The 70,829-nt window shown below is 51.7% G+C and overlaps 1 protein-coding gene across 3 annotated transcripts; it reads right to left on the bottom strand.

Annotated features, from left to right (window-relative positions):
* Positions 1–26,617: 26,617 nt before the first annotated feature.
* On the bottom strand, positions 26,618–69,990 carry SLC29A3 (solute carrier family 29 member 3). 3 transcript variants are annotated; one of them, XR_014292840.1, is made up of 7 exons: positions 69,907–69,990; positions 66,415–66,713; positions 44,654–44,736; positions 37,444–37,670; positions 33,121–33,283; positions 28,106–29,123; positions 26,619–27,131 (listed from the first exon to the last, which is right to left on the bottom strand). XR_014292840.1 is itself a non-coding variant. In XM_082610985.1 (6 exons), coding segments are annotated over exons 1-6 (1,425 nt in total). In that variant the 5' UTR covers positions 69,908–69,990; the 3' UTR covers positions 26,619–28,471. The 3 variants fall into 3 exon arrangements, 2 of the variants coding, with proteins under 2 accessions (XP_082467112.1, XP_082467111.1); XM_082610985.1 differs by having other exon boundaries at positions 26,619–29,123; XM_082610986.1 differs by lacking the exons at positions 33,121–33,283; positions 44,654–44,736 and having other exon boundaries at positions 26,618–29,123.
* Positions 69,991–70,829: the final 839 nt, after the last annotated feature.

Raw genomic sequence — 70,829 nt, 5'->3', positions numbered from 1 at the left:
GCCAGACTGTGCAGGGCGTGTTGGCCTTAATCAGGATTTGATCTCTATCCTAAGAGTGGAGGCTTTGAAGCAGATGGTTGGGATGGAGGTGGAGGGGTGGAACTGTCATGATCTGATTTGTAGTTGGAAAAATGGGGAATTGATTGGGACGTAATAGATGATAAGAGCATAGCTCTTCAATTAGAAATATTTACTTATCTACTGTGTGGCAGGAACTTCTCAACCAGGAACAGCAAACTGCAGCTTTCAGGCCAAATCCATCTTGCCCCCCATTTTTGTACAGAAAGTTTTAGTGGAACACAGACATGCCCACCAGGCTATGGCTCCTGTCACAGTACAACTGCAGAGTTAAGGAGTTGCAGCAGAGACTCCACAGCCCGCAAAACCTAAAATATTTACTATCTGGCCCTTTACAAAAAATTTGCTAACCCCTGTGAATCTTGACACGTGGGACACATCAGTGAACAAAACACACACACAAGTGTATGTGCACATATCCCCACCTTCTTGGAGCTCACATCTCTGTAGGCTACTCAGCTGTCCAGGTATCGGAGTCCTGGCCTGGAGTGGTAGTGCTGAAGTGGAAAGAAGGGATATTCAGGAGGTAAAAATCTACAGGACTAGGAGAGGAAGTGATTATAGGGTGAGGCAGAGGGTGGTGTCAAGGAGACCCCAGGTTTCTGGCTTGTGCAAGTAGATGGACAGGGTGCTGTTTCCTGAGATGGGGAGCAAGGGAAGAGGACCACCACGGGGAAAGGAGCAAGAGCCCCCCCGCCCCGGGATGTGTCGAGTGTGAGATGACTGAATGCAGATGTCAGGTAGGCCATTAGACACATGAGTCTGGGGCTTGAAGACAAAGGGCAGAGCCGGAGATGTGGTCTGACAGGTCTCAGGGGGTCACAGTTTAAGACAGGGTGATGGGGCCAGGAGTTGGGAGATCTGGGTTCTGAATATCAGACTGTTCTCTATCTGGTTTTGGGTAGACATGACCTCTCTTTGCCTCCTGTTCCTCATCCACAAAATGAAAGCACTAGAGGAGGTCTCTTCAAAGTTTCTCCAATCCCCAAACCTTCTTTCTTTCTGGTTTGCCACCTTCTGTCTTAAACTGTGACTCCTCAGCCTGTCTGTAGTCATTTTACACATGAACAAAACAGCACTGAATTCAGGGAGACCATCACCTCCTCCAATGTGGGCATCATACTTCTGTTCACAGAACCTCTTTGGCCGCCACTTTTATTCCACAAGCATTTGTCAAGTGCCCACTCTGTGTCAAGCACCGTGCTAGGAACCTGGGTGTCTATCCGAGTGCAGCCAGCCCACAGAACTGCTCTGAGTGTGTAACGGGATTCAAAGCAAATTTAGTTGCACAGTGATGGAAGAGCTGAGAAATCAAACAGGGGATGGTGAGGTAACCCAGAGTTCAGCAACAGCAGAAAGTTGCTAGCCCCCAAGGCTGGAGGGATGAAGGGAGGAAGCAGAGTCACCAGGATCAGGGTCACACCGTGGAAGATGGAACCACAGTGGACCTGGCTGGTGGGAGCCGGAGACACAGCTACTGCCAGAGACACTGCTTAAGGTCAAGTGTGAAGAAGAGATACCCTGACTTCTCCCTTCCCCCAGCCCTCTGGCCTCCCCGCAATGCCTCCCTTTGGCCAACCCCAGCCACAAGCTGCAGACTCAGGTGGGATTTGGGGTCAGCCCTGCTATGATTCGAAGCACAGCAGAGGAGAGCAGGGAACGGATCTGAGGAGAACAAGCCAGTACCGCACACTGGGGACACAACTGTGAATAACAGGCAGCCCTGTCTTTGCGGCAGTCCCAGTCCAAGAGGGAGACAGACATGTAAATCAAGTATAGACTGGCAGGCTAAGTGTTGCAAAGAGGAGAGGTAGCCCAAGGAGAGTGGGGTGATGGATTCTCAAGAAAGCTGAATCCAGAAAAGCTGTCTGGACAAGGAGACTTCAGAGCTGAGTTTTGTTGTGATGATCAGGAGTTCCACAGGCAGCAAAAGCAAAGGGGCATCTCAGGTGGAGGGAAGAGCATGAGCAAAGGTCCGGGGGGGCTTCCCTGGTGGCGCAGTGGTTGAGAATCCGCCTGTTGATGCAGGGGACACGGGTTTGTGCCCCGATCCGGGAGGATCCCACATGCCGCGGAGCGGCTGGGCCCATGAGCCATGGCTGCTGAGCCTGCGCGTCCAGAGCCTGTGCTCCACAATGGAGAGGCCACAATAGTGAGAGGCCCGCGTACCGCAAAAAAAAAAAAAAAATGTCCGGGGGCATGCACATGGACTCTTCCCGCAGGAGCTGTGACCCTAGAAGTGAGTAGTAGTCCTGCTGTTCTGCACATGAAGCAGACAAATGCAGGATGGCAGCGTTTGCAGGAGACTCAGAGCTGGTAAAAAGAACTCAGCCTCTATCCTCTGAACCAGCGCCTTCTAATCTCCAGGGGATTAATCCCCGGAATTCTGGCCTTTCTTCCTGGCTGGGGTTTCCATCTCTCAAACTACGTCAGGGTTGTCCACCAACAGCTCAGAGTTCTCCCCACCTGCCTTTCCTTAGGAAACCTTTGCCTCTCCCCCAAACCTTTGGGGGCACCTCTTACCACTTTATGTGGCTTTGGACAAGTCTCTCAGCCTCTCTGAGCTCTGGTTTCCATTTCTGTAATTGAGGTCATGGCATCTGCCCAGCCTTCCTCCTGGGGCAGTGTGAGAGCACTTTGACAACCGTAAAGAACCATAGAGATGCTACCTGCCCAGGGCCCAGCATCATACAAACCCCTGTCCTACTGAGGGGAGCTCCCCACTGAGGAAGGACCAGGCCCTGCTTTAACTGTAACAATTAAAAGGGATGGTCCTCCATCATCTCACCTCCTGGCCACAGGGCAGAGCGCAAGGCCCCGGCCAGCCAATCAGAAGCTCCCCTCTCAACTTTGAAGAGAATCACAAAGTTTAGAAATAGTTTAGAATAGTTTAGAAGTTATGGAAAGTACCAAACCCTGACTGACAGCACTTGAGGCCTGACCTGGGCTTCGTTCTCAGCTGCATTCTTGGCCACCTGCCTCCTTTGGTTCCTATCTGTTTTCCGGGCCTATCCTGCAGCCTCTGTTTGATTCTGCAAGCACTCCGCCTTATCTAACTAGTAAATTCATTTTCTGAATCAATTAGCCAGCGCTTATTTCTGTTGCTGGCAACCATGAGAACCCTGCCTGGTATGGACCATATGAGGATTCTCCTGTCAGTTGTAGGGGATTACAGTACAACATGGGGTCAGCATTACCAGAGTACCTCCATCCCCCCTTTCCCAAGATTTAAGAAAGAAGGAAAGGAAGGAAGGAAGGAAGGAAGGAAGGAAGGAAGGAAGGGAGGGAGGGAGGGAGGGAGGAAGGGTAAGAAAGAGGGAAGGAAAGAAGGAAAAGAAAGAATTGATATACTGGCTCCTTCCATATCGGAATGACCCTGTCCAGGTATTTCCAGAAGTGGCCACATCTCTGTAATGGGTTCAAGTTCATCTTTAGCTCAGAGACACATTTGATTTTAGGATCCTCAAAGACGGGGACCATGTCTTTGTTCATTCATCTAGCAAGGTTTCCTGGAGGGTCCCTAGTGTTCTAGGCTCTGGACTGGGTGCTAAGAACACAGAGAAGCATATGACATTATTCTGGTCCTCAGAGAAGCTACAGTCCAGTTGGAATGACAGATATAGGCATGAGACGATGCCATTCTTGAGGCCAGGACCAGGTTCAGCAGTGACAGAGGGACCCCCAAGAAGGGTACAGTCCACCCTAACCAAGGAGACTGGGGAAGACTTCCAAGAGGAGGGACCACGTAAGCAGAGCCTTGAAAGATGAGTGCTCCTGGCCAGATAAGGCCAGCAAGGGCATCTGTGGTAGAGGGGGCTGTGTGTGTACAAAGTCACAGTTTAGAGGCTTCAGGTAGTGGGGCAGTACGGCTGGACCACGGTGTGCTGGGAGAGGTGAGAGAGGAGTCTCAGGAGAGGGGTACGGGCTGGACCATGAAGGGCCTGGTATGCCACACCTGGGCCTGGGGATCACTGAGCAAATGAAGCTGGTGGTAGAGGGGGATGGGCTTGGAGGCGAAGATGTCCAGTATGATGCATGATAATACTGAAAAGCATGATGAGCTAAAGGATGGAGAGGAAGAGACTGCACTGTCCCACAATGGCCCTGGGCTGGCATCTTGGAGGAATGGGCATCTCCCCTTCACTGTCTCTGTACCCCTAAAATACCAAATAATCTGCAGACCCACTGGCACTCTCAATGAGAAAGGACAGGAGGAAAGGAGGGGGAGGGAATCCAGATCTGTCCATCCTATTAAACCACCTGGGACTGGATTGGCTTCCCCCTCAGCCCCTCGGCACCCCGGCCCCACTGGGGAGCTTTCCAACCCTCCTTTCTTCTCCAGGAATGGAGGCGAGGCGGGGGGGTGTAATGCAAGGCCCAGGAGATAGAATGCAGTGGACCTGGGTCTTAGCCAACTTGTCTGAGCCTCAGTTTCCTCAGCAGTCAATGGGCGCAGAGCCCCCAGCCTCCCTGAATACCTCCCAAGGTTGCCGCTCAGGTCAAAAGAGAAAAACACACACTCAAGTGCTTTATAAACTGTGAAAACAAAACAACGCTCACAAACAAGTCTCTCCTCCCCGTGAGCGTCGATTATTATTTTTAGCGCACATAAACGCCTCTCCTCTGGGCACCCTCCATAACAGCATCCCTTTCCCACTTCGCCGTTTCCTACTCCCCCTCTATTCCCAGCCCTGAGCTGGTGCGGAGCCCTTTGTTACTTCCTATCTGCGTCTGCCTGCTCCCCTCTCCTGGGGCAGCGCCTGCCACCATAAACCAAGCATGTGTGCTCCTGAGTTTAGTTTGTGGGCCCTCAGAGCTTGGCACAGCTGTGGCGGCTCGATGCAGCTTGTGAATGAGCGAGGCTGGAAGGTGAACAGGGTGGGCTGGGGCCACCCATCTGCAGAGTCGAGGGCCCCTGGGGAACCCCCAAGGGCATGGCTTCCCTAGCCCCCTCTACAGAAGGTTTCCCTCTCCCCCATGAGGCCTAAGGAGCCAGGCTCCTCCCCTCACGCTCCTGCCCTGCTCCCTGCTCCCCTCTCCCATCATTTATTTATAAGGTATTCACAGCAAAATGAATGACAAAAAGTTAGGAGCTAATTAAAGCTGGCACAGATTGGCACATGGGCGCATGAATTATGCATTGGTGCGAATGGCACTTGGTGGCAAGGACCGGCACCATGTGCTCTGGGCACTGGTAGGAAGTGGGCACAGGGCCCCCTGCTCTGCCAGGGTCCCCCGCCCTGCCTCTCGGAGGGGCCCTCCACCCAGGGCCCTCTGTCTTTCTCTGGGGACAGCTGGAGCCCTGTCCGCCACTCCCCACCATGGGCGATTTCTCTCCGCACGGCCCAGCATAGCACGTCCTGGCTGTGAGTAGCACCAACACCATGATCAGAGCCTGGACTCAGCCCACAGAAGCAGGTCCCTGGTTCTCCAGGCATGTGCTTGCTGCAGCTTCTGCACAAAATGGGTAGGGCTGGGCTTCTCAAAGAGTGGCAAAGCCTCGATATCCAGCCAGCTAACACTGCCATGAGCACCCTGGAGCTAGAGGATGCCTTTCAAGACCAGGCAGTTCACACCTCAAGGTGCCTTCACAGACGGAGAGCCTGAGGGGAGACGGGCAGGCTCTCTACAAAGCTACACAGATAGTAATAATAATAATAGAAATAGTAATGCCATCAGTTTAAAATGGATTTTGTTCCAGACACTGTTCCAAGTGCTTTGCATGGATTATCTCACTCAATCCTCCAATGAAGAAGACACTCTAATGATCCAATCTGACAGATGAGGAAACAGAGCCAGCACAGAAATGTAAAAGCAGGTTGCCCAAGGTCAATGGGGGCAACGTCTGAATGAAACTAAACCCAAGCAGTCAGATCCCAAGCCCTGCCTACCTGTGGGCCCGGGGAAGTGGTTCTCAACCCTGGCTACACTTTAGAAGCTCCTGGGAGGAGGGTCGGGGATGTAAAAATAGGATCAGAGATTTGGATTTGATTGATCTGGGCTAACATCTACACATAGATGTTTTTGAAAGCTCCCTGGGTGATTCTAATGTGCAGAGGAAAACCACTGGTCTTGGCGGGTGGGGTATGGGTATCGACCCCCAGACCACAGATACGAGTTCTTGCTCTGCAGCTACTGACTGTGTGATTTAGAGCATATGGCTCAAGCTTTTGGGGCCTCCATTTCCTCATCAGTAAAATGGAGTTAGTAATAGCTTGGGCTCTGGAGTTGGGCTGTTTGGGCTTAGTCTGAATCCTGGCTCTGTGGCAGAGAAGTTCTTGAATTTCTCTTTGCCTCAGTTTGCTCATCTGTAAAATGGGGGCAATGCTAGTACAGTTGTTGTGAGAACTGAATGAGTTGATGAATATAAAATGGTACCCGGGAGCCATGGGCATTAGCTGTCCTGGAAATGGGGAACCTTGCCCCTCCTGGCCCACAGGACTGGGGCAAGGATCAAAAGAGGACCCAGATAATGCAGAGAGGCTGTGTGCACTGAGAGACACAGTGAGAGGCTGTCAGTCAGAAAAGACTGGGTCTCCTGGCTGCCTGTCCCGGGTCCTGACTTTCCTTTGCACACAGGAGACAGGAATACATTATCCTCGCAGACGTTTCAGACCACACAGACAAGCCACCCCTCTCAATCTGGTGTGTATCCTTCCAAGTAATGGTCTATATACACATGCAAATATATAGTTTGGGGCTGGGGGCAGGGGTGGGAGAGAGAGACATCTATCATAGAACACTTCTCTTCTTTTGAATTTTGAACCATATGAATGGTTCAAATATAAAAATAAATATAAAGGGGAGGCTCCAGGCAGAAGGAAAGTGGTCCCAGATGGAAGCTTGGATATTCGGGAAGGAAAGAAGGGCAATAGAAAGGGAAATATGGATAAATACCAATGAATCTTGGTTGTATAAAACAATACAACTAATGTTTAAAATACCAGAGAAAATTAAAATACACAACACAATAGCACATGAGTCAGGAAGGGGGTAAATGGAGTTAGAATGTTCTAAGGCCCTTGCATTGTCCGGGACATGGGTGAAAATGCGATGTGTGGTAAATGTTAATAAATCAAGGATGCCTGCTCTATCTCTAGGGTAACCCTAGAAGAATCGTAAATGGATGGATATAACCAGTCAGTAAGGGGGAAAACTGAATAATAAGGTTGCATGTGTGTGTGTGTGATTTTAAGAAATATTTGTTGTTTATAAATAGAGTCACACTTCACATATTGTTCTATAACTTGATATTTTGCTCTTAAAAATATATCTTGGAGCTCTTTCCACATGGATACACAGAGGGGCTGCCTCTCTCTTGTTAATCTGCCAGCGTGCATTCCATAGAAGGGTGGTGAGAGAGCTTCAAACGCCCTGTGTGCCACCCACAGAACCCGCCCTGGCTGCAGACTGTGGGGCAGAGAGAAGGCAACGCCCCTGGGCACGTCCACAGCCTGGACTGAGGGGACAATAAGCAAGAGCTGCCGTCTCTGGGGTCTGAGCCCCAACCCTGGCCCCATTAGTCACACCCCAGAAAACCCAATGTCCTGTAAAGAGGGAAGCAGCTGGCCCCGCCTCCCACCTCTGGGCCCTATTGCAGTCAAACTACCCCAGAAAAGAGCTTGTTCCCATTTTCATGTCGCCTGACATGAAGAGTTAAGGGGAAGCATCAGGGTGGCATTCAAAGCCCCCAAGCCTCTCACCCTAAGAAATCAGGCCCAGCATACCTTTGGGTGTCATCCCAACCTCTCTTCCCGACATAGCCTCTATCTCAGCTGGCAAAATACACAGAGGTGGGTACAAGGATGTTTAGTGCGGTGCCCTTTAAAATGGGGGGAAGGGGAGCATTGGGGGGAGTTACAGGTCTCCTCAACAGGACACTGGTTAAACACACCATGCCTTGATTCATCTGTTCTATGGGCCACTCGCCCTGCTCTTCAGACCTCCCCGTCCCCTGGCCCAGGCTCACCCTGTCCTCTCTCCTGCCATTGCCCACTGCCCTCCCAGCTCTCTGCTGAAGCCCATTTTCCAAGCCCCACCATCTCCCAGAAGCCTTCCCTGCCCACCTCCTGGACCACCAGGAAGTCCTGATCCTCAGGACCCTCACTCTCTGGACAACTCCCGTATGGAAGCTTCAGTGATCGTTTTGTCTTATGTCTGTCTGTCTTGTTTCCAATAAAATCATAAGCGCCCAGAGAGCAGCGACCAAGGTGTATCTGGAGGAGTTCCAAACAGAGATCAGAAGACCCAGGATTCAGCCCTGACTCTGCCGTGTTCTGCCTGAATGACCTTGAAAAAGGTATTTCTCCCCCTGAGCCTCTGTCTCCTCATCTAAACTTGAGGAGTGAGTTCAAGGTCCTCCCAGGGTTCCTCCTGCTCTGAGAATCTAAAGTCATTTTGTGCTTTTCTGTACCTTCCTAAGAAGTAATAAAAACTAAAATTTTACATCTTAAGGGGGTTACACCCACAATCTCACTTAATCCTCACAATGACTCTATGAGCATGGCACTATTATTGTCTCCATTTCACTGATGAGAAAACTGAGGCAAAGGAAGGCTGTATCAGTGAAGTTAAACTGGGCCTTGGTGTAGTACAAACAAATTCTGAAATCTCAGTGGCAATAAAAATTTACTTCTTGCTCATACTGTGTAAGGCTGGTGGGATGGCTTTCGTCTGAGGGTGACTTGGGGACTCAGGGCGCTTCCATCTTAGAGCTATACTCTAACACAATATCCCTGTGGGGTATTGCAACACAAACACATACCCCTGTGGCCAAACACAGGCCACCATGACAGGGCAAGACAGGGATGGAGGAGGTCCACAGGCTCTTAACCACCTTTCCTAGAGTGACACGCGCATCACTCCTGATCCCATTTCTCCAGCGGGAATTAGTTAGTCACATGGCTCCAACCTAACTACTGGGACGCTGGAATGTGTAGTGGATGAGCACCAAGAATCTGCAGCACTGAAGCTAAGGAACTTGACCGAAGCCACACAGGAAGTGCTAGAGTCAAGGATTTGAACCCAGCTAGCAAGACTTCAGAGTTTTCTGCTTAATTGCCATTCTACATCATCTCCAAGGAGGTACCAGGTCCACAAGGGCCGGATTAAGAGGCTGATGGTGAGAGGTAAGGTGTGGTATGATGGACTGGCATTGCGAGCTGAGAAAGAGGAAGAAGAAATAGCAGCCAGGCAGAAGTAACAGCAGGCAGCCACCGTCCGTGGAACAATCCTTAATAGTTCCCATCTGTTGAGCACCTGCAAGGGGCCAGGCATTTTATAAAATGTTCCATCTGATCCTCTCAATATCTTGGCAATAAAACCCACTACCACTCTACAGATGAGGAAAGTGAGGCTCAAGGAGGTTGAGCAACTGCCCAAGGTCCAGCAGAAGGGAAGCATCTGGATGATCCGCAAGTCCTTCTAAAGGTTCTCACCCAGGGCCCTGCAGAGGACTTGTAAGTGAGGACTGAGTTGAGGCATGAGCTCCCAGTCTGGGCCCTGCCAATCCTTCGCTGCCAAAGCCAGGACAGAAGTAGCCTGGGGGGGGGGGGAGTAAAGGGAGCTGTTGTCCAGGGCATAGTGAAAACTCTGGGACAGACCAGCCCCCCAGGGATAGACCAGTTCCCTAGGGCCCGGCTGTCCAAGGGAATCCAGATCTGCGGTACGGGCGCCACCTAGAGGCCGAGTTTGGTGCAGCACCTCTCACTCTGCGGGACCCCGCTCGCAGTCCTGAAATGGAGGGAACACAGGCTCTCTTTTTAGAGAGACCGGAGCCAAAAGTGCGGAAGCTTGGTGCCTGTCCTTCACCATCTACTCCACACACGCCCCATCCCCCAGCATTCTTGTCCCAGGCGTCCTAGGTCTCTCCCTAGACTTGTTTTTATCAAAAATATTAATTGAGGGCCTCCCTGGTGACGCAGTGGTTAGGATTCCGCCTGCCAATGCAAGGGGCACGGGTTCGAGCCCTGGTCTGGGAAGATCCCACATGCTGTGGAGCAGCTATGCCTGTATGCCACAACTACTGAGCCTGCGCTCTAGAGCCCGCGAGTCACAACTACTGAAGCCTGCGCGCCTAGAGCCCGTGCTCTGCAACAAGCCACCGTAATGAGAAGCCCACGCAAGGCAACAAAGAGTAGCCCCCGCTCCCCGCAACTAGAGAAAGCCCACCCCACGTGCAACAACGAAGACCCAACACAGCCAAAAATAAATAAATAAATTCATTAAATATATATATATATACATATATATATATATATATATATATATATATAAATTGATGGGCCAGGCACCCTTATGGGCTCGTTTCGGGACTGAGAGTCCAGATTCTTGGGTTCAGTATCTACTCAGTCACTAGCTGGCTGTGTGACCCTGGGTAAGTCACTGTCCCTCTCTGGGCCTCAGCTACCTCCCTTGTAAAATGCAGGTTACAACCAGAGGTAACATAGTGGGGCCTGGAGTTTGAATCCCAGCTCTGCACTTCCTTGCTGTGTGACCCTTTGGGCAAGTTAATTAACTTCCATGTGTCCAGTTAAGTCATCTGTAAAATGGGTGGATGATGCCTATTCAAAGAGTTTTATTATCAAGATTAAGTTATTACTTATATATGTAATATAGTATATACAGTACTGGGTTGAGTCTTTCTCCCTTTCCTAAACTACCTCAAGTTTTAAAGCTAGGGTTCGGGGTCCAGGGCTTTCCTACCCTTATCTCTAAGAAGGGTGGAGATCAGCCCCTGGACGTCCACACTCCAAACGTTGACCCTGCCTACAAGCACAGACCAGGGAGTTCCCAGAAGCCCTGGTTCCTGGAGCTGAGTTCCTGACCAAAGTCCAGCCAGTACATGGGGAGGGTCCCCCATCTCCTTCTAGGGCCACCTCCGGCTTCACAGTGGGACTTACCTCTTGGTGATTCATTGCTGTCCTGGTGAATGGCATCCATCCCCTGGAGTTGCACAGTGTGTAGCCTTCAGGGCTTCATGGCAGCCCTGAAGCTGAAACTGTCAGTAATTAAAAACAAGTGCACTTGGATGTCAATTATGTCTCAATTAAAAAAAGAAAAAGAGGGGGGCTTCCCTGGTGGCGCAGTGGTTGAGAGTCCGCCTGCCGATGCAGGGGACATGGGTTTGTGCCCTGGTCTGGGAAGATCCCACATGCCGCGGAGCGGCGGGGCCCGTGAGCCATGGCTACTGAGCCTGCGCGTCCGGAGCCTGTGCTCCGCAACGGGAGAGGCCACAACAGTGAGAGGCCCGCGTACCACAAAAAAAAAAAAAGAGGGAAAAAACTTATCTAATGAAGACAACCAGAAAATTTTAAAAAAAAACAAGTGCACTGGGACACAGGCCGTACCAGGCACAGTGGGAGGAAGAAGGCATAGCAGACAGAATCCCTGCAGCTTTAGAAAATCTTGGAAAGACCTGTAACTCCAGCTAAGACAGAGGCCCAACTCTTCCTGAGGCCAATGCTTGGCACACTCTTCCTGACAGAGCCAAATTGGCGTGGAATTAGCCCCAGCTGTTAACACTTACAGACCCAGTGTTGATCTCCCTGAGCCTCAGTTTCTTCACCTGTAACATGTGGGTATAATCCTTGGCCTGCTTACCTTCTCTGGTTGTGTGATAAAGATGTTGAGTCCTCTAGAAACTATCCAGTCCTGTTCAGATGTGTTATTCACATCCCCACCTCACCAAATTCATTCACTTATTCATTACTAAGCACACAGCTAAGCAAAGGGCTGGGGATACAATGGTGAGTACAACAGGCATCCTCCTTTGACTATACACCTTAGGGAACAGAGGAGAAAAGATGTGATCCATACCTGCCCAGGGGCACTGCAGCCTCCCTCTCCTTCCCCTGCCTCCACCTCCTTCTGGGAAGATAAGTAACCACCAGCACTTATTTAGCATTTACTAGGTGCCCAGCACTCTGCCCAGTGCCTCACAGACACATATCATGTCTTTTCATCCTTTTAGCAAACTCTGAAAGGTTGGCACCATCACCCCCATTGTAAGGATGGGAAAACTGAGGCTCAGAAAATTTTCCCTTTAAGCGGCAAAAGCTGGATTCAAATCCAGATCTGTTTGGCTCTCCAGTGAGAGTTATTCCTTGAATTATGCTGGGAAATGATTATCATTCCTGAGTGCTTCTGAGGTGTCAGGGAACAGGCACTTTATTTACTTCATTTTCCTTACTCCCCACACCAATGCCAGTTAGGTCCACTCACCCAATTTTACAGATGAGGAAACTGAGACTCCAAGAGAATAAAGGAAGCCCTGTGCTTCCCATGCCATCCTGGCTGACGCCTTGGGAGTTGGGCAGATTACAGTAATCAGCTAATGCCTGAGTGGGGCTCTGAAGATGCAAAGCCCCTTATTGAAAGCATTAAGGATGATGATTAAGTCGGAAGGTGGAATTAGCTGCACAGGGGGAGTGGGCTGCAGCCATGAGGAGAGGATTAGTGACTTGCTGCCTGATTAAGCCGAAGGCAGGTTGAGAGGGAAAGAAACTGAGAGAGTTTTACGGTGTTGCTCACGTCAGAGAGAGTATGTGACTGTGGGCCTCCAAGGCAGCGATCACACCGCAGTGTTGAAGGGATGGAGCAGCATCCACAGAAAGCAAGGTGGGTCCCCAGCGTCCTTTGCCTTTCTCCCATTCATTCATCCATCCATCCATCCGACAAATACTAAGAGTTTGCTAGCTCTCAGGCACTATGGATACAGCCAAGAACAAGAGAGAAAGCTCTCATGAAGCCCCCAGCCTGGTGGAGGGACACAAACATTTAACAATAATCACATAGCAAGAAATTGTTGCTCATCTTTTTAAGTGTAATAATGGCATTGTGGTTATATTTCATAAAAGAGCCCTAATCATTCAGAGATACCTACCAAAATATTTATAGATGAAATGATATGATGCCTCAAATTAATACAGAGAGGGGGAGTGAGTGCGGGTAGAGGTAAAAAAAGACTGGCACCGAGTTGGCAATTGTTGAAGCCGGGTGATGGGTTCATGAGGGCTATGTACTATTCCGCTTTCATTCGTAATTGTTCACAATTTTCCATTTCAAAAAAAGTCTAGGGCTTCCCTGGTGGCGCAGTGGTTAAGAATCTGCCTGCCAACACAAGGGACACGGGTTCGAACCCTGGTCCAGGAACATCCCACATGCTGCAGAGCAACTAAGCCTGTGCGCCACAACTACTGAGCCTGTGTTCTAGAGCCCACGAGCCACAGCTACTGAGCCCGTGTGCCACAACTACTGAAGCCTGTGCACCTAGAGCCTGTGCTCTGCAACAAGAGAAGCCACAACAATGAGAAGCCTGCGCACCACAACGAAGAGTATCTCTTGCTCACTGCAACTAAAGAAAGCCTGCACACAGCAACGAAGACCCAATGCCGCCAAAAATAAAATTAAATAAATAAAAAAATTTTTAAAGTCTAAAAATAGGCAGATAAATAATTATAATTCATGATAACTGCCACAAAGGAAAAACAAATATGTGGTGAGAAATTATTATAGAGGGACCTGATTTCAACTGGAGAGCCCGGTGTCTGTTTTTGGCAGGGTGAGGCATTGAGACATCCTCAAGCTAGTGATTGCCCAAGTAAGACTTTCTGTCTCTTCCACCCTGAAGAGAGGGCTGGCAGTGTCCTGGGGAGAGCTCTACCTTTTGGGCATCACCAGCAGTCTTCGGGCAGACCAGGGTCCTGGAGAACACAAGACCAGCCCCCAGGTCCCTCCTCGTTGTGATGGAGGGAATAGGAGGCCCCAGGTGCAGACTGCACCCATCACTGCTCATGCCTGTGTCATATGTGTACATTGCTATCTCCTGTGAGCATCATTAGAACAACCTCGAGGGAGGGGAGGTGGGCTCCCCACTTTACAGATGAGAAAAACAAGGCTAAAAAAGGAAGTTAAAAAAAGACTCGCCCAAAGTCAGCAGCAGAGCCAAAGACTGTGCTCTCATCGCATCCCCCCATCTACCCCACACCCGTTAGCACAGCCATCGTTCCTGGATCACAGGTAGAGGGAGTGGAGAGAAATTGTTAACAATAAAGACACCTGGGACCTCAGGTGCTGTGGGCCTAGAGAAGGCAAGGCCATTCCTCTTGAGGGTACAAACCTAGAGGACTAGGGCAGGTGACATGGGAGTGAGAGCTATAGTGTCCTGGAAATGTACAGAACCAAGTTTCCTGGAAATGTGCAGAACCAAGCGGCCTAGGGCCTCTAACATCAGAGGATGCAGAGTTCAAGGGTCTGCACACACCCTTCCCCACCGCCTCCACAAGTAGGACCCTCAGCTGCAGAGCTGGCCAGATGTCAGTATCTGTGACAGAAAAGCCTCCAGCTCTGAGTTAAGGGCACATGCTTGGGCACAGCAGTGGGCTGGAGGGCGTAGGGACCAGCCTTGGACCCAAGGGACCTCAGCACTGGAGTGAGGGAGCCTCTCCAGCTGTGCCCTCCGTGAGGCCAGTGCACACATCATCTCAGCGTCCCATGGTGGGCACTCTGGCTGTGCCCAAAGGTCGCAGACTGTAGCAGGTCTCATGACAAAATTGAATTCCTGACTGCCCTGAGAAGAGCAGCAGTGACAGGTGAACATAACGTGGGCTGGCCCTCTACCCTTGTGGGTAAGGAGCTCACCGTTGGCACTCAAGCAGAATTGGGTTCAAAGCCACTTAAATCCTCCGACCCCAATTTCCTCGTGGAGGGGTGGGGTGGGGAATGAGACAATGAAAGCAAAGCATTTAGCAGAACATTCAGCCTCCATCCAGTGGGTGCCAGCCACCATCCTCCTCCTCACTGGGCAGTGACACCTCCTCCTATTCTCATCTGTGCTGGTGTTCCTCTAGAAGCAGACCTGAGACAAGGGTTCAAGTGCAGGTAGTTTATTGGAGATGATCCTAGGAAGCCCCAGTTGAAGAGTGAGGAAATGAGACAAGCAAAGGAAGGAGACAAAAAAAAAGGTGCATTATCGAGCAGGTTACCATTGTAGACACGGGAGCTCCAGGCCACAGGGAACTCTGGGAAACAGTGTGGTAGAACAGTGGTTCTCAGACTTGAGCGTGCATCAGGCTCTCTAGGAGGGCTTATTAAAACACCAACTGCTGGGCCCCACCATCCAGAGTTTCTGATTCAGTAGGTGTAGGGTGGGATCTGAGAGTGTGCATTTCTAACAGGTTAAGTGCTGCAGGGCCACACCCTAAGAACCACTGGTATAAAAGATTTCTCAGCGTGATCCTACTTGACTGCCGATGGTTACCAGTTCTGGGTCCATCAGTGTTTGAGGGCTGCTTCCAACCAAGGGCGTTAACTCTCTAGCTTGCTCACTGGGCGGGCCAAGCTTGCTGCCACAGCCAGAAAAGCCCTACTAAACCCCATTGCCAGGGCCCAGCCAAGGGAGGGCCTGTGGCTGGGATGCAGGGTAGTCAGGGAAAGGGCAGAGAAGCCTGCAAGGTAGTCTGACGTCTGAATGAAGGACTTCAGTGGGAGCTAAGGGCCAAGGATGCCTTTGTGTAGGGCCCTAGCAACACGTTCACACGGTCAGGTGTTTTTGTAAAATTAGCCAAAGTGTTTTGTTGTGATTTGTTTACATTCTAAACAAGTTTCTTTTCTACCTGATTTTATATTTGCAATTTGTTATTCTTTTTCCTAAAGAGGGCCCCCCCAATTGTCTAAGCTTCAGGACCCATAAAGCCTGGGTTGGCCCCTGCAGGTAGGCCTATAGCAGCTTCTGTTGCTGAACTGAAATGGGTGTTCAACTGCTTGACTCAGAACACAGACCACCTGGGCTCAGGACCACCCGGTTCAAATTCCATCTTTGCTACTCTCTAGCTGAGTTACTTTGGGCAAGGTGCCTAATCTGTCTAAAGCTCCGGTTAATCATTTACAAAATGAGGCCAGTAATCGTATTTTCCCTGCAAGATCAAATGAGGATCAAATGAAATAATCCCTGTAAAGAGCCAGGCCCACAGTACGTGATCAATCAATATGAATCTCTTTTTATTATTATTAGTTCCCATGGTTTATTCTTGCTTCTTATCATTTGTCTTGATAATCTCTTTCCTTCAAGTCCAGGTAGGAGGGAAGGAACTGGGGACTGGAAAAGCAGACTCCTCCGGGATCTGCAGGTCACCTACCTCTCCAGCTTCCACACTTGCTCGCCCAGCCTTACAGGCCTCGTCCCCCCTCGCCTGGGCGCCCCCACCGTTGCCGGGCAACTGCTGCCTGTCCCCGTGCGGGGATTGGCTGTGCAGCCCGGCTCCCGGCATGCCCCGCGGCTTCCGGAAGCCAAGCTTGGGCCTGTGCTTCAAGGGCTGGCGTGGAATCGGTTCCCAGCCGAGGTGACAGCGGCTGGCTGGTCATCGCTACTTGTCGCTAGGGACGGCCTCGCGGGGCTGAGGATCCGCCGCATCCCGCCTGGCAGGTCACAGCAGTGTGAGTCTCCGGCCAGTCCAGGCCCCAGAAAATGGGTCTGGGTCCTGGAGGCCGCTTGGAGCACCCACCGGGCTGCTTGGGCCCCTGTCCAGTAGCCCCTGACATGCCACCCCAGCTCTGGGCCCCGAAGCCCGGAGGCTCAAACACTCCTGGACTTATCCCACCAATTTAGCCAACCTGGTTCAGCTCTGTGACCTTGGGTAGAATGACTATCAGAAGCTTTGTCTTCCTGGTGCTAGTATCAGTAGTGATTAATAATGCGACATTGTTAGTGACTGCTTACTTTCTACCCTTGATAAGCGTACTATTATAGAACCATTCTGATCCTGAGAGATAGGTATATTACTACGCCTATTTTAGAGAGATGAGGAAACTGAGGCTCAGAGAGGGATTTAATTTGCCTTAAGTCACACAGCTCCAAGAGGCCAGTTTTCCAACCCAGAGTGCAGCTCCAGAGGCCAAGGTTTTAACTTAAAGGCTTCTTGTGAGGATGGATGTCACATCTTAGCCAAGTGCCAGACACCTACTAAGTGCTCAAGCAAGGTTAGTGGTCAAGTCATCACAGTCATGGTAACAAGTAATAACAGTCATATTGGCATGAAAGGGTGACTTTGGCCAGAGCTTTGTCAGAGACATATTGCTTTGTCCACTTAGGACAGGGACAGTCTGGGAGATGTAGCTGCCCCACTCCAGAGTTTCAGGTCCTTAAAAATGCTGAAGCTGCTGTGTCTTTTACTTTCTACTTAACACTTCTCTCCACTTCTATTTTTATCTCATTCCTCTCCTCCCTACCAGTCACTGCTAGCTACAGGGATGAAGCCCTTTGTCTCTGAAAATGGCCAGGTTTGTGCCCTGAGTTTAAAAGGGACAATCAGTAACTTCAGAAGTTCTCACTTTTATTGGCTAAAATGGAAGTAGTGAAAACACAGCCATGAAAGGAGTTAATACGAGCCTGAACTTAGAAGGGGGCCTTACCTAGCCTGTGACCTTCAAGCAGAACATAGTCTATGGTTTTCAGGGAAGATAGATGTCTGTGTCCTTCCTATATGTTAGGAACACTTAACCATCCTGGGTTCTTGGGACTCCTGCCTGGGTCTCAGTTTCCCTGCCTTTAAAATCATAAAATTGAATGATGTTTGCCATATCCAAATACTACCTGTATCTTTTAAATTTGATATTCGTTAACTCAGCTGCTTTACTAAAATTTACTTTAAAAAGCAAACTGTATATCATTACTTCACTGGAAAACCAATAATCACCTGTCATAAATAGAAGGTACGAAGCTCTAAACAGAAATACAAATAAAAACAAACCATTGTTCTCAATTCTAGCGGGCAAGACCTTTAACTGAGGCCTGATCTCATTTTGTTAAAAAGGAAGAAGAGGGCTTCCCTGGTGGCGCAGTGGTTGAGAGTCCGCCTGCCAATGCAGGGGACATGGGTTCGTGCTCCGGTCCGGGAAGATCCCACATGCCGCAGTGGGAGAGGCCACAACAGTGAGAGGCCCGCGTACCACAAAAAAAAAAAAAAAAAAGGAAGAAGAGCAAGTTTTAGCAAGGTGTTGAAGATACTCACAAATTAAACTGAAAGTTCCTCCTATGGGTAATTAGGATTGAAAGAACTGAAAAGGGAAGAACTTGCCCATGCTGAGATTCTGTGTTGTTTAATGCTCTGCTGGATGGCACCTAAATTCACCCAGCACAGTACCAATAGTTCACTCTCAACACCTGGAAAAACAGTGGAGTCCTTGGAGTTGTCTAATAGCCAGCATTTGGGCTGATTCTCTCAGGGTCTGTGGGGCAGGTGGGGAGCAGGAGATAGCCCCTAGTGGGTCCACTGCAAGCCTTTTCTCCCCTTGCCCTTCCTCCTCTACATATAGCCATCTCAGGCACAGGTGAGATAAACAGCCGTTCAGCAGAAGTTGATGTGCACCAAAGGCTGTCTGACTACTGTCTGCATCGTCCCAGGACCACAGAAGGCAAGGGGGAAAGAGCAACTCTTCCTGTCTTACTTTCTGGGCAGGGGAGACAACTCACAGAGGCAAGCAACCCTACCTCTGCATCAGAGTCTCTGCATTGCCAAAGGGTGTCTGAATACGAAAGGGGACATTGGGAAAGGGTTTTATATGGAGCACAATGTGGATAATGACACCAGCCACAGCAAGCCAAGGAAAAGGTAGGGGAACCTGATAGGGCCTCAACTCGTGGCGTGCAGTTGTTGGCTGCTACCTCTCACCAACCAACTTTCGCCCCTTCTGTCACCTGAGGACCTGCACCCTTCCAGGATGGAGATGGGGGAGGACCAGGCAGGACCCCTCTTCCTATAGTTGCTCCTTGTACAAAATTATAGGCTTCTTGGGCCTCCCCCACCCCCCAGGATGGAGCCCATGGCTTTTTTCAGAATCGTCTAGTCTCCATGGTTTAGGGGTTACCATCGTGGCAGCTGCATGGAGCTCTATCTTCAAACCCTGAAGTGGTACAGATACCCACTGTCTGGATACTGCTTAGGAGACAAAAAGGAGGCCAGCCATCGACGAGGGGACTCATGTTCCTGCCCACAGTCTGTCCTGTGTGTCTCTAGAGGGTGAGAAATGGTTTAAGGAAGAGAAGAAAGGGAGCCCCTGGAATCTCGACGAATTTCTACTAGTCCTGGCTACATTTCTAATAAGGCACGGCTTTGGATATTTAGAAAGACAGAGAAGAGGAAATAGGATAGACTCAATGAGGAAAATAAGAGGTTGACCTGGCTCAAAGGAAGTGGAACTCAAACTTCTAGTAATAAAAAGGAACATCTGTGGGCCCGGGGCAAGACTACAGATGGAGGCCCATATACCATGTGTCTCAATACGTTAGTTATACATCAGGTAGCAAACTTAAATACAATATATTCTCCCTCGTACCTTGACACAGACACCGTTATAACAACCCAGAAGGTTTGAATCTGGAATTCTCTGCCTCTGGAATGTGATGGCTCTGTCCCCCACCTGGAGAAGTCTCCTATGCACAACGTGGCTACCCCAACCCATATGTCCCAACTCAGCACCATTTGCACCCAGCCATCCCTTGAATCTAGAAGTTCCTCGAGCAGTCTGCCCTTGGGGGGATGGACCTAGGAAAGAGCCTGCCCAGGTCCTGGTTGCAGTTTGAGCCCATTTAGGCAAGGGATTCTGGGTACCCAGAGGATGGTCCAGAAGGGGGAAGAGGTGTGACCTCCAGGCTGTCATGTCCCCTTAGACCTGCAGATTCCTTGCCCCATGGAATGGGGTTACAAATGGACCTACAGGTAGTTTAATAACAACAACAAGAGCTAATATCTTCTATACCCTTTGCAGTTTACAGGGCACTCTGCCCTGATCAGGATTTTGAGATATGCAAGATTAATATCCCCATTTTGCAGGTAAGCACACTAAGGCTCAGGGAGGTTAGTGACTTGCCCAAAGTCCCCTGATTGTGAGCTCTGTACACTGGCTCTCTATTTCAAGAATTGAGCTGGTTAGTCCTTACCCATCAGGGCAGAGCCCAAAGGTCTGGAGCAGCAAAAAGCAAAGAAAGGGGAATTTCCTGACATCCTCACAATAGGCTATGGATCAGCCCTTAAATACCAGCTGGTGTGGCACTAACAGGCTGGCACATTTTGGCATATGACCCTTCCCATCCCTTCTCACAGAGCTGTGTGAGCAGAAGGCGAGCCAGAGACAACGACTTCTGAAACACAACTTTGATAAAGCAAGGCCAGACTTCTGCATTCTTAGCTCACAAAATGTTATTAGAAAATGCAGTCAATTCAGTTTCTGTTTCAAAAAGGGCTGCTGTCTGGTAATGGCTCATTTCCCTTTTTGAGTCTCAGCAAAGACTCAGCAAAATGAAAAACAGTTAATACCACTTCAGCAGCAAATGGGTGCCCGGGAACAGGTAGGAAGGAGGCGGCCCTGCACCCCCGCCCCCCACTTGCAACTCCAAGCAGTGGGCTGGGGCTGACTCAGCCCTCAGGCCCTACCCTTTCTCGCTCCCTCCTCCCTCCTGAATACTGATGGTGAAGGCAGCAGGTGGGAAAGATGCAGCTGAGGAGTAAAGCCACGGGGCGCCAACCTTGGGGGCTGGTGGAGAAGATGCGCTTGGCACTTAAACGCAGTCTCTGCCCCGGATCCGTGATCAGCTTAAGGACGGACGTGTGAGCATCCACAATGCATTCACTTCTTTAAAGACCTTCCAGTCCTGAGCCCTCGACTGGAACGGGAGCAGACGGAGCCCTTGCTCTCTCTTTGCTCAGGCCAGGTCATCAGCTCCTGACAGCCCCTCATCCGTCTCTGGTGGTCCAGCACCTTTGGTTCTCCAAGTGGGGTTCCTAGACCGGCAGCATCAGCACAGCCTGGGAACTTGTTAAAAAATGCGCATTCTCATGCCCCACGCCAGACCTGTGAAATCAGGATCCCTGCAGGTGGGTACAACAGTCTGCAGTCTCTCAAGTGCTCTGACGATTCTGATGCAAATTGCTGCCATCAAAATCTTTAGGAGCTGGAGTCCTGGAGTCAGACAGACCTGGCTTTGAATCGCAGTTCTGCCACTTAGCGGCTATGTCTGAATCTTAGTTTTGGCACCGATAAATTGGGGATACTACTACTTCCTCATAGTGTGATTGAATGGATTAAGATTACGTGTTAACATGCTTGGCCCATAGTGCTCGATCGGTAGCTCTTCTGTTTCTCTGGAAATCCGATTAGACAGGCTGGCCTCAAGGAGGCCATCATGGAGACGCTCACAGGCCAGGGTGTCGGGCCCATTCGGCTGTGTGGCTTCTGACTCATACCTAAAGCCCCCTCCGGCCTCCTGTGTCCTGTGACTGAAACTGTTGGCAGATCCAGTTTATTTCCCAGCTTCCCTAATGGAGCCCTCCCACCCCTGAGAGCGTCACAGGCCAACTTCCTCTCTGCAGTGATCTCACTGGCTAGCCGGCGGGACCTGCTGCATTTGCAGGCAGAGGCTCTGTTCCTGAGTTACAGTCTCCACTGTTCTTCATCAGAAGAGGGGTGAGGATCACCCTTGACTTGCCAACTTCACAGGGTGATGGGGAGAAGTAATACTTTAGCACAGATGAAGAGCTTTATGTGGATTAACTCATTTAATCTTCACAACAACCCCATAGGGCAGGTACCCTGTTTTATGGATAAGGAAACTGAGAGAGGTTATGAAACCTGCCCAAAATCACTAATAAGAGATAGAGTCATGATTCAAAGTTGGGCAGCCTGACTCCAGAGTCCTGCCCTGCAGCACTTGCCCAGTAGAGGGACACCATCGGATGGGACAGGTCATTGTAGCCAGGCACCCAGGGGCTCTGAAGCCTTGGAACATGGCCCCTTTGACAATCTGATGGAAGCTATGGCTCCTTGGTCCACGGCAAGCACGCGAAATTCCGAATATGATCTCAGGTTCCGTGAACCTCGCATTCCATCCAGAGGTCTCTAGTCGAGACCTGGGTAAGAGTCTTAGAAGGAAGTAGGAAGGACCTAGAAGTCCAGGGGCATTAGACATTCTGCCCTCATTAAACTCCAGAGAGCAGGACTGGGGCCAGAGCAGCAGGGATGGGTGCTGTCGGGTGAGACTGCTGGAGAAAAGATCCCATGTCCTTCTTCTGTCCAGAGTGAAGTGTGTGAGAGGTGTGCTGGGAGCATGAGGCTGTTTCCAGGATAAGAGCAGGACTGAGGATGCTCAGTCTCCTTGAGGCTCCAGGACTCCATCTGGAAGAATCTGCAGGGCAGCACAGACCTGGTGCCAGCCGGTCTAGAGCAACCCAAGTATCGCCCTGCCAAGAGGCAGGGTGTGGACTCGGTGACCCCAGAGCCCCTCCCAGCTCTGGGTGTGAGTTTAAGTCAGGGATAGGAGGTGTGGTGGTCCCAGGATGTCACACTTTGCTCTGTGTCTGGGAAGATGGGCCCCCTGGTTCCTTGGTACCCTGGAGTGGATACACGCAAGGCGTCTGACATGTAAGGTCCACACAGTGAGGCTCCTGCCTCTATCACACCTCTGTAAACCTTGCCTTCAGCTTGGTGAGCTTGTGGTTCAAGTGCCCATGAAGACTGTAGCCCTGGTTACTGAAGACCAGTGACTCTGCACCAAATCCCACAAAGGCACGGAGGGCAGGTTGGGTGCCTGTTGTCACTCACACTGGACAGGTTAATCCAGCCTCCTGGAACCCCATTCCACCCACCCAGCATGTGGCCCGGGGCGCCTCAGATCTGCAAACCATTTAAATTGGCAGTGCCCTCTCAATTTTCTAAGGCAGCTGAGTGGAGAGGAGAGAAGACAGGCTTCAGAGCCTCACAGCCCTGGTCTGAATTCCAATTCAGCCTCTCGCCGACTTAACCCCTCTGAGTCCCAGTTTCCCTCTCTGTGAAATGGGATGCCAGCCCCACCTGGCAGGGTTCTTATACATGGCACAGCCTAGCCATTGTAGGCGCTCAGTAATCAGCACCTCCTTTACTGTGATGCAGGCCGTGCCCTGCCCTGCTACAGAAGCCAGGACTGCTCAGAGGCTCTCAGCCAGGCCAGTGCCTCAGAGTCTCCCTTAGAACTGTGGTCTGTGACATCGCCCAGCAGAGAAACACCTTATCCAATGAGTGCTCTTCCAAGGTTAAAGGCACCAAACCCCACCTGGGGATAACACAGCAGAGTGTCATCCCATGGGCCAGAAATGCCTTTCCAGCTGCCTCCACCAAAAAGGTGGACAGGTGAAACAAGTAGGTGAGGAGAAAAGGAAAAGAAAGCATCTGTACTTTCCAGACAGAACCAGTGGACACAGCTGTAATTTTTCCAGAACTCTGCACTTAAGAGACTTAAATGATACCCTCTTACTCTCATTCACAAACCTGCCTGCATCCTAGAGCAGACCCCAGACTCCCAGCCCATCCTCATCTCCTCTTTTCTCTTCCTTCCTCCTCCCTTCCCTTCCTTGCTCTTCTTTTCCCCTTTTTAAAAATATCACTGGGTGAGCAGCACCATAAAGCCACATTCCTGGGGAAGCTCCTCCAAGCAGACTATTGGCCCCAACTATGGGCAGCGCTTGGTGCAGGGGAGGGGCCAGGAGCTGGGATGCCGAGGCCAGCCCAGCATCCAGTGAGGAAGAGAAACGAGGGCAGTGGGTTAGTACTGACAGTTTAGCATCAGGTAAACAGGAAAGGTCTGAAGACACAGCCTTCTAGGAGGAGGTGATTAGCACTGATTATGCACCAGGCTCAAGTCTAAATGTTTTATACGCATTCCTAGTTACCATTCAGTGTCTACAACCACCAGACGCGAGGCCGGGACTACAATCACCGCCGTAGTTGTTTGAGGGAACAGAGTCAGGTTGAACTTTCCCATGGTCGTGCAGCTAGGAAGTGATGCGGGCTCAAACCTAGACAGCCCTGGCTCCAGGGCGCAGACTCTTGGAACCATTTTGGACACAACCAGATGGCCCTTTCTAAAGGGCATCTGCGTACCTGGCCACATGTCCACGAGGAAGGCAGGATAAGTGTTGGGGTGTCTATTTTTTCCAGCTGAGGCTTAGAAAAAAGTGAAGTGGCTTTTGCCCAGAAAGCATTGGGCCAGGTGTCCGAGCAGCTGATGGAAAAGTTGCCCAGTACCCTGGGTCTGTGGCCAGGTGGCTAGTCCCTGCCTCCACTGGCTAGTGGGGCTGAAATTCCTTGTGGGATCCTGCCTGGGTCAAAGCTGGATTGGAAACTGGGCTGACCTCAGCTAACGGGTGGAGAGCAGCAGTGACTCAGACTGCAGGCATAACTGGCACTGGCAAAGCTGCCACCAAGGAAGTGATGCTGGTAAAGTAGAAACTAGATACTTTCATTCAGAAAGCACACAGGGTTAAGATGAGCTTGGGCTTAATAGGCACATGAAAAGATGCTCATCATCGCTAATTATCAGAGAAATGCAAATCACAACTACAATGAGGCACCACTCACACCAGTCAGAATGGCCATCATTAAAAAGTCTACAAGTCACAAATGCTGGAGAGGGTGTGGAGAAAAAGGAACCCTCCTACACTGTTGGTAGGAAGGTAAGCTGGTGCAGCCACTGTGGGAAACAATATGGAGGTTCCTCAGAAAACTGAAAATAGAATTACCATATGATCCAGCAATCCCACTCCTGGGCATATATCCAGACAAAACTATAATCCAAAAAGATACGTGCACCACTATGTTCAGAGCAGCACTATTCACAATAGCTAAGACATGGAAACAACCTAAATGTCCATCGACAGATGAATGGATAAAGAAGATGTGGTACTGGACTTCCCTGGTGGCGCAGTGGTTCAGAATCCACCTGCCAGTGCAGGGGACATGGGTTCGAGCCCTGGTCCAGGAAGCTCCCACATGCCGTGGAGCAACTAAGCCGGTGCACCACAACTACTGAGCCTGCGCTCTAGAGCCCGTGCACCACAACTACTGAAGCCCGCAAGCCTAGAGCCCGTGCTGCACAACAAGAGAGGCCACTGCAATGAGAAGCCCACGCACCACAACGAAGAGTAGCCCCCGCTCACCGCAACTAGAGAAAGACTGCATGCAGCAACGAAGACCCAACGCAGCCAAAAATAAATAAATAAATAATTTATAAAAAAGAAAAAAAGAGGATGTTGTACATATATACAATGGAATACTACTCAGCCATAAAAAAGCACAAAATACCATTTGTAGCAACATGGGTACAACTAGAGATTATCATACTAAGTGAAGTAAGTCAGAAAGAGAAAAACAGATACCATATGATATCACTTATATGTGGAATCTAAAGTATGACACAAATGAACCTATCTATGAAACAGAAACAGAACCATGGACCTTGAGAAGAGACTGGTGGTTGCCAAGGGGAAGCAGTTGGGGGAGGGATGGAGTGGGAGGTTGGGTGAGCAGATGTAAGCTTTTATATCTAGAATGGATAAACAACAAGGTCCTACTGTCTAGCACAGAGAACTATATTCAATATTCTATGATAAACCATAATAAAGAATATAAAAAATGAATATATATATGTATAACTGAATCACTTTGCTATACAGCAGTAATTAACACATTGTAAATAAACTATAATTAAAAAAAAAAAAGATGAGCATGGGCTTAAATTTAACCTCCAGTAGAATGAAATCTTTCAACTGACTTTCGGCTTTCTCTCTTCTATCTGAAGTTCTGTAGTAAAGCATGCCATGGTCTCAGAAGCCAGGACCCTGCAGTAAACCCCCTCACATCACGTCCAAGCTGATTAGAGGGTCCCGAATGTTCTCAGGAGCACTGGGCTGAAGACAGCAGAATGAATGGGCTTCACTAATAATACCCACACCTGGGTCAAGCCTCCTCATGTCCCCATGCATGTAGGAACCCACTAGATAGAGTCAGTTGGCTGCCTCTAGCTTTCTTTGTTGAATGGAAGGAGGAAAATGAAGATGTGTATGGGATGGAAATACACAAGGGCATGCACTAAAAACTGCCACTTGGGATTAAATCAGAGCACTACCAGACAAAGGCAACTTCTCAGGGATTCTCCTCCACCTCTTTCACTGAAAAATCCCCTCCTCTTTAGCAAGTTTTGTTCACGCCCCAAAACACGTGAGCTACTTCCACAAGCCTCCTGGGGTCACATGAGACTTGAGACCCAGAGCAGACAAGCCCCATGAGCTGCTATTACAATAAATGGGGGACAAGGGTGACTGAACTCCAGTCTGCCCCTCTACTTGGAGATGTATTTTTATTTACCTTCCTCCCTGAGAAGGAATGATCCTTTGCAAAATGCCCACTAAAGTGAGCAACAAAGAAAAGTGGGCAAAAGCCTGGATAACCCTCCCACCAGCCAAGCAGGCGGCCCCTCTTCCGGCAGCGGCCGTGGGAGCACAGCTGGCACTGCGAGCCCGTCACCTCCTCAGCTCCCCACAACACTGTATCATCACGCCGGCCACCCTCTTCCCCATTCACTCCACGCTAATTCCAAATCAACTCACTAACGGGAAAGCTACCCCCTTCAACAGAGCATGCGAGGCCCCCACCCCTCCTCCTCTGTTAGCTCCAGGGCGGTCCCACCCCTGAGCTCAGACTGCTGTTTTACCTTAAAACAGACATGCTCCCCATTTATAAGATACCTGAGGTTGAGATGAGTCACCTCACCTCCCAGACAGATGCCCCAAATGATCAACAGCATTGAAGTCAGTGAAGAAAAACCAAGGGGGGAGATTTCAACTTCCTGCAAGGGAAGGGGAGAATTTATTTTTAAAAGAAAAAAATTTTTTTTTTCCAGTATCAAGTTTCAGAAAACCTTTCAAGGGTGTCCTTTTCAATTCTCTGGCCAAAGAGAGGGAGTGTGTACCAGCCGAGTCGGTGGGGACCATAAGCTGCTGCCACTGGGTGGATTCCTGACTGCTTCCCGGTTTAATCAGCTGTCCACAGGACATCTCGGATCCGGTGCGCTTCAGAGCAGGAGCCGCTGGATTCACAGCTCTCAGGGTTTTGCCACTTCTCGGGGCAAGCTCTGTGCTTCCTGCACAGCTCTTGAGAAAACTCCTGGTCTGATCTAGTTCCTTCCTCTCTCGGATTCCCATGTCAGCCTGCTCCCCCAAGGAACAGCCTTGCGGGAGCCTTCAAGGAACCTGAAAAAATATAAATTACTACTCATGTCAGGCAATCACAAGTGTGTGCAGGCCTCAGAACCTGAGGGTTGCCTTTTGAAACAACAGCTTCAAAATATACGACTACCCAGAAAAAACCAGGACAAAGCAACACCTAATTCTGTTGATCAAAGCTTCAGAGCTCAGCTGATGCTCATAATAAACCAACCTAGGAAGGTGAAGGGGCTACTGGCCCCCTCTGGACACCCTCTGCCCCTCCAGTCCAGTCTCCATCTCCCGCCTGCTCCTTGGCTGTGACTCAGTCCACAGGGGCGCAGAGGAGATGGACGGGAGGAGGGAACATGCCTCCTGTGGGTCACAGCAGGCTGGACGTATCCCTCCCTTCAGGCCTGGGGTAGAACAGCCTTACTATTGGGTTGGCCAAAATCTTACGGAGAAACACGAAAGCACTTTTTGGCCAGCCCAATACTTCTGGGATATAATGCATAACCCCTTCGGGTTCCTACGCCCACTCTTCAAATATCCTTAAATTACTCAGTTTGAGTATGCTGTTTCCTGCCAAGACCCTAAAACAGCCACCAATAAGGCTTTCATTAAATACCCAGGTATTTATTAGGCCCTTGAACCAATGGCCTTGACATATTGTAAACATGGACACTAAACCCTGCCCTGACCCAGACAATAGACCACTTTAAGCATCCCTGTTTGAAATCCGGGCCTGACATGCTTGGTCCTGGGTACAGCAGGGAAGCCCTCTGGAGCCCATGTCCAGGGAAGGAAGGGCTCCTGGAAGGCCTGTCTTCCCGGGGTTCCCAGTCTGGTTGGTGGAAAGTGGGGGTCTGCACAGGCCTGGGTAGACCCTTGGCCTGAGGACTGGCCATCCCAGGGGGACCTCCTCTGGGTAGGGAGGGCTAAGGAGTCTGGCATCTTGCCATCAGCTGGAAGGAGCAAGGCTGGGAGAAGGCAAAGGGCCTGTCGACGGTCTTGGCACTCACCCTGTAACAACTCAAGAGCCGAACACCGGCAACACTTTCCCCAAGAGGGAATAACAACAGGCAGAATGTACCCATCGGCAAGGAGCTTTCTGTGCAACTTGTAACTGTGTCTTATTCAGGTGTCTTTGGTCCTCAAAACATCTCAGGACATCTGTCAAAGTATCTGGAATGTCTGCCTGGTCCCGGGGACAGCACTGGTCCCAGCTCCCTGGCAGCAACGAGGCCCGGGTGTGCTCTGTGCTCTGCACTCTGCAGAGCCCAACTCCAGCCCTTCCTGTTCGCCACCTGGGCGCTCCTGGCCCTTCCTGCCCATCTTGCTGAGGCTCCCAGGCATCGCACAGCACCGAGGTCTAGCCACCGCCCCTCCTAGACGAGGTGCACGAGCAGGGCAGAGCATGCTGAGCCGAGCACCAGGCCCAAGCAAATGTAAAAGGACATCACCACCCCAGTGGCCTCGGCCAGCTCCCTGGGCACGATCTTGGGCCCATAGATGAGAGCCAGGGTGCTGAGGTAGCCATTGCTGAGCCCCAGCAGAGAGGTGAAGAGCACCGGGTACACGTCAGACTGGAAGACCACCGTCTGCAGGTGCACGCGGGGCTGGTAGTTGCAGAACACAAACAGGGGGACGAGACAGGTCCGGAGGAGCACAAGCCCGGGGAGCATCTTGCTTCTGGGCCCTGGCACCTGGATCCAGGCTGTGATCTGCCGGCCGCACAGGTCGGCAAAGTTGTACAGGAGGAAGGTGGTGAGGGGGACAAAGAACTTGGTGCTCCACGGCGAGCCCGAGCCCTTGCTGAGGGACTCGATGTTGCTGGAGATGGCGGGGAAGACGAGGCTGGTGATGAAGAAGAGGTAGATGATGCAGAAGCCCAGGCCAGCAGTCTTCTTCAAGATGGGGCTCAGGGGTGGTGTCTGGGAGTCGCTGGATCCAGGGGCCACCAAAGGGGGACTGGGGGAGTCCTGGGGCAGCTGCTCTTCACCAGAAAACACAGCCGGCCAGACAGGCCTCATATAGTACCTGCAGGAGAGAGGCTAGTGGTAAGAAGGGCTGGAAAGCAGGGTCACTCGGGATTTTCAGAGACAAGGCCGGGGGGGTCTTTAGGTCCAGCATGTAAAGCCTAAGCCCCAGGATGCCCTCAGATAACACGTGTGCTGTGGGGTGGCCAGAGGGAGGCCTGCACAGTCCCCAGCCTTCCTGTCCTGGAGCTGCCTGTAAGGCTGGACTCCAGTCCATTGCTCTGTGGTGCTGGCCGTGCCATGAGCAGGGAGAGAGGAAACCAGCACTGACCACTGCATGGTGAGCCTGGGATCCAGTCTTCACTCACTTATTTTTGTTTGGTTTTGGGGGTGGGGAGAGGTGGAGCTGAAGTAGCATTTATTCTTCAAATATAAAAGTAATTTAAAATCTTAAATTATAAAAGTAACACATGCTTGATGCAATAAACCCAAATAATACATAAGAGGAATGATACAGTAGAACAAGAACTCTCACCTCCCACCTCTGTTCTCACTCCTTACAGGTACAGATCATTAAGAGTCTGGTGTATATTGTTCCATGCACGTGCAAACACCATACACACACAGCTATGTTTCTTAAGCAAAAGTGGGATCAAACTATACATATTGTAAAACTTTTTGCAACAGTATAACTAACATAATATAAATACATTATATAACTGCCTACATGCATAACTATTATACATAAATGTATACACACAATTGCCTAAAGAAGAGTATCTTGTGGCCATCCTTTCACACAGGGACAGACGGCTCTGTCTCTGTTGCTGCCGAGTATTTCACTGTATGGATAGACAATTTAACTGCTCCCCTAATGCTGGACATTTAGGTTAGCTCTAGTTTTTCTCTACTACAAATAATGGTGCAATGAATGTCCCTATACATAAATCCTTGCACATATACACTAGTATTTCAGTAGAGCAGATTTCTAGAAGAAGAACTGCTGGATCACAAGGTTTGTACCTTTAAAATTTTGATAGATATTAAATATCTATTGATAAACTGCTCTCCAGATAGGTAGAACCAATTTATCTCTGCTTTGTACCACCTACCTACCCTAACTAAAGTAACCTAACCCTTGAATCTCCATGAGAGCACCTGTTTCTCTAAACAGAACTGACCACAATTTATAATCATTGTGTTGGTTTACTGGTTTATCTTCTGTCTCCTTCAGTAGAAGACAGCTCTCTGGGGCAAAGACACATTTGGCTGTTCCCAGCTAAATCTCTGGGCACACAATAACCCTTCAAAACATAATTGTTGAAAGAACTGATAAGCCTATAAAAGTATCTTTTCCCGCATATACTCAACACTGAATATGATCAATTTTTTCAATTTCTGCTACTCTGACCAGAGTAGAAAAGGCTTGGGTCTCTTTGCATTGCTGTGTGATCTTTCCTGAGTCACTCAACCTCTCTGGGCTTTGGGTGCCTAAAAATCAGGAGACATGGGCTGATTGTATTAATATATCTCAAACAGAAGAACTGGTGTGGGGCCAGGGAGAACAGTAGGTTGGTGATAGCTGGGTTCTGATTTCAGCACCACTTCTGCCTCCCCTCTGTGACCTTAGGCCAGGTACTCCCCTCTCGGGGCCTCAGTTTCCTCCTCTGTAAAATGGAGGGGTTCTGTAGCTGTAGCTCTGAGATCCCTGCCAGCCTTCCCATCCTAAGAGCCTACATACTGTCCATAAGCGAGTCAGTGGGAGGACTCCTCCCCAGAATCACTTTTCCATGTAATGCTGAGCTGAGCACTTCAGCCTTGAACCTTGTCTTGTTTCCCAATCACTATTTAGAGAAAGGACTATTCTTACTTCTGCTTCTACTCAGCATCAAGTTCTTGCCTTAGTCTGCTCTGAGGAAGCTGCCTACCAAGTTCTTCTGGTCAAAGCTCTTCATAAGTTCTTCCAAATCTAACTGCCCCATCTCACCCTACCACAATCAGCAGTTTCCACCACTGCGTGAGGCTCAGTTCCTCTTGAGTGGGATGGGGCAGCCTAGCCCAGCCCTCCTGGGTGCAGCACTTGTGGGCTCCCTTTTAAGTAAGATTTAGTTTGAGCAGCCCTGGGAGCACAGCTCTAAAGCTCCATCCTCAGATAGGTTTCTGTAAACCCAGAAGCCTTGACCAAAGTGTTAATATGCAAAGAAATAGAAACTTCCATGGGCTGGCATAGCCCTGGGTTGTTCTCTTGTCTCACGTGCTCAGCTGGAAAGGATTTTGGCTTGCTTAAGTGAGACTGAAAACTAGGGTGACCACCTGTCCTGGTTTGCCCAAGACTATCCTGGTTTTAGCACTGAAAGCTCCCGGTCCTGGGAACCCCTGGGACTTCAGTCCCAGGCAAACAAGGAAGGTTGGCCACCCCAGTGTAAAGAGCCCACGCGAGGCTCCCTGAAACAGGACACAGGGAAACAGCAGGAGTAGTGGGAACCTCCTGCCTTCTGTTCATTGCCTCAAAATAATTTAATCAGCAGCAACAAGGTGTCAGGCAGTATATGAGGGGCTGGGAGGACAGCGAGCCAGTCAGACCCCAGGAATCACAGGGACATCATCGTGGAGCACAACTGGATAATTTGTGATGACAGCCCTGAAAGGGCAGGGAGGGGGTGGGCAGACTCAGGTCTGTAGCCACCTGGGGTACATGGTGTCATCACTCAGTCCCCTTTTATCCTCCTGAGGCCACGGAGGCCAGCTGAAGTTACAACAATCCTCTAACTGGGGAGAGCAACCTGCCCCGGCAGATTCAGGATTCTGGTGAAGGCAGGGGACTCTGGGGATTAACGAGGAGACTCTCACAGGGACAGGAGGAGTCAGTGGTGAGGAAGGACCTCGCAGTCACAAGCCAGGGATGCAGCAGGATGCAGTGGAAATGGCGCAGCTGGGAAACGGCTCCAGGTTCTAATCCCCACCTACAACTCACCAGGTAAGAAATCTGGGCATGTCTGTTAACTCTCCAAAGCCTCAGTTTCCTCATCGGTAAAATGGGAAAATACAGTAAAAACTGCACAAGGCTGTCATATATCCTAAGCGAAAAAAATGGACTGCTTAGCTCAGTGCCCCCCACACCAAATATGTTCCCATGGATCCGGCAGAGCCAGGACCCCCGCTCTCGCCCAGCTCTGTGGCTCGCACACTGTGGGACCACAGGCCAAGCACCTGGCCTTCTCTGTCTCTGTCTAGTCACCTGTATAATGGGGAATATAATTCCTGCCATTCCTATATCAAATACGACAATGGTTATGAAAATGCATTGAAAAGAATAAAAAGCAAGAAAAAGTCACGGGTTGTTTTTTAAAGAGCAGCAGGAAGCAAAAAAGAAAAAGGAGGAAGGAGAGAGAGAAAGCGAGAGAGACTAAGGCAAGGAAAGAGGTCCTGAAGGGTTGAGAGAGGCCCCAAGAGACAGGGGTTAGAAACAGAGGTTTGGAGTTGGGTTCGAACGCTGGTTTTGCTGCCGACGGGCTGTTGGACTCAGGCAAATAATTCAGCCTCTCTGAGCCTGGTTTTCTCATGTGTGAACGGGCACAATTACGATAAGTCACAGTGCTGCACCCCATGAGAAGAGGGTGTGTGAGCTTTAAGAAGCCCCATGAGGCCTGGCTGAGCACAGAGCAGGGAAGGTGCGCAGCCCAAGGAGCTACTTTTCATCATTATCCTTCCTCAGGTCCCACTTCCGCCACCTGCCCTCTCTGATGGAAAACACGCAGACTCCAGCTGCTCAGCTGCTTGGGGTTGCTACGCAAAGCCAACTTCTCATGTCCAACGGCCCAGCCAATTTACTGCGCAATGACTGTGAGCCAGGCACAGCTCGAGGCATGGGATACAGCAAAGAACAAAACCCACTCTACTTCTGCCCTCAGGGGAGGTCACACTCCAGCAGGGAGACAGGCAGTAAGCCAGGAAACGAACATGGGCTCTAGCTAGAGGATAGAAGAACTCAAGCAGACAGTATAAAGGTATAAGTACACATAAGAGAAGGATGCCGCAGAGCGCTAGCGCGGCCTCACCTGGCGTAGTCCAACCGCGGCAGCAGCAGGTAGAGCCCAATGCAGAGCACCAGGAAGACGTCCGCCGTCAGGAAGAAGGCCAGGGTGCTGTCCGTCACGTCACCGGCCCCCGCCAGGTCCACCAGCAAGGCCACGGCACTGAGGGTGCCCCCCATGGCTCCTCCTGCAGAGAGCGTGGGACCCCCCGCAGGTGGTCAGGGCGGGCCCACCCTCCCTGCCTCTCGGGCCCGCCCGCTCTGCCCCATCCTCACGTTGTCCCTGCTGAGAACGCTGCTGCTCTCACAGTACGGCGAGGAGGGTCCTGCAGCCGTGAGCTTTCTGACTCTAGGAGGGTATACCCAGCCCAGCTCTTCTCCAAGGGGCATGGAAGAGGCTCCGGCCTGTCCAAGCACAGGCTCCCCGCTGCCTCGAGCGAGGCCAGCTGACCTGGGGAGTCCTTACCGGTTAGAAAGCCGCCCAGGAGCTCATGGAGCTTACCTTGTACCCCACGGCAGCTGTGCACCATATACGTGTGAACACGCATGCACACTCGCTAACCCATACACAATCACATACACACACATAGGCTACCACAAGCTCTCACACACCCACTGACACACAGTCACAAACCACACTGTCACACACACACACACACTCAGCCACACACTCCTATATACTCACACACCATGCTACCCCAAACTCATACACACACTCGCATGCGTGCAACTGCCCCACCACATGGAATGTGCTCTCCTGCCGAGGGCTTCGGCACGTGGCCCAGGTGATCACGTGGCACCACGTCTTTCTCTGCTACCTAACAGAAGAGGCAGCACAACCTAGCCGAGGGGACTCATGGGTCCAGGAGCCAAACAGACGTACATCTGATCCTTGACTCTGCCACTTGCTCGCCATGACCTGGGGGCAACATGACTTCTTGGGACCAGAGTTTGCTCATCTGTGAAATGGGGACAATGACACCTGCCTTGCAGAGCAAGGACTGAATGAGATGATATTTAGAAAGAGCCCAGCACACAGCAGGCTTTCTACGAACGTCAGTCCCCTTCTTCACCACAATCACACCGTCACTTCTGGGAGGCAGGGCATGTGTCTTGCTTCTCTGTTGAACCCTCACAACCGTGGGTGGTCAACTGGTGCTGGCCACGAGTCAGAGCTTATACATGGTCACATGTGAGCAGATCATTACTCCTCTCAGCCTGATTATTTGCCTGGAAGATGGGACTCACACTTGTCCTGTCCCTCCCATGAGACCACAGTGGGATGGAAATGGAAACAGTGAATGGAAAAAACAATGAATACATGGACGCGTCCAATAGGATCAACACAGTAAGTGCCTGTGAACACAGGATTGCCTGGCTGCACGGATGGATTTGCCTGCGTTAGAGGATCAGGATACTGAGTCTCAAGGAGGCAAGAAGGCCACTGACTGCAAACAGCTTTGTCACTACTTGGCAGGTCTGACCAGGCACCACTTCACTGCCCATTGTTGCACAGAGCAGAGGTGGGAGAGGGACAGTTGGGCCCTCGTCCACCACGATGCCCATCCTCACCGCCTCACCCACACTCTGACTGACACCTCTGTGGCTCTGCCGGAAACAGTCCACGGCCCTTTTTCTCTCCAACCTTCTCAATATGAGTTCTATTAGCCTGGGTGGGGCCAGAGGTTGGGATCTGAGAGGAGGGCAAAGAAATGAAAGTTAGCATAGTGATGTTTTAATTCTAGCACAGACTCTAGAATCAAAACATCTGAGTCCAATCCTCACTCTACCACTTCTACGTGTGTGACCTTCAGCAAGTCACTTAACCTCTCTGTGCCTCCGTTTCTTATCTGTAAAATGGGGATGTTAAAACCCACCTCTTAGGGCTGTTACAAAGATTAAGAGGATCATTACAGGTAAAGCAGGACAGTGTCTGGTACTGAGAAGTGCCACATAAATCCTCTCAGATTCCCAATTAGGTGTTTGGTTATTTCTGTCCTTCCTACATCAAAACAGCAACAACAGGGTAAACTCTTTGCCAAGAGGGTGCCAACTTCTGAGAAGCTGTAATCCCCACCTGGGTGATTTGTAAGAACTAGAGTTAAACTCCATAAGACATTCCCTAGCTGCCCTGAGGAAGAGATCTTAACATTACTTCCTCTCTCTCTTCCCAACTTGTAGAGAATTTATAATATTATCATCAACAACAAACCAGGCCTCCGGGAGCTCATCCTTCATGACTCCCTACTTTTATCTCATCAGTTATGGAAATACATGCAAACGAGGGACTTAAAAAAACACCAGTATAAAACAAATGAATTGTTCCTCAGATGCCAACACACACAGAATTCACAGATGGGTTCCTCTGGATGAAAAACAATGGGGGCTGGTGAGTGGCACTGAGGCCTCTGGAAGATCGGGACACCTCGAATCTTCCAGGGTGATGGGTGCCCACTGGGAGCTGCACACGGTGGTGACAACGGCTTAGGGCCCAGGGTAATTAATGCTGAAGTGTGAGTACTAGATTTCTCCACTTTTTCAAAAATGGACTTTCTTAAAAATGCACGGGAGAGTCTCCTTCTCTGGAAGGTTCGCAGGTGGCCAGATGAACCTGAAGGGCGCCTTGCCAACATATCGGTGTGTTTGGTCACTGGCTCCTGGAGAGATAGCCAGCAAGGTTGTTATATTGAAAAATCCTCTAGCAGGATGGAGGGAGATGAGGGGACAAGAGACCAGGATGACAGAAGGGATTAAATCCAGTGTTCAGTGGCCACTTCCCTCAGCCTAGGCATGCCCTTCTTGAAGCACTGCTAGGGACATATTGATTGTACTCAGGAAACTTAGTGATGGGTCCACTTTTATTTTACTTTACGCCCAAGGGTTTCTCTGAGGATACAGCCAGAAGCCTAATCTTATACAAAAAATGGCAAACATATTTGAGCTCACATCTGAACTCTGCTCTGTTGACAGTAAGTGTCTCCAGTGCTATGCTGAGAAGGATTTAGACGCTTAGGAGGAAAGATACAGATCGATTAGTGATGTCTGGCACTGGTGTGGGAACAGAAAGGAGATATACACTTGTCCAGGTATTTGTCATCCCTGTCACATACTATTTGGCATTATCAATTAATGGGCACAGAGCAGATTCTTCGCAAAATGCTTCTGAAGTGGGCAAATGCTTACTGCACCCCTTCACACAACATGGACATGCAGAGACACTGAACAGAGCAGCTGAGCCCCCAGTCTTGCTTTAAGGGATGGTGGTCTCCTGGGAAAGCACAGATTCTTCCTGACCCAGCTCCTTTTCATCTTGTTGAGACATTTGGGTGAGAGAACAGAATTGCTAAGGTCTAGGCAACAGGCTTCGGTTAGGATCAAAATTTTAGCTCCCAAGTCATGTCAGCAGCCCCGTAAAATGCCAAAGTTCAGGGTAACAGAGGAGTTTATTACCAGGCTATCAGCTCCTGGGAGGCTGAGTCTTGTTCATCTTTGAATCCCTGGCACATAGTAGGTCTTCTAAAAATTACAGAGGAAGGAAATACAGATAGAGGGGAGAAAAGATGGAGAGAAGAAGGGGGAAAAGGTAAGAGAAAGGAAAAATAACGAGAAGGAAAGGGGACAGGAGAAGGGAAAGGAGGAGAGGAGGGAGGGAAAGAAAGGAACGCTGGTTCAGGAAACGCACTTGGTAGGCAGACTGTATTTTCCAAAAGGAGCTGCAACTATGTCTCCCCTCCCATTACAGTATGATTTTCATACTCACCCACTGAGATATGTGGGTCTGTGTTTTCTCCCCGTGAATCCAGGCAGGCTTATGGCTATAGTGGAAGTGCCCCTAAATGTCTTTCAAGGCTAAGTCATAAAAGGAAATAATGCTTCTGCCTGGGCCTCTTGGGATGCTTGTTCTTGCAACCCAGAGGCCATGCTATGGGGAAGCCCAAGCAGCCGTGGTGAGGTTCACATGGAGAGAAACCCTGGCCCCAGCCCCAGTCCCAGCTGAACTTCCAGCTAACAGCCGGCACCACCACGCCAGCTGGGTGAGCACACCATCTTGAAAGTGGATCCTCCAGCTCCAGGAGAGCTATCCTGGCTGATGCCACGTGGAGCCGAGGAGGAAAGCTGTCCCTGCGAACTTCTACCCAAACTGCAGATACATGGGCCAAAGAAATGATTCTTATTGTTCTAAGGCACTAAGAAGTTTCTGGATGCTTTGTTACACAATAATAGATCATGGAAACACAACTAACACTCATTTCTTTTTCTGGAAGGGCTACCACATGCTCACCTCTGGCTCCTTCAAATAACCCCCAAGTAGACTGACCTGCTCAGCTGTCTGGACCCCAGCTCTCACCTGATATCAGCGCCTGGGAATTCCTCATGGGGAAGGAACCAGTCATGCCGAAGATGCTGCTGTTGAAGATGGTGGAGGTGCCGCTGAGGATCGCCATGCAGACGATGGTGACGGCGAAGAAGCTGTGAGTCCAGGAGGAGGTGTCCACCTTCACCAGCACGGTCATCACCACGAAGATGGCCAGCATGACAGTCAGCGAGGCCAGCACGCGGACATGAATCGGAACCCTAAGGCGAGGATACCAGAAGCGGTTAGAGACCCCTTCGGGCCTCCCATGCCAGGCTGGGGTCGGTGAACATTCTTAAGGGAAGCAGGTGTGCTCAGTGGCTGGGACCGTGCACTCTGCAGTCAGGAGGCCTGGGTCTGAATCCTGCCTTCCTGGCTCACAGTCCTGTGGGGACTTGGATTAGTGACTCTATCATTCCGGTTTCAGCTTCTGCATCCATACAAAAGAAAGGAGAATCAATCTACCTGAAGGTGTGGTTGTGAGGATCTCTGGCGGGGAGTGTATAGAGCCAGGCAGCAGTACCCGGCTCAGGGCAATGTTCTCAGATGCTGCTTCTTTTCATCTTGCTGTGAGGTTCAAGGACAGGAGATGAGGGCTCTTGAGGCAAGACCCCCGTTCCTCCTGCCATGGGGATGAGCTCCTGCTGGCTTTGTCTAGTGCTTAAACAGAACAACCACCCACTGGGATTCCTTCCCCTAAAACTTAGCAGTGGCAGGGAGAGAAGGGAGAAGACAAGAAAATCATCATCATCGCTGTCGTCGTCAAAGCAAACACTGAGATAGTACTTCATTTGTGCTAGGTACTCTTCTAAGTGGGTTCTAAATGCTAACTTGTTGAATTCTCACACCAGCTCCACAAAATAGGTATTCTTACCTACCCCACATATACAGATAAGGAAACCGAGGTCACAGGGGCTGAGCAACTTGCCCAAGGTCAGTCGGCTGCTCCCACCTGTGCTCTCAGAATGACACTCTACTGCCTCCCTGGGAATGAAGGGAACATGGGTGGCCCAGAACAGGTGGCCAGGGCAGAAGGAGGCTCCTGTGATGGTCTCAGTTGTCATGGGCAGCAGCTGACGCCAAGCTAGAGCCAGCTGCCCCCATCCAACCCCACTCCTGCATGTAAGCCTTACACCTCTCCCAGCCTCCAACCTGCCCAGACACCGTCCTGCAGGGAGAAGCAGGGAAGCCTAACTCTCTGTGAAAGTGCATTTTTATTCCAGGGAGAGAGAACATCATCTAAAGAGGCTGTTTAAACCATCAGCTTAGACTAAGCTTTAAACCAGACTGGACGTTTAGTTAATTTTCCTGCTAACCAGTGGGTGGCGGCTGGGAGAAAATCCAGATTAGTTATACACAAATTTCTTTTGGATAAAAAAAGAAAGACATGAAAGGCAGAAAAAATATATACATACATAAAGAAGTGTGAAATGATGAGCATGAAAAGCAAGAAAGGATTTCTTCAAGGTGCTTTTGTGGCCCCAGGCTTATTTGAGTTTCCTTCCTATCCTTGGCTGAAGGGAGAGCAGGTGCTGCCTGGGCTGTGTCGGGGGCAGAAGGAAGCCTGAGGAAGTGAAAGGATAGTTCAAGGTCGTGGTGTGAGGAGCTGGGATGAGGACCCAGGTCTGCTGAGCCCCAACCCATGGCTGTCTTGCTAAGGCACGTCCTCTCTGGTGTGTTCATTCCACAAATAAAACTTGCCAAATACTGTGTGTCCAGCACTGGGCTGGATGCCCGGGACACAGGACAGATGAGGGACAGGCATTTTGTTCCAGTGTGCAAAGTGCTCCATCAGCAGGGCCATAGGGCATCCTGGGCACATCTGAGGGGCACAAAACCCACTCTGAGCATCTCATAGGTTTTTTGGAGGCGATACCTAAGCTGGAGTGTAAGGTATGTATGGACGTGAGTGCACATATCTTGTGAGAGAGCGCGTAGCACACTCAGGGAATTAAAATGGACTCTGGCTGCAGGTGACACTGAGAGCAGAGGACACCAGACAGACATGGAGCCCCACCCTGGAGGGCCTAGTCCAACTGATAAGTGCCAAGACTTGATCCTCAGAGTGGGGCGTGAGTGGGCATGCAGGCTTTGTCTGCCAGCATCCCTCCCACCAAGAGCACTCCTTCCATGCCAAGGTGTCCTGCGGAGGTGGACGGTCATACTGTCCACACCAACCCATCCACAAATGAGGGCACACGACCTGGTATGGGGTGATCAGGGTGTCCCACCCATACCTCTGGCCACTGGATTGGGTTAGGGGTTAGCATGTGACCTAGGCAGGGCCAGTCAGTCATCGCTGGGACTCAAAGGTAGAGAGAAGCTGGGTGTCTGCCAGGACCGTGTCGGGGGCTGCTGGTCCCTATCTGGCCAGCTGCATGGGGAGAGGCCACATTTGAGATGAAGCCAAGTAGGCACACACAGAGCCCAGGGCCGGCGGATGAGAAGGACGTTTGTACTCCCCTAGATCCAGCAACGGAGGCAGCCCTGACTTTAATTTTCTAAGGAAAGAATGAGAAAATCTTTTTTGTGTCTCTTTCCTTTGTTACCAAGAGTGCCAACCAACACGTAGAGGCACATCAGGGTTTCCAGTTGGGGAGCAACATAGAGACTCCGCCTCTGAGCAATGGGTGTCCTGCCCTCCTGCCCTCCCCTCTCACCAGGAAGCAGGTTGCAAGTGACAGGTGATTGATTAACACCTCCCAAGAATAGCCTTCAGCCAATGATGGGGAAGTGGGTGGATAAATACCCCAGCTCCCACCCCCTCAGGTGTGTGTTCCACACTGGCTGCCAGAGTTCTGAGCAGCTGAAGCTTGGTCACCTTCTATGGGAGCTGGCTTGATAAGGCTTCTTTTATTGGCTGCCATCCCTTCCCAGTCTCCCCCCTTCTACTGTGGCCACCCAAATAAACTACCTGCACTTGAATCCTTGTTCCAGGGTCTGTTTCTGAGAAACTCCACATCAAGACACATCTTCCCAGGGTCTGCAGGGGACTTGGCCTGGGCAGGAGCTGGTGGGCAGTCAGGTGAGCACCGGGACCCCAGGGGCCCCTGAGTATCTATTTTAAATGCACACCAGGTGCCCTGAAGGCTGGTGGTCAGGCCTTACTCTGATGCTCAGGGTGATGTTACACACTCAACCCTGTCACACAGTCCCCCCGCCCCGCAACTCTCTCCCAGGAGCTGGAGCTTCCCCACCCACCCCAAAGATAAGAGCCACAGGGGCACAGAGCCTGAGTCCAGAGACAGAAACCCTGCCAACTCTGCCACCAATTCACTGTGTGACCCCAGGCAAATATTCAACCTTTCTGGGTCTCAGTTTCCTTGAAAAAGAAGAGGTGGGACAAGAAAAAGTTCAGGTTTCTCCCAGTTTATGCTTCTAAATCTGAAAAAATTCAAGTGGAGAGAAAGGCTGGGGACTAATGCCCCAAAGTTTTAGCAGTTCCTTGGGGCAAGAAGAAGGCAAAGGACAGAGTAGGAGACATGAGAAGCAGCACAGGGACAGGGCCCCATCTCGTTCTCACCCCCAGGGCTGGCATAGGGCCTGGCAGGCACCTGGTAAACACCTGCTGGATGCACAAGTTGATAACTAAGGGGTCCCAGCAGTGCACGCTGGGCCTCAAGCTCCCCTTCACGCTCTGCTTTTTGACCCCCTCAGCATGGCAGGGAGACAGCTGGAAACAGCAGCAGCGATCCCAGCCAGCCTTGGGAATGGCCTCTGTCTCCAACCACCTCCTCCCAGATGCAACGCAGGAAAGGTCCACCCCAGGAACGCTGCTGGCATCCCAGAAGCTCTCCGTGCCTGTCAAAACAAGGTAAGTAGTTGCCTGAACAGGAAAGTTGCTTTGGAGAGAGCTGGGGGACTTCTTACCCAGGCACCCCCAGGGCAGGGAGAGGAGGGCAGAGGGAGAGGGGAGGAGGTAAACACCAAATGCATTACAAAAGCAACGCAGCTCCCAGCTCCGCCTCTGCCCCCCACCCCCCCAACATCCCTCACCTGCACAGGTCTCCTCCTCGCCAGCTAGTTGCCAGCTGCAAAACCCATTCTCAGCTGGAGCTCCCCTGCAGGGGCTCCAAGCCCTCAGGGATCTTGCCTGGGGCTATTGTCAATGCTTGTAAAGCTTTATAAAATGTGCCCCGTGCAAGTCCACCCCACATCCACTAACGGGGGCACACTGCCTTACTCTCTGCTTCTTCCACCTGGACAGCAGCCCACGGGGTGGTAACACTGTTGGGATTTTAGGGAAAGTCTAGACAAGTGCTGCCCTAGGCTTGGTGGCTCTGCTCTGGCACAGGGGACGTCTGAAGTGACAGCTCCAGCCCTGGGACCCTGGGGCAGGTCATACTGATATGCGATTCTTGGAGAGGGCTGCCAGATGTACCCAGGCTGCCAGCTTCCCTCCCTTGCTCACGAGGGCTCAGGACCCCAGGGGACTGATTTCTTCATAAGTCTCCAAAATGTAAATCCTCCTCATAAGTATTTATGATGCTACAAATTTAACATAATAAAACACTTGGCGATTATGGATGAGCCAGTTAGAGAAAGCCAGGGTTCTCCAGGAGGGGAGAAAAGGGGACATTTCAATCTCGCACATTAAATAAAAAACAACTTAGCTCCAAACCATCTTCCCACAGTCCAGAAACAGACAGAGGCTGGGAGCATTTTCCACATGGCCCTCACGACTCTCCTGGAGCCGGGAAAGGGCACAGGCAGGCCCTGGGGTGGGCAGGACCCTTCTGGAGGATGCCCTGTAACACTGAGCCCTCAGAGCCAGCTCCCAGCCATCCTCGGGAGGGCAGCGCCCACTGCAGACAGACCCAGACCTTCTTCACCACCTCCTTCCCTCCAGTAGCCTGAAGTCAGGGCAGAAATGGGCTCTCGCTTATAAGGTCTGAGATGCGGCTCTGGCTGCAGGGAGGGGTCCTGTGAAGCTGGAGAACTAGGAGGCAGGGGGCCCAGAGGTACCAAGCACAGATGTGGGGGGAGAAGGGTCCCACTTCCAATCCTGGCTCCAACCTCTTAATGGCCACATGACCTTGGGCAGGTCACCTCTGTCAGCCTGTTTTCCCATCTGTAAAACAGGGGAATAAACTTGCTGCTCTTGGCCACTGAAGATTAAAAGAGAGAATGCCTCCGAGGGCTATGAGTGCTCGGAATGCTAATTAAGATGATCAGAGATTATTCGCCCAGGGTCCTGAGGCTGGGCCTTCCCTGCCGCTGCTGTTCCCCAGTCCTGGCTGGCTTCCGGCCTGCTGGACCTCACGACCACAGAGGGGGCAGTGCCAGGTAAGACGCCAGCTCAGGCCAGCCCTTCCTGGCACTGTGGTCCTGCGCACATCTCCTCACCTCCACTTTGGACAGAGGATCATGAGAGGGGCCTGGAAAGGAGACAGGGTGGTGAGAGGCCGAGGGACTGCCCACCGCCATGGCTCTGTCACCTCTTCCTTGTCATCCTCTTCTTGCATGCCCTTCCTTTCCTCATGCCTTCTCTTCTGAGTCACTGCCAGGGACCCAGCTCTACCCTGCTCACAACTCCATTCTCTGCCTCCTTCTGGGCGGGATCTCTGGAGGCTGCGTTCCTCCTGCCAGGACACTGACCGTAGCCCCGTGTGCCAGGGACAGGCATGAGCAGGCAGGTTAGGGGCCAGCTGGCTTTCGGCCCCCAGGCCGTCTCAGACCATTCTCCCTCTTGCTCGTCCAGCCTTCACTTTGGTTTTAAGAGGCGTGCAAAATTCTTTGACATTCCTTCCATTGAAAGGTGGGGTCCCTGGTCCCTTAAAACTGAGTGGGCAGAAGGGACGGTATGGGACTGCAGAGACTAGGTTACCAAAACCATGCAGCTCTGCCTTGCTCTCTTGGAGCACCTGCTCCTCAGCCACAACATGAAAAGTCCTGCTCCCTGAGGCCAACCTGCGAGAGACTGAGGGGAGGGACAGAGATAGACAGAGAGAGAGGTGCCCCGCGGAGGCCCCAGCTGTCTACAGCCGCATGAGAGAGGGCCAACCAGAGCTGCCGGCTGAGCCTGCTGACTCCCAGAACCATGAGAGATAGTGGTAATGTTTTCAGCCACCATGCTCTGGGATCATTTTTCTGCAACAACAGATCATTGGAATAACCCCACAAAATAAAATGTTTGGAAAGACTGGCCTATTCAGGCTTAGCACACCTGAGGCACATGCGCTGCCCTCTCTCCTCCTGGACTCAGAACAGACATCAATAATCAATCACAGCACACTCCCTGAGGTCAGACCTGCCTAAGAATCCTGTTCAAGCAGAGATCCAGGTAGTCACTACAAACTGAGCAGAGTTGGGTAAACAGGTTTGCCACCAGTGACCTAAGGTTTCAGTAGGCCATGCCCAAGAGATGCCCAAGTTTCTGAATCACAATGCAGCTACCTTTATCAGCTAATGATAGCTTAGGGGAAATGCAGGCAAAGTAGCTCAGGCTGTTACCCCTGTAAACCTAAATGGAGAACGGATGGCACCAGTCACCCAGTGGGGTGAAAGGGCCACGGGCTATCTCCTAAATCATTCCTTCTTCCACAGTGCATCCCACCCTTCACAAATGCTGTGTCAAAAGTCACCCACTGACCACCCCCATAGGTGGTCGACTCATGAGCTGCTGTTACCAGCTTGGCACTGAGCATTGGGTGACCCATTCCCATATAGTGAGAACCAGGCTGGTGGGGTGCCAGCCTCTTAACTTCCGGCTCTGATTTTTTTTTTTTTTTTTTTTTTTTTGGCCGCTCCACGTGGCATGTGGGATCTTAGTTCCCTGACAGACCAGGGATCAAATCCATGCCCCCTGCGTTGGAAGCACAGAGTCCTAACCATTGGACCACCAGGGAAGACCCCAGGCTCTTAACTTTCTACGGCTCTCAGAAAGACTTGGAAGACCAGCCTCCACAAACCTTGCTCCCTGGGCCCCACCCACCACCCGTGGTGTCCCTGCGGCCCAGGCAGCTGTTGACAGTCAGCTCTGACCCCATGTGGCAGCGTGCGGCTCCCTGACCAGGCATTCCATAGGCAGGGCCCCAGGTAAGCGATCTGACTCTCAGTCTTCATGGAGGAGTCTGAACTGCCTGCTTCCTACTTTAGTGGGCACATGTAAGCCAGCAGAAGAGAAGCAACTGTGGACCAAAGGGGAGCGGATGAGGCTGGAGGTGAAGGTCAGGGGCCTGGGAGAGGGAGGAAGGTGGCCTACCTGTTGACAAGCAGGAAATTCACCAGGAGGCACAGCACGGAGGGTACAGTGGAGGCAATGGCCAGGTAGCTCTCAAAGTAGTTCTGCAATCACAGAAGTGAGGAGTCTGCTGAGGTCACTCAGGATGGAGCGGAGGGGCCCCACCTGAGAGCATGGACAGGGCCCCTCTTGGTGGGTCTTCTCCCCACTGTCTTTAGACACCTACGAGTGATGGGTAAGTCCACCCCGAGATGGCATGGTCTTGCCCCATCTCTAACCTAAGACCGCTCACTCGGTCACACAACAGATACCAGCAATGAGCTGTGCTAAGTGCTGGGGACATAAGGAAGGGTAGGACTTTGTCCCTGCGCTAACACTCTGCAGCCCATGCTCCCACCCATCCTACCTGTTCCACCCATGTCTGAGGCAATGGAGACAGGACTTGATGTATGTTTACAAAGAAAAATTTTATCCTATCTGTCGTCTTAGCCCATTGTCAAATTTCAGAGACACCCAGATGGGTTTTGTTATGACTCATCCCCATTCTCACATTCTCGCAACCAAGTGAGGCCTCTTAGAAATACGTGGGGCCCTGATCCTTGCAGAGAAACTCTGTTCCGACTCTGGATTTGCTTCTTCAATAGAGCTGCTACCCAAGGTCAAAGCCACTTTGGGAAGTGGCTCTTAGTCTGGCCAAGATGAGGAAAAAGGGCGTTTTCCTGGAAGTAGCTCGACAGTATTACAGACAAAGAGTGCATGAGACCACAGAAAAGACGAAGATTCCTGATTATAATGTGCTGCAACTTTCAGCTGAAGAAGCTGAGTGGCAACTGTATGCATTTTTCAAAGCTCAGGGAATTGTCCACTCACTAGGGTAGATTTTACTGAGTGTACCTCATCCCTCAATATACGTGTCGAACAAAAAGCCAAAACACTGGAAAGGCTGACACATCTTGGCTTTGGTCCTTTTATGTCAAACCGTGAACCCCAGGTCAGTATTGACAATGGGTTCTAAGCCGTGAAAACAGCTTCCATGTATTAAGCATACCGTGTGCAAGTACAAGGGCTTTATACGAATGATATTCTTTACCCTAAAAAATAAAAAAGCTGTGAGTACTCTGGAAAGTTTACAAAATTGAACTTAACTGGGGAACTATTTTGAGTACAAATGTGCCAAGTACCAAGAACAATGTGTGCAAAAATCTTGCCAATGTGCAAAGAGCTCGGGCAATTGTAGGATCCCTGCAGAGTTTAAGACATGCTTCTTCCCTGTTAAGAACGGGGTGTCCCATTGAGAGTGTACGATAGAGTGTGAGGTGTTTTAATGTCTCAAAACACCGTAGGAAGAGCTGTCAGAATTCTGTGGGGGGTTGTTGTCAAATCAGTGGTAGAAGCAGTGAGTTCTAAGGGAGTTCTGGGTAGGGAAGTAGAATGAGGGGGCTGAGTCCTGGAGAGAATGGGAATGAATATGGTTTGGGGAAAAGATCCCAGAGGAGGTGGGATTTGCGTCAGACCTTAAAAGGGAGGGTAAGATCTTTCCTTTCTGGGAGAGTCTGACTACAATGTGGAGGCCAAGAAAGAAAGATGTCATAATGGGCCACTTCTAGTCTGAAGCACAGACCGTTTCCACAGTCTGTTTTTAAGGCTGCAGAGTGCTTTGTGGTCTCTGAAATCCACACCCTGAATATAAGATTGTGATGGCCTTGCAATTAAAATGATAATCACAGCTACTGTGGTCCATCAACCATGAGCCTCAGAAATAGCCTTCCTCCTTTGAGGGGCCACCTCACGTCCTAGCCTGATGGGTTCAGTGGAGCCTGGACTGGTCCGAGGCACTCAGTCAATTATGCCTTGACATAGTGGCTGGGCGTAGGTGAGGCCAGGCAGGTGCTGGGTGGTTGGAAGCAATGGAAAGGGGCCCCAAGGAAGAGACAGCTGCAGGTGGGGGCCAGGACTGCCCTAAATCTGAGTTCCTCATGACAGCCTTCCTTCAGTGGCTGTTCATTTTGTGGCAAATCTATAAACGGCCATCACGTGGGACGCAGAGGCTCTGTCTTTGTTTTTTCAAGCAGGCTCAGGTTGCTTGAACATTTTAGGAATGGGGATTTTCTAGGTAATTGAATGTTCTGGTTTGTTGATATTTAAGCAGAAGAAGTTCCTTTTAATGTTGGAAAAGCTTTTTAAATATTGACAACTGGGTAAGGCTAGGACTTCCTTTCTGTTGGTTGAGCCCATTTCTCTGCTTTACAAAGGGCACAGGGTGGGGCGCAGAGGCAGGGGAAGAATGGACTTGACCCTGGGTCATCTTTCTACTGGTTCAGATCTGGGAGCTGTGGTTAGTGGCACGGGTGGACTCAGCACATCCCACAGAGCTTTTTTTTTTTTTTTTTAAACTTAATTCCTGATATAAACATGTGGTGGTTTTTACTTATTTGCTGCTTTTGCTTATAAGCAGAGCTCTAGCAAAATGAGGTGTGGTGGGCAGGCTCTTAGGGTGGCCCCCATGATCCCAGCCTCCTGTGTTCATGCCCTTGTATCATCCCCTCTGCTGAGTGTGGCTGGGACCTGCCTGGACTTGCTTCTAACTGACAGAACACGGCAAAGGTGATGGGTATACACAATTATGTGGACAGGATTACGTTACATGAGGTGGTGGTATCCATCTTGCTGGACTCTTTTTTTCCTCCCTTGATGGCTTGGAGAAGGCAGGGGGCCAGGCTAAGGAAACCCACGTGGCAAGGACTGCAGGTGACCCCTAGTCGCTGAGAGTGGTTTCTGGCCAATACCCAGCAAGAAACTGAAGCTCTCAGTCCTACAACCGCAAGGAACTGAGTTCTGCCAACAACCCAAGTAAACCTGGAAGTGATCCTTCTCCAGTTGAGCCTCCAGTGAGACTGCAGCCTTGGCTAACCCCTTCCTGCAGCCATGTGAGACCCTGAGCAGAAGACTGGGTTAGGCTGTACCCAGACTCCTGGCCTACAGATACTGTGAGATAATAAACGTGTGTTGTTGCAAGCTGCTAAGTTGGTAGTATTCTGTTCTGCAGCAGTAGATTCCTATCTAGTGAGGGTTTGGGATAGCTGAGTTCCTAGTAACAGGGGTTTTTCTGAATATCGCAGCCTTCCTGTTGCAATTTAAATTCAGTTCCTTGATGAAGGCAGAGAGAGCCGACCATGATTTTATTCAACTTCTTGCCAGACATGAGGACCAACGTGCCTGCCCACGAGGGGAACGAAGGTTATGCTTGACGACCACATCAGTCCTCCTAGCCTTTCCTCTCCAAATCCTTCGCTAAAATTAGGATCACTTTTGCAAGCAGCATCCACTGATTTCAAGAAACTGGACTTAGTGTATGTGCCACTCCAGATCTGCTCACCTCACCTGCCCCTTAGGCCATTTGCCTTGCTACTTGGTCCCACGTGGTCATAAAGCCACTGCCGCCACCAGCAGGGGGGGCCAGCTGCCAAGAAGAGACCCCTGAGCCTGCGTACTGCTTGGGCTGTGCTCGCTGAGGCTCTTGCTCCCTGGGTGGCTCTGGGAGGGGCCGGGTGACCCTCTCTGAAGGGTGGGGGAGGCAAAGCCCCACCCACAAGGTAGGCTTCAACCAATGAGAGGAGATGGGAAGGAGACTAGAGACACATTGCTTTGTCTTTCCTTCCTCACCCCCCTCCACCACATCTGTTCTAAAATGTGGTGGCTCCACGTGGCTCCTCGGGAGACATCCCATGTGCCTGAGCAAGCAGCTGTGTTTAGTTGCAAAGCTGTGGCCAGTGCAGTGATACCACAGCCTGTATCTGCCTCTTCCATCCCCGCCTCACTCCCCTTTCCCTCACTCTTACTTCCCGAGGACTGCGCTCCCCACGGAGTATCACAGGTAACAGTACTGCCTCAGGCTCCTTTCTAAAAACATCCAACAGCAAAGGCCCTATGTTCAATTCTCCATCCCACACATCGCAGACTTGCAGCTGGTACTCACTTCCTGGGTTCGTCTCATTTGCTTCCAAGGCCTGTTGAGGTTACCTTCTCCCATTTTACTCAAGGAAATGTGAAGACATCTGAATACTGGTTCAAACGCATTGCAGTCAGAATGGTAACAGTGCTGCCCCCTCCGAAGAAATCTGAAATCGCCATCCCACAGTGTGATTTTACGTAATGCAATGTTTGGGGATAATTCACACCATGGTTCACCTCCACTTGGGACTGATTCCTGAGAGTTCCCTCAAAAGGCTCTGTTGTTATTTATCCCACCAGGCACCTTGCAACAAGTCTGCAGCCTCTACCTCCAGAGGTAAACCCGACGACACCAAGGACTCCGGTCTTGGAGGAGTGAGGAGGGCAATGGCACTGGGCCCCCTCCTATGACAGTGGAGGCTGCTCTGTGAACAACCCCAGGGGGCACCAGCCACGTGGACGGTGACATGAATGGAGCTCTGCAGAGCTGTGCAGCATGGCAGCCCTGTTTACACAGCTCATGGGGGTCAGTTTGGGCCTGACATAATTGCAGGTGGGAGACCATATCTGATTCAGGAAGAAGGCAGGGCTGGAAGGTGGGTGGATGTAGCAGGGCAGGACTTTATGAGATGATGAAAGGTCCCCAAGCAGGTTTGTCTGCCCCAGGAGGCGGGAGACCCAGAGGCTGGTAATCCCACAGCCCTCAGCCTGGCTGAGTGGCCACTGTCCATGCACATCAGCATCCCTTCCTGTTCTACCCACTCCTTTGTTCACTGTGTGCCCAACGTGGTGCTGGTGGTTTGGCGTATAAAATAGACAAGAGGGCTTCCCTGGTGGCGCAGTGGTTGAAAGTCCACCTGCCAATGCAGGGGATATGGGTTCGTGCCCCAGTCTGGGAAGATCCCACATGCCGCAGAGCGGCTGGGCCCGTGAGCCATGGCCGCTGGGCCTGCGCGTCCAGAGCCTGTGCTCCACAACGGGAGAGGCCACAGGAGTGAGAGGCCCATGTACCGCAAAAAAAAAAAAAATAGACAAGAAAGGGTGCCTGATGCTCTTAGGCAGCACGTAGTCTGGTGTAACCCTACAGCTGTAGAACAATGGATACAAGGGATGGGAGGGGAGGGAAGGAGGGAGTTTGGGGGGGGCTTCCCATAGGAGGCCATCCATCTTGGACTGTAGCCTGAAAGATGGGGGGAAGTTTGCCAGACAGATATGGGGAGGTGCTGCTGGTGGAGAGAGAAATGGCATTCCAAGAGGTGGGAAGAGCACATGCAAAGGCAGGGATGGATGCTTCTTTGCCACTTAGGACTCTAACCTCAGCTCATTTGTCGGAACAGACCACCCTGAGGCTTTCCTCAGCATCCACAGGAATCTACTGCACTGAGACAGAAAGGCACCCTGTGATCCATTCAATCCAAACACAGGGCAGAGAGGCAGGAATGCAGCCACAGCACCTGCCCCTCCCCCTCGGGGTGCTGAGGAGAGAGAGCGGCCCCACCATTCTAAATTCTCCAACTCAGTGTGAGGCGAGCCCAGCTCTGAGGAACAAAGAGGAAAACTTCTGCTCCTTGAATGTCTAGTCTGATCCCCCTGCCCTCCAGTATCTCCCCTGCACTGTGCAATTACCTAGGGCTCGGCATCTGGCAAAGGTAACATCAAAGGTCCTCTTTGGCACTTGCCAGGTAATCCAATGGACACGGAAGCCCTGAACAGTACCAGGTTATTGACATTTGAACAAAACTGCTTACATGTGGCCTGCACAGACCCCAGTCCATTTGCTCTTAACTCAGCCTGTAAGAGCAAGTCAGAATTAGGATTGCTCCCATTTTACAGATAAGAAGCTTGAGGCTAACAGAGGTGGATGAATTGCACAGAGGTGCACATTTGCAGAGTGCTGGTGGCAGGCTTTTCTGATGCGGGGCAGGGGTGGGATGGGGAGATCGTTATCATCTCTCCACAACGTAAGAGCCAAAGAGCTGCTGTAGCTGAGGCCACCTGCCTCACAGTCACACAAACCCAAACACCGTCACTAGGATTACAGCATGTCACTGGCTGCCCCAGAGGCCGGGACTGGCAGCCCACATGCCTTCCCAGCAGTGAGCTGGGACCAGCCCGCGGGATCAAAGTTTCCATGAGGGTGGCGTCTTCCCTCTGCCCCAGCCAGCAAATGACGGGGCTTGAGTTCTCCCCTCTGCCTGTTAACTCTCTCTTTTCCTTAAACCCCACCGTCCATTCCCTTGTGCATTTTCCTCAGGCCTGTAGATCGGAGTAGCAGTAAAAAGCACACACACAAAAATAAAGATTGAGAGAGAAGCCCTCACTACTGTCAGCCACCGAAATGGATGGACACGGTCTGCTGCTAAGCACAGGCCATGTGAAGGAGGACATTGTAGTTGGGAAGCACTGGGCAGGCTTCCAGCTTCTCTCCTGACCATGCAAACCCCAGCAGAACACCCCAGGACGAGTGGGGGCGGGGATCAAAACTCAGAGTGTGGACAGAGCCCGCCCAGGGGCGCTAGGTGCCAGGGGGCCCCAGGTGGCAGGTCGGTGTGGAGCAGCCCTGTGGCTGGGGCACAGGGCATTGATCCATTTGCAGTGGAGAGGAAGAAACCATTTCCGTCCGTGACCCTCTAGCCCAGCTTGTGAACACCAGGAAGGGGGAGAGATGCTCCTCAAACACAATCTAAAAACCCAGCAGAGCCAGCTGGCCAGATGTGAGGCGCATTTTACGTCGGGCAGCATTTCCTCTCCTCCACGCTGAGAGGCTCCGTGCTAAGCATCTCTTCTGGAAGAATTTAATTCTGAGCTCAGAGTCCAGGGAAAGAGGTTTCTTCAGGCAGGGAAGCCCCAAAATGAGCCCGTTTATCTCTGGCAGGCCCTGGGTAAGCTTCCTCTCCCCCGAATGCCATTTGCGCACTTTGAAATAAGTGCAGCAAATTAGTCACGAGCCGCGGCCAGCTAGCTTGGGGCCTGGGGCCAGCCGCCCAGCGGCTTCTGAGAGGCAGCTTTGCATGGCCCCCACCTCAAGAGCACAGTGGAGGCAGCTGGGCTCCTGCGGGGCGAGAAAAAGCGATTCAAGCCTGGGGGGGTGGCAGCTCGAGGCAGCAAAGCGTTACCTGGATCACAGGAGCATGAAATTAGCAGCAGCGAGCAGGCTGGAGCCAAGAATAGCTTGCCATTGCAAACTTGCTGCCTTCGGACAGCCCAGACCTGAGTTCTGTGTCTGGGATGCTGCAGGGGAAGCGTCTCCACCTTGGCACTGGTCACAGTCACTCCTGGGCAGGCCAAGAAGTGAGCAGAGGGCTGCTGTCCCCGTGAGGGGTGCAGGTGGCGTCCTGTCTCTGGGTTCTAAGGCCCCCTGTTTGGGGCACCGGCCTCAGAAAACTAAGGGGTTTGTGGCTGGGGGCCTGGATGAGCAGGGAGGGCTGGCTAGGCAGGGAGGGAGGGGCAATGCCTGTTCCAGGGCTCAGAGAGGTGAGGGAAACAGGAGCCCAGATCCACCAAGGTGTGATGGGGTAGCCAGGGGCCCAACGGCACAACAAAGCTGGGGTCAGAGCCAGACAGGTAAGGCCCAGAAAGATGACCCAGCCACTCCAAGGAAAGAAGGCCCCATGAGACCTTTGCATGCTGTTCTAACATCAGCCCTGATGCTTGGCCTGAGCATGGACTCTCAGGCCTTCTCCAGGCCCAGACACTCCCTGGGGCCACTATAAATCTGGCTCTTCAATAGCTTGGAAGCCCTCCTCAGACTGTGATCTTTTTTCACACTTCCTTCGGAACTACTGCCAGAGGATAAGCAAAGTTCCTGAGGCTTTCTGGAATAAGCCTCCCTGCCCTCCCTCCCCTCTGTGTAAAGCTTTCCAGGGCAAGAAGGTGCTCTTCCTCCACCACGAACCCTCACCTTCCTCACCTGCATTTCCTCTCTCTCTCCCTCACTGCTGCCCCCTCCTACTCTTCTGCCTAAGAGGCTCACTCAGGTCTCCCTTGGGCTAAGAAAAAAAACCTCTTTGACTTCACTGTCTTTGGCCACCAAGCCCCTCCTTCCTTTCACTCCAAACTCCCTCAAAATGCAGCGTCTGCCCTCACTGTGAATGCCTTACCTGCTCCTGGGTGGCTCCAGGGAAAGACTCCTTCAAGGGGTCCTCTTTGCAGCCCACCCATAACCACGGCCTGGTCTGAGCCCTCAGGCTCCTGTCACCACATGCCACCCACTATAATGGGCTGAACTGTGTCCCCCCCAAATTCACGTCAACACAGAATCTCAAATGCGACCTGACTTGGAAATAGGGTCTTTGCAGGTATAATTAGTTAAGACGAGGTCACACTGGATCAGAGTAAGCCCTAAATCCAAGGACCAGTGTCCTTACAAGAAGGAGAGGGCACAGAGACAGACACACAGGGAGGGCGCCCAGTGAACGCAGAGGTCGAGACTGGAGTTGTGTTGCCACAGGCCAAGGGAAGCCAAGGCTCGCTGGGAGCCCCTGGAACCTGGAAGAGGCAAGATTTTTCCCAGAGTCTTTGTGGGGGGTAGAGGGGGAGCACGGTCCTGCTGGAGCCTTGCTTTTGGACTTCTAGCCTCCAGAACTGTGAGAATAAAATTCCTGCTGCTCTACACCACGTGGGTTGTGGTAGCTTGTTAATGGAACAGCCACGAGAAACCACTGCACCTCCCCTCCAGCGCCCCCTCCTGGACTCACGGGCCACCTCCAGGCCCCCTCCTCGGCGGCTCAGTCCCCTGCACTCTCTGCCATCGGAGGGGCCTCATTAGCTCCCTCCTTCCTGTGCTACAGCCCTGCCCTGGGAGTTCATCCCCCAGCTCTGACGGTGCCCCATGCCTGCCTGCGTCACTCCCTGACTCCAGAACACTTTCCGCTGCCAGCTGGCCATCCCGCCTGGGTGGCCTGCTGAGCCCAAGCTCCAAGCTCCCAAATCAAAGGCCTTCAAGAGAACCGACAAGACCCGAGGCCGCATGGTTCCTCCCTCCTTTTCTCAGTGTCCTCCCTTCAAAGTTTCCTCGGTTTCCCTTTCACCCTCACCCCAGCTCCATGATTTGCCGCCCCCCCACCCCTGCGTACCCATCACCTGACTGCAGCTCACGTCCACTCCCCCCGGGTCCCAGCTCTCCCCTCGCCTTTGCTCAGCTCCCTCCTCCGCCCACAGCCCCTCACCCACAAGCCAAGCCCATTTGTCCTGTGCTTGTCTGCCTCAAAGGGCCCAGCAGCGACACCCCCTCCGCCAGTAGCCTGGCCTCCTGGCCCCTCCTTGGAGCTCCCCATGTACTGTCCCCTCTCTTTTGGACCTTTCTCAGGCTCCAGTTTGGTTAAATGATGGGGCACGTGGGGGTGAGGGAGGCTAACAGGTGCTCCCATGTAGCAGGCTGCAGAGGGGTGTTTATTCCAGACGGTACTAGGGAGCTATGGAAGGCCTCTGAGCAGCAAAACCACATGACCAGTGCCAGGTCTAGCGGGTCGCCTGGCAGGAGCGGGTGGCAGGGGCTATGCATTTATCCACTCATTCATTCATTCAAGAAATGATAAAGGTAGTCAATCCCCAAAGCTCACTCACTTACTCAACAAGTAATGGCCGAGCCCCTGCTATTTGCCCGTGTGCTGGAGCTGGGGTGCTCTAGTGAGGGTGGCAAAAAAATGAGGAAGCAACAAGTTTTAAAAAAAGACTGCAAGTTATAACATATGGGATAAAAAGGAAAACCAAATAAGGGGGTAAAATAGAGCCTAGTGGGGGATTGATGTTAGAGAGGGTAGTGAGATGCTAATGTGTGAACAGAGACCCAAGGATAAGCTGTGTGACGGGTGAGGAGAAAAGCTTTCTGGACAGAGGGAACAGCAGACAGCTGGCTCTGCGGCATGAATGAGCTTGGAGTGTTCAAGCAACTGAAAAACCAGGGTGATTCTGGAATCCAGGGAGCGAGGGAGAGAGGAGGGGACTAGGCTGGGGGTATGGGCAGGGCCTGGGCGTCCAGGCTGGGGTTGGAGTTTGGATGTGGGATTCTAAACAGCTGAGAAATGTGGTACAGGCACCCATTCACCAAGCCCCCACCACATGGTGCTGTTCCGAGTGTTCATCACGTCTTTGCTCCCTCTATGTTGCAGAGGAGGACACTGAGGCTCAGAGAGGTCGGGTACTTGCCCAAAGTCACATAGCTCAGACCCAGTCCCCCGTCCCCTTACCTGGCGCAGTGGACAGCTTCTCTGTTTTGTCTTAAAGAGACCACTTCTGCAGCCTCCATAGAGAATCGACTGAAGGGGGCGCCCTGGGGGCCAGCGAGGCTGAGACTGTGGAGGGGAGAACTGGAGGGACTGAGACGTTTCAGAGGTAGAATTGACAAGACTTGCTAATGGGCTGAAGGTGGGGGTGGAAAGACAGAGGGAAATAAAGGTAACGCCTCAGTTTCAGGCTTGAGCAACTCGACTGGGCAGGGGTAGGGAAGGAAGTCTGCTCCGGTGTAGTCTGAGCGTGCGGGTAAAATAATGACCCCACAGTGAGATTCCAACCCCCTGAATACGGGACCACGGCGTCTAATCCTGGGACGACGGTCTTCCTCCCGTGCCCTCTCCCCGCCAGCAGTCCAGCACTGACACGTGACTGGCCCTCTACAAATGCGTATTGATTAACTCATCACTCTGCTCATATTTATTGAGCCCTATAGCTATTAACAGGGGATTCAGTCCAAGTTCCTGCTTTCGTGGAACTGACATTCTGGTCAAGCAGACAGCTGGCAAATGCATAAACAAATAGACAATATGTCACGCAGTGATAAGTGTTACGAAGAGAAATTAAGCCAGGTAGGCACCTCTACAACGGATCTCACAACGCTCGTAGGGGGAGAACCACAAGGGAGCGGCTAGTCCTGGCAAAAGACTGGCCTGGGGACAAATCTGCCCACCCTCTTTCTTTGTAAATACTGGAAAATAGTTGCACCCCTTTGCTTACGAATTATCCACAGTGGCTTTCACTCTACAAGGGCAGAGCTGAGTACCTGTTAAACAGGGATCCTGTGGCCCGCAAAACCTAAAACATTTACCCTCTGGCCCTTTAGAAAATGTTTGCCAGCCTCGATCTAGTTTCTTAAATAAGGTAATGGAGCCCTAAGTTACCCCGCAAATTTGACAAAGAGTCAGAAACAATCCAGCTCTCCTGAGCCCCAGGTTTTTCCACCACGCAGGGTGAGCGCGGAAAATGGCAACATCACTTCCGTCAACCTTCCACCCCACCTTCGCCAGGTCCCTGACCAGGGGCAAGCAGGCCTTGGATCTTCATCTTTATGTGCCCCCTACGCACCCTCAGGCTGGAATCTTAGTAGGCAGGGAGATGGCTCAGAAACAGGTAGAGGGAAAGGTCAGAGAAACAGGGAGCCTGTAAATCCACACACAACCTCTGCGGGGTGAGAGCTGATTCAGGGCTCGGTCCCTGCTGACGCTCGGCCAGCCTGTCCTTCCTCTTCTGCAGCCTGATCATGTGGCCAGGGCAAGGAGGAAGAGGCCTTCCAAGGAAATTCCCCACCTACCCTCAGCTTCTGCAGCCCCCAAAGGGCTGACACACATCAGCAACCCAGGGCTGATGGCTGGGGACAGGGACCAGGCCCTGTGGCATGTGCCTAAAGAGGAAGTGGTAGACAAAAAACCAAAACACAAGCAAAAAAAAATGAGGTGGCCTGGCGGTGCTCCAGCTGCTCTCTGTAGAAGGAAACCCAGGAGCACAACCAGGAAGAGGCAGTCCTGAGCAGAGTCAGCTGCACTTCCTCACCCAACATGCCCTCTCCTCTACAGGGAGGCTGTTTCTCTTTGGGGGTTCATGTGGGCAGAAACCACAGGCTGCTACAGGCCTCGGATGCATGTGTGCCTGCGTGTGTGTGCACACACAAGACTTCCAAGAGGGCCTCCCAGGTCGCTGCTGCCACCACGGATCCCTCCCAGGTTACGGCCCTGTAATGAAGGCGCCCGGCAAAGACTGCAGTTTGGTTCTGCTCTCCGGGTACTCGAGATGATCAATCACATCGAGAAGACACTGGAGCACGTAAGGCCCAGGCCGTGTTCTAATTTGTCGAGGAAATCACCTCTACACTCTAAGGATGTGTGCAGGAAGAAATAAAACCGAAGGCAGAGGGGGAGCAAGCGATAGCCTGGGAGGGCCAGGGAGCGGGGCGCAGCCGTGGACAGGGGCCCTGAGCACACAGGGAGAAAATAAAAAGAGAAGTTGAGGCCACTGAAGGCATGACTGACAGCGTTTCAGCGTTTCTCTCCCTCTGCAGGACACAGCAAGAGCTAAAAACAGAAGAAAAAGCCATCACAGGTATATTTACTGGGAATAGCATGCTGGCTGGGTCTGCAGTTAGAATCAGAGGGTGGACAAGGGAATTAAAAAAAAATGACTCACTTTGGTTCTAATTTTTAAAAATGGTTTAGAGCAGCCATTCATGCTAGCCCAGGCCACTGGGCAGCTGGGAAGAGGGACCTGCCCTCTCTGCCTGGTGGCCACTCACCCATGTCCTGCTCAGGAAGCCTAGAACCCCATCCTAACCTGCCTGCCCCCCAGACCACCCCCAACTCCTCCTTTCCTGGGATGACAGGGCTCTGGCAAAATCCCGCTTTAATATGCTTTCATGGTGTAAGGAAGGGTGTTTCCCTCACTTAGCACTATTCTTCAGAATTCTGCTCTTAAAAAGTAGATTGCCAGGGCTTCCCTGGTGGCACAGTGGTTGAGAGTCCGCCTGCCGATGCAGGGGACATGGGTTCGTGCCCCAGTCCGGGAAGATCCCACATGCCGCACAGCGGCTGGGCCCGTGAGCCATGGCCGCTGAGCCTGTGTGTCCGGAGCCTGTGCTCTGCAACGGGAGAGGCCACAACAGTGAGAGGCCCGCGTACAGAAAAAAAAAAAAAAAGGAGATTGTCAAATGGAATCTAGGCACCTTTTCCATTCGGAGAGATCTGAGTTGCACTAGGAGTGGACTGCAGGAGCGTCATGATCCATCTACACCCAGAATGGTGCTTCTCAAGGAACAGCATGTGGACAGAGGAGACCTGGATACCTGCTACCCTGCCAGCTGGCCATGTCAGGAGCACCTGGCAACAGTGCCCAGGCCCACCCCAGGGAGGAGGAGCCAGCACAGTGGAGCCTGGGAATCTGGGTGTCTGCCAAATGCCCCAGGAAACCTGATGCAGACTCAGATACCCCTGGGTTACGGCCCCCACTCTTGTCTTCATAGCCCTGTGGCATCAGCAAGTCACTTATTGCTTCACTTTCCTCCTCCGTGGGCAAAATGCATCCTTATGGCTGGATGTGAGGTGACAGGCAAATGGGTGGAGCAGGGCTTTCAAATGACAGGTTGCAACCCTGTTCATAAAGGATATGAAATCCACTTAATGGGTCACAACCAGAATTTTATTTCATTTTCTCTTTTGCTGCCTTCTTTCCTGTTCCTGAATCATCTGCGTGCTTTTCCGGGACCCCCTCCACTGTGCCCCGAGCCCAGGCCCTGTCTGCTCGCAGACTGCACTCAGCTATGTTTCTTGCTCTTCCTCAGCACTCACGGTCCCCTCTCCACTGGACCATTCACATGAGTACACAAACTACCTGCTATTTCTCCTGTGTTAAAAATACAACAAACCCGGAAAATCTGTACCCTCTTGACCACACATCCCCTGTAACTCCCGCTCCAATGCTCCAGAAGGAAAGAGTTGCAGAGCAAAACTCCTAGAGGTAGTTCCCAGGTTGGCGGTCTCCCCAGTCCCTCCCCCATCCTCTCCCTCACGGCCTCGGGTCCAGTTTCTGCCCCTACCCCCATGTCGCTGCTCCCCAAGGCCACCAAGGGCCCTCACGAGGTTAAATCCAGAGGCAAACTCTCCACGCTCCTCAGCCTGGGTGGCTTATAAGCCATTTATAAGATCAGCACGGATGATCACTTGCTCCTCCTTGAAAACTACAATCAGAGATTTTTTTAAGTGTAGGTACTGCTTCATGAAACTGCTCTTTCCATTACAGACATGTACGTTCTGCCAGATGAAATGTGTAGTGTGAAAACACCTGGAAAGGCTGATATGGAGCCCAGGGTTAAGGGCATGGACAATGTGGATTCAGATGGCCCGGCCTGAGTCACTGACTTTGTGCCTGGGAACAAATAACCTGTAGTTTTTGAGCTTTGGTTCCCTTCTCTGTAAAATGGGTATAATAATACCTATCCCTGAGGGCTGTAGTAAGGAGCAAAAGAGATAAGGAAAAGAAAGCTTCTGGCACACAGCAGGTTGCTTAATACATATCGTGGAATTAATAAACAAGTCAGAGCCCTTAGTACAGTGGCTGGCACAGGGCGAGGGTTTGATAAAGGCGGTGAATGTTAGGAGGATTCGGCCCAGTCCTCACACCGCAGCTACCATGTAGGAGATGCGCAGTAAATACCAGACTTCCCTCCCGGCGACATCTGGAGCGTTCTGTACATGCTGCGGACGCTCCATGGTGGGTCTGTGTTCAGAGCACCCAGGGGCCACGGAGCCTGGCCCCAAGCCACACAGCGGGGGAGGGCACCGCTAGGACTGGGGCTGAAGGAAGTCCTGTCACCCTCTGGGCTGCTCCCAGCTACCCTGCAGTCCCACAAGACAGACAGACCCAGCTTCCTCCCAGGTACAGAGCTTTTACAAAATCAACTACCCAGGGCTCTTAAAACTCCAGGAGCAGGTCACAGTCCACTCCCTGATCCAGCACAGAGAGGGTCCTGGCTGGTCCTGGCAGTGACAACAGCCCAGGAGAGCAGAGGCCGGGACTGTCTCCATTTCCCTGTCCTCCGTTCTCATGGCTTCACTTGCTCTGGCCTGTGTAACCCTAGGTGCTAGGACATCCACTTCGGGGCCCAGTCGGCCCTAGTGCTCCTTTTTCAGGAGGCTGGCAAACAAGAAGGGAGAGGAAGGTGGCTATGGAACCCCTCAGCTCACACTGAGCGTGTGCCCAGAGGAAGGGCTGAAGTCTCTTTCCAGGCTGTCAGGCATCAGGGGACAGAAGAGTCACGTTGAGGAATTAAGCCCAAAGCATTTAGGTCAGGCGAGCACCAGACCCTCCATCCAGTGAAACAGAGCAGGACCTTATGGGGCTCCTGGGCACAGAAGCCCTTCTGTACCCCCTTTCTTGTAGGGAACAGACTCCAGCCTCCATGACCTGAGTTCCAAGGGGCAGATTCGAACAGCTGTTAATCAGGGAAGAGAGGGGATGCAGAGACAAGGGAGGGGCAGCCAAGAAACAATAGTACAGCCTTGCGGCAGGGCCCTGGCCTCAAGGGATATAAACAACAGTGTCTTTAAGCTCTTTATAGAATTAAAACCCAACAAATGGAAGATGTCAGCATTCTTCATACCAGAGAAACTCATCAAGAAGATTACCTGAGGGCTCCCCTGGTGACTCAGTGGTTGAGAGTCCGCCTGCCAATGCAGGGGACACCGGTTCATGCCCCGGTCCGGGAAGATCCCACATGCCGCGGAGCGGCTGGGCCCGTGAGCCATGGCCGCTGAGTCTGCGTATCCGGAGCCTGTGCTCCGTAACGGGAGAGACCACAACAGTGAGAGGCCCGTGTACTGCGCAAAAAAAAAAAAAACAGGCCCTGCACACACCCTGATCTTATCAGCAACCCCACCCTTGAACCGTTGCTATAAAACTCCTCACCAAATCCTCCAGGTTGGGACACAGAGTTTTTCAGGGCAGGAGCCCGCTGTGTCCCCCTTTGCCTGGCAAAGCAATAAAGCTATTCTTTTCTACATTACCCAAAACTCTGTCTCTGAGATTTGATTTGGCACCGGTGCAAAAAAGGCTGAGCTTTTGGCATCACCACCTCCATTTGTAAGGGTCCCAGAGAGGACCCCACACTCTCTGAAGACCAGGTTAAGGAAAACCATTCCTCGGACTTCCAGTAGGGAGCCTGCTCTCATCCTCCCCTCCACTGCCAGCTTTACCACTTGTACTGCAGGAAGTCCTTCTAGTGGGCTCACCTAAGTCTCTCATGATGTAGCCTAAGCCCATTCAATGGATGCTCTGGTAGAGGCAGAAGACAGCTATTCATTACCCCCACCTGCTAACCTTTCTCTTGGATCATGTGGCTGCATGTTAGCCTCACCTAGAGAGCTTAAAAATGCTTCTGCCCAGGCCCCTCCTTCAATGTCACCAGCATCAGGTGGGTAGGGCAGGCGGGTAGGTTTTTACAACTCTCCGGGTGATTCTACTGTACAGCCAGAGCAGAGGACGCTAGGGGAGATGGAGAGGCCAGAGTACGCCGGTTACCAGCACAGGCTCCACTGACCTCCAGACTGGTCCACAGCCCAGTTCTGTCACTTGCTAGTCAGTGACCTTGGGTCAGTGGCTCCAAATCTGTGAGGCTCAGTTTCTCCATCTGAAAACTAGGGCTACAGCACCTAACTCACCAGGTCATCCTGCAGATGAAGTAAGATGGTGGGTCCAATGGCGGCAGGTATAGGCTGTGTGGCAGGGACTTTGTAAAATCAACAGGTCATTACCAAGACCTCTGATAATCTGTCCTTCTCTAAAGTAGTTCATCCTGGTTGCTTTTAACCCTTCTCCTTGAATTGGGATGTCTGCCCTTAGTGGTAAGAATAGTTCCCAAGTCATGCTATCCTGCTTCTTTGTGGGGCTGAGGGGTTGGGCCAGGACAAAGGTGCCATAAATGAGAAGATGCTCAGAGACCTGCTGAACCAGATCAACCTGGATCCCTTCCCTATGCAGGAATCCCACGTCATGTCTCTGCTAACCCACCTGAAACGTCAGAACTCCTTTGGTGGTGGCCACTGTGACCCCCAGATCTTCTTCTCTTTGTAAAACCATGACACCCCTATCGTGGATTGGGGTGATGGGGCTTTCTTCCCCAGCCATATAATAACTAAAGCAACAAATATTTATCATGTGCAACTCTGTGCTGGGGGCACAGGGATGTAGAGTAAGAGAACTGTACTCACTATTCCTGAAGAGCAAACGGTTTGGCGGGGGAGGCATTCTCATCTTTGAAAAGGGTACTGTCACCACGGATAATAGCAGTTCCCACCTCACAGGGTGCTGGGGGTTAAATTAGTTAATGCAGGCAAAGTGCTGAGAGCGTTGCTACCCCACAATAAGTCCTCAGTACCATGAGTTGTGGGGCGAGGACCTGATGGGGAAGTACGTCAGGCTCTGGGGACCCAGATGAGGAGCCCGTAGTTCAGAAGGGTGGAGGCAGGGGAGGTTCCCAGGAGTAACAGACACACCTACCTCCTGCCCCACTCCCTGGTCTGGGCCCCTGGGGCACCTCTGGTCAGGGGATGGACGGGATGGCAATAGATGGCCAGGCCCGGGTCCTGGCCCCGCTGACACCAAGTCAGACTGTGGGTCCCACCCACGACCTGGCCATGTCCCGCAGCCCCCTGAGAGAGGAGCCCTGGGCAGGCCAAGGCGAATGGGAAGAATGCGTGGGCAGGGGCCATGGAGGCCTCGTGGCAGGGGATGACCGGGAGAAGGTGTCATCACCACCTTCTCTGGGGCAGAAAGGGGGTGTGTGTCCGCCTTATAGTCCCTGGCCCAGCGGCAGCGCTACAGGCTTGCAGGAGAGGCCAAGGAGGTCCCCCACAGGATCAGGGATGATTTACGAACCCCAGAGCCAGGGGAGGACTGGGGTGGGGGGCAGGGGGAAGTGGTAGAGGTGGTGTGGGGAAGGGATCAGGGATGCTGACAGCTTGGAAGCTGGGTCCAGAATCCAGGGGTACAGCTAAGGCACCTGGGCTTCCAGGGTGGAAAAGGAGGCCAGACCAGGGTCAGGCTCTCCACAGGAAGAAAGATAATAGGGTTTGGCCAAATCAGGGTGTGGGGTGGCCTCTGTCTACAGGACAGTCCCCTCTGCACTACCCTCTGAGCAGGACAAATTCTACAGTCATCTATCCACCTAAATTCTCCGTAAAATTGTTTACAGCCCTTCCTAGCTATGTGATTAGGGGCCGGCTACTGAACCTCTCTGAGCCTCTGGCTTTTTGCCTGAAAACAAAAACAAAAACAGGGTTAATGAGCAACGGTGTGTTTAACACCCTTGCCAGCATGGTGGCCCAGAGTCAGGCTCAGAAGACGGCTCCCCAAAGCACCATCTTTTCCTATCAATTCTTCCTCATTTATGCTCTAATTTTTTTGGCTCTGGGCCCACAGTCCTGTGGTGAGTTTATTCAAAGTTCTTATTCCAGAGAACGGAGACAAGGGGGCAGGCGAGCCTGAGAATGCTTTCTAAACCACCCCAAGGGTGTTCCAGGCAGAAGAAAACGATCCTGAGAAGGGGGGTGACCTTGAAAGTGACATAACTGGGGAGGGGGTCTGTGCAAACACCCCTTACGGAGTCAAATTCCCCACCCAATGGTATCCATCCCTGGGAAATATAAAAAGTAAGTACGGAGAACATCCAACATCCAGACCCACAGCTAATTGAGTTGCAGGTGGTGGCTGGAGACAGACCCATTTGACTCTCCCCCGCTCGCTCCGCACAGAGTAGCCCTCAGGTGACAGCACAGACCAGCCGCCTCTCGCAGGGAAATCAGGAAGAAAGGGGGAAAGAACTGGGGAGGCGGGTGGCGGGAATGAGGAATTAGGCAAAGAAAAATGGCCCACAAAATGCAGAAACACCCCAGCATGCTTGCTTCCCAAACCTGGCCCATGAATCGAGGGGTGACAGGTCTCTCATCTCCGATGCCAAGAGCCAGGAGCTCCGGGCAGCCGCAGGTACTACATCTGCACCTGCCAGCACTTGGAAAGAGGCAATAAAGCATAGCAGCAGGGCCTGGAATGCTAAGTGCCTGCAGCTGGGAAGGGACTGCCTCGCAGCAAGAGCCGCTCACGGCACACCTCCACTGGGCGACGGACACTCCCAGAGACTGACTGCACATCCTCGCCTGCCCTGGGCAGCCCCGAGGAGGCAGGACAGGTGCACATGGAATGTAGCCCTGGGGGCCACCCAAGGCTGGGTGCTGGCCCAGACAGAGAGGGATCTTCTGGATGAAGCCCAAGTGCGCTGGCTGATTTACGGAGGCTGGCAGAAAGCTGGGACGCTTGAGTCACTGGTAAATAAAAGTGGATCATAAAGCACCCTGGCTAAGCCAGCCAGACGTCTGGAAATACACCAGGGCCACATGCAGCTCAGAAGTGTGGCCCCATCCCTCGAAGGATAATAACAATAATAATGTTTATACAGAACTCACAGCGGTGGTGCCAGACCCTGTTCTAAGTGCTTTGCATGCCTATTAATTTACTTAATCCTCACAACAACCCTAAGAAGGTGGTGGGTGTATTATCCTCCTGTTATATACCTGCAAGATGAGGTAGCACCGAGAGGCCAGGGGGCTAAGAACAGAGGCAGGGTTTGAACCCATGCAGTCTGCTTCCAAAAGCCCTGCCCTAGCCAGTGCTTCCCAAACTCTACCACGCCTGCCAGTCACCAGGGTGGCGTGTTGGCAGCTCCTGACTCAGTCAGTCTGGGGGCCTGAGACTCTGCATCACTAACACACTCCCAGTGACGCCTGGTCCCAAGACCACGCCTTGAGTAGGACGCTCTAAATTACTATACTAGGTTCTGTGACAGCCCTTCCCTGCAGAAATGAGTTTATACGCACTGCTCTGGCCTCTGTGAATTCCTCAGGTAACAGGGAGAGGCCCCCACAGGGTGTCAGAATCAAGGGGCTGGGGCTGGAGAAGGGAGTGTGAAGTCTCAAAATGCCCATGTCCACACCTCACCTCGGCCTTATTCAATCAGAATCTCTGGGGTAGGGCCCAGATTGGAATTTTTAAAAAGCTTCCTGGGTGATTCCACTGCGTGGCCATGGTAGAGCCCTTCCAGACAGACAACAGGGATGCCTCAGTCAATGCGTCAGACTCATTGAAAGTTCCGTGGGGTTAGGTCAGGGATTTCAAAGGTGCTCTCAGAAAAGGGGTGGCGAGCCAACTCCTAGGCCAGTTGATGGGTATGGCTAGGGTCTGCTAGGGTGTCCTCTTCTTGTCCCCTGGGGCACCCCTGGAGGAGAGGAGCAGCTGGCAGCCCCCGGCCTGGCATGCCTTTAGAGCACCCTGCTGCCCCCATCCATGAGCTTTCAAGAGAGAGCAGACCCTGCCCCAGATCAGCTGCGGAAACTGAGGCTCCTGATAGAGAGGAACCACACTGAGCCCTCTCTTCTCCACTAAACGTGGACCTTAGCCCCCGTCCTATCTCCACCTGCCAGCTCAGTCGTACCAAGAATCCTGCTAAGTCAGTTTATGGAGAATCCCCCCACCCTTGATATCTTATCACCCTTGAGATCTGATCAAGTTCTTCATCCCCCACCCTTGGTGTCTATGTCATTGGCCTGCCTTTAGCAAGAATCCCCCTACCCTTCATTGTAAATTAACTATACTTCAACATTAAAAAAAGAAATAATTCTCAAATGCTATGGCTACTTTCCAAGTAAGGTCAGTGACAATTTTTATACTAAACCAAATTATAACGAAACCTTAATTTATGAGAAAAAAAAATCCCTCTATCCTGATGATTCCTCTTAGCAATGTTCCAACCACTGACCCCCTCACTTTGCTCCTTAGCTATAAATCCCCACTCGTCCTTGCAGTATTTGGAGCTGAGCCCAATCTCTCTCCCTTACTGCGACAGTCTTGACTAAAGGTTTCCTTACCACTTTAACAAGTGGCAGAATAATTTTTTCTTTAACGCTCTCCTGGCCCATGGGAAATGTCGCCCCACAAAATGAGCAGCCCCAGATGGAGAGAGAGGGCTTGATGCCACTGCCAACCAAACTGAGACTCCTCACCTTGACATTCAAGGCCCAAGCAAAGCCTTCAAGGCCCAGGAAATTATCTCAAGCCTTATTTCTCTCTTATGTGCACCCCACATATAGCAAAACCAGATGCTTCACTGTTCCTCATAAACATCTGCACTTTCCTCCCAACCTGCCATAGCTCAGAGTTTTCCTTCCACCTGGAATGTCTCCTCCCCATTCTTCTAAGTTGCAGAGATCTCTCCCCTAATGACAAGACTACTTACGCCCAGTCTTCAATTCCCCATCTTCCATAACTACACAAACTCCTATCTGAGTTGGGTACATGGTTCTCTGGGATAAAGACAACACTTAAAGACTACACTTCCCAGCCTCCTTTGCAGTGCTTGTGGTCACATGACTGACCAATGCGATATGAGCAAAAGTAATGTGTTTTACTTCCCAGAGTGTTTATGTTCTTATACCTGTCCTTTTCCTCTTCCTATCTGATGTAATGGCTAGAACTCCAACAGCCATCTTGGACTATGAAGTGATCTTGAATACGGAAGCTACACATGGTGGAGTAACTAGGTTCCTGCCAACATGGAACATCACACTAGCATTGGGCTGGCCCCCTCCAGACTTGCACATGAGAGAAAAATGACCTTCCATCTTGTGGTAGCCACTGCTCTTATGGAATTTTCTGCAACTCACAGGTGAACTTAGCACTATTATATCCACCCTTTCAAACTCCTGGAGGCATGGACTCTGGATTCTTGGTTACCATACCACACTGCACAGAATCAACATTTGCATCTCCTCCCCAAGTTAAATACTAAGCAATGTGAAGGCTGGGACTGTCTCTTATCCATTTCCATCTTCCCCTGCCACGTGAAGCATGAGGCCTCATATACAACACAGAGCATGTTTTAGGACTGAAGTGAATTCCATCTACGTACTATACTCCACACAGCTTCCCAATTTGCATCCATACTCTTAGGACGCTACAAGCCTCCCTGGATGGGTGCACCCAAATGAAGTCACCCTTCACCGCCTCCCAGGAGGAACACGCCTTACCAGGATGTCCGAGCTCTTAGGCTCCTCCACTGTAGCTGGGTTGGAACAGTTGCTGAGTTTGAATATCCAGTACTCCTGGGCCGTGACAAAGAAGTTCCATGGCAGCAGGCCACCGATGCCCAAGCTGAAGAAGATGATGTAGGTACCACTGAAGCGGTCCTTGGGCCTCTGCAGGCTGGGCGGTGGGCGGTCCAGCAGCTTTTCAAGCAGTGCTTCTTGGTCAGCTCGGAGAGAGCTGCTTGAAGTTCTGTAGGTGGAGTTGGAGCTTTGATGAAAGTCATCCTCTGAGACGATGGCCACTGTTGGAGCAGAGAGAGAAGCAGAGATGGGGCAGGTGATCAGAAGCTGAAGCCGGGACTCACCCGTCCTACAGAGCTGACTGTGTCCCCACTCTGAGGTCTACAGGGTCACCAAGGCGTGGCTCGAGAGCTTCAGGTTTAAAGATTAGGGAGAAGGACAAGATGTCACACTGTAAGTGACCTCAGGTTCCCCCCAGTCCATACAAGGGCAACAGAGTAGCAAATAATTGTGGGGCAGCTGGGAGTAAGGCAATGCGGCATGGTGGGGCCTGTGGCAATCAATCTGCAAGGGCAAATCTGGTCTCAAGGCATCGAACTTTCTAAGCAGCCATAACAAAAGGAATTAGGACCCCTGATGAGCACACAGTGCTCTCTAAACTCTTCAACTTTATGTGAGAAAAGCAAGGAGCAGGAAAAGTGTGCAGAATATGGTACTATTTGTGCAAAAAAAGCAGGGATGGGGTAGATGGGAAGGAGAAAATACACACATATGTATGTATATCCTCTGGAAGGACACACAAAAAATTTCAAACAGTGGTTGCCTCTGAGGTGGGAGGCTAGGGATGGAGAGGGTGGGGACTTCACTGCATACTCTTCTGCGCCTCTCGAATTCTGAACTTTGTGAATTATCTGTTCAAAAATAAAATTATAAATAAAAATAAAGGCATTCAAATTAAATAATATATAAAAAAAAAACACTCATGGTGTCTAGAGCTGCCCCCAGAAGCTGGTTTGAAACATCTAATAGTCCACTCTCTCATTTCATTTGTGGGGAAACCAAGGTCCAAAGAACGGGTCACAAACCAGGTCAATGGCCAAGCCTGAGCTTGCAGTTCCGGCCTGGGTCCCCACCTCTGTTCATCACATCCCACCATGAGACAGCAACTCCCCATTTGCGGTAGCAGCTGAGACAAATTGAAGATTCCAGGTTGCCAGTAACAATTGTGTACATGGCCTTGGGCAAGTCACCATGCTCTGAGCCTCACCTTCCCCATCCCCATCCGCAAACCCAGGGAAGCCTTTTTACAATGGTTTTTGTAAACTGCAACTGGCTGGCTATGCTAACAAACATCAGCATCTTCCCTGCCATCCTGGGCTTGTCACCTGGCTGGCTGGCTGCGGAGTTTGGCTGCAAGGTAGCATGCCTACTTTTATGCTCTATATAGCACATAGGCCATGGCAGTAGCTTGATAAATGGGAAATATTTCCATAAAGCTGAGGATGGGATACTCTGTAGTCCCTTCTGCAATAAACAAATCAATGCATCTCGGCTCACATAGGAGTCTGAGCCTTAACTCAGAGCATCAAGCCAGGCCAGGTGAGATGGGAACACTCTGTCACAGAGGTACAGAGCCTTATCAGGCTCTGCTACTATTTCGGGAGAGCCTCACAACGTTTCCCAGAATTAGGCAGGACAGGAATTATTGTCTCCTTTTTATCAGAAGCAAAGAATGAGGACTTAAAGTCACTTGATTTGTCCCACATTCAAACAGTAAGAATTTCTGATAGTTAAAATTAAATGCAGTACTCATGCATGTCAAGGTCCGTACCTAGCACTTGAGGCTGACAACAGCGCAGTACAGTAGGTAGTACTCTAAGACCCATTTCACAGGTGAAGAGTGAGCCTCAAGGAGGTTGAGTAATTTGCCCAGAGTCACACAGTAAGAGTAAGGTTACATAGCCAAGCAGTCTGAGCCCATCTGGACTCCTTGGCGTCCCTGGGAGGCAGGTGGCTGGCAACATGCACCCTTGTCTGCTGGCTCGAAGTACAGACTTTCTGGAAGGTCTCCTGGCCAGTGAGTTGTGAGCAGCGGTGAACGCAGCCCTGCAGGGCACCCTCATCAGTGTTTGCTGAATGAATGGACTCTGTGCAGCCAGGATGTTTTCCCCTGCTGGGGCAGCATATACCCTGCAGCAGGCAGGCAGGAGGATGCCGGATACCCAGAGCATCCGAGTCAGCAGGTCTATTTTAAACCCCCCTGGTTGAGCAGAGCCCTTTCCCAGCTTTGCTCACAGGGAGCTCAGCACTAACCAGACAGTGTGGCCACACATGCACATGCGTGCACACACACACACACACACACACACACACACACACACACCATTTCTAAATTAGTGTTTAAAATGTAAAAATTATGACCCATGTAGGACAACAGATAAAGACCAAGTGGTTCCTTCCAGATGCTCCAGCTCCAAGGGTCGGTGCAGGGGCCAACAGCTCGGTCACCCAGGCCACACTCCGCCAGAGTCCATTCTCAGCTCCAGGCATCTATTTGTCCAGGACCATTCAGCCTTGACAAAGCTTCTGAAGGAGTCTGGAATTTCCTCTCACCCAGGTCACAGGCCAAAGCACTGGAGTGAGCAAAGTCTTATTACGCTTTATGAAAACTAGCTGCTGGCTTTTGGATTAAAAAGAAAGGTAAGGAAGAGCCTCGGCTGGTGGGCTGGCTGTGGCCTGGAGTGTGTTCCTCAGGCACCTGCAGGAGCTGGTTGGGCTCAGCCCTGCTCCCGTCCTGGGTGACCTGGGGCAAGGGGCAGCCCCTGCACAAAGCAGCAGAAACTCGCGGGGCCTGGAGTCATTGCAGGCCATCCTCCGGATCTGGGTGCTGGTTTCTAGGAAGATTCTGACTGACTCTGGCTAAGTCAGTCTCGCCTCTGTGTCTCTATTTCCCCACCTATGAAATGGGGGCAGGGGGGCTGGTGAAGCTAACCTACTGGAAAGCACTGCTGGGAAACACGGTGCCACCCAGAGGCCATGGCAGAATCTGCCTTGGGGTTGTGGACACCCCCAGCCTCAGGCTTCCCAGTTTGGACAGTCAGCCACTTTTTGGATACTCTGGGCTGACCTGTCCATACCCAGGCCCCCCATATCCAGGAGGTGAGGTCCAGTCTCAGGAAATCCATGGGGAGGAGGGCAGAGAATCTGGGGGAGAAAGAAGATAGAGACCCAGAAAGAGGGAAAGTGAGAGGAAAGTAGGGGGAGGAGGAGAGAGCAGAGAGGAAGGGGAGGGACGCTGGGGAGGGGGTCACAGCGAGAGGCGCCAAGACAGAGGCCGGGGTCCTGAGGCTCCCGTGGAGCCCCCCAGGAGGGCCGCGACGAGAGGCCGCCGACTGCGCGAGCCCAGTGGGCGACCGAGAGCCTGAAGAGCTGGGCGGGAGCCAGACCCGCGCCCGACCGCCGGCCCGCACTTACTGTCGCCGCCGCGTCGTCGCCGCCGCCGCCTCTCCGCTTACCGCGGCCACTACGACGACTCGGGGATCTGCGGGGCCGCAGGCCGGGCTCCGCCTCCAGGCGCCGCCCCGCCCACCACCGCCGGCGCTTCCCGGTTTGCAAACCTTTCTCCTTCCGGCGCTCCCTGCGCTGCTACCCCATTTCACAGGTGGAGAGAGTGAGGTGCCAGGCCGCCAGGTGCACTGCGCAGGCGGGCGTGCGAGTGCTCCGTGAGCCGGCTCTCGGTGCTGCCGCAGCTGCTTCTCCACCGTGGAGCCCGACCCCATCATTTCCCAGAGCCCTGCTCCCCAGAACCAGGAAGAGTTCTCCACCTGCCCCCAGACTCCTGCGGAGTCTCACCCGCTCCTCCCTGATCCCCTGCTGTTCCCCGCACCCCACCCCCCGCGCCGCCTGAGGGACCCTCCTGTGTGCCAACACCTTCCAGAGGCTCATTGTCTGGCTGAGGCAGGGGCGTAGCTGGGCCGGCAGCACGCAGTCCTCGGGACCATCCCGGCCCCACCAGGCCTTCCCACCAGCCGCCAGACCTTCCTGTCTAAATTACAGGCCAAGACAGCCACCTTTATCCTACCCTCTCTCTGCTGTGCCCCTGACATCCACTGTCTCATTATTGTCACATGCCCTGAAGGGCCGGCGTTGCCTTGTGCCCCTATTACGGAGGGACCTGAGAAAGCTGGGCTTGTGGGAAGCCCAGATGGAGCTGGGATGTAACACCAGCTCTGTCTGGGTCTAAAACCCCTGCGGAAATGCCCCTGACCCCACAGGGGTGGGCTCAGTGCTGGCTGCTCTCGGGGCCGAGAGAGGTGGCAGCCTTGTTTCATGGTGAGGCTCACAGAACACTGTACTTCCTTCATTAAGCAGACCTACTCTGTGTCCTGTCCTGCAAT

Source organism: Mesoplodon mirus (assembly GCF_964341445.2).
Source record: "Mesoplodon mirus genome assembly, chromosome: 2".
In the NCBI taxonomy this organism is placed as follows: domain Eukaryota; kingdom Metazoa; phylum Chordata; class Mammalia; order Artiodactyla; family Ziphiidae; genus Mesoplodon; species Mesoplodon mirus.
Note: the sequence above shows the minus strand (reverse complement) of the source record. Positions and strands in the feature narration are given on the sequence as shown.

What these genes read in the sequence shown, in the direction of transcription:
- SLC29A3 (XM_082610985.1), bottom strand. An exon ending in AATTTCCTGCTTGTCAACAG is followed by an intron (nt 37,671 to 44,653) that starts GTAGGCCACCTT and finishes TCCTCGCCTTAG; the next exon opens with GGTTCCGATTCATGTCCGCG. An exon ending in CCGCGGTTGGACTACGCCAG is followed by an intron (nt 29,124 to 33,120) that starts GTGAGGCCGCGC and finishes TCTCTCCTGCAG; the next exon opens with GTACTATATGAGGCCTGTCT.